The 72089-nt window shown below is 28.1% G+C and overlaps 4 protein-coding genes and 1 pseudogene across 4 annotated transcripts; 1 reads left to right on the top strand and 4 right to left on the bottom strand.

Moving 5' to 3' along the window:
- Positions 1 to 17522: 17522 nt before the first annotated feature.
- On the bottom strand, positions 17523 to 22006 carry LOC132933775 (E3 SUMO-protein ligase PIAS3-like; annotated as a pseudogene).
- Positions 22007 to 32739: 10733 nt separating this feature from the next.
- On the bottom strand, positions 32740 to 35728 carry LOC132939257 (protein male-specific lethal-1-like). Its single transcript, XM_061006341.1, has 6 exons — positions 35717 to 35728; positions 35333 to 35566; positions 34202 to 34478; positions 33249 to 33373; positions 33040 to 33164; positions 32740 to 32953 (listed from the first exon to the last, which is right to left on the bottom strand). The coding sequence occupies exons 1-6, from the start codon at positions 35726 to 35728 to the stop codon at positions 32752 to 32754; spliced, it is 975 nt and encodes a 324-aa protein (XP_060862324.1). The 3' UTR covers positions 32740 to 32751.
- Positions 35729 to 46261: 10533 nt separating this feature from the next.
- Positions 46262 to 49495, top strand: LOC132936502 (protein twisted gastrulation-like). The gene is made up of 7 exons (XM_061003238.1): positions 46262 to 46304; positions 46723 to 46805; positions 46938 to 47024; positions 47624 to 47848; positions 48547 to 48753; positions 48814 to 49009; positions 49079 to 49495. The coding sequence occupies exons 4-7, from the start codon at positions 47641 to 47643 to the stop codon at positions 49173 to 49175; spliced, it is 708 nt and encodes a 235-aa protein (XP_060859221.1). The 5' UTR covers positions 46262 to 46304; positions 46723 to 46805; positions 46938 to 47024; positions 47624 to 47640; the 3' UTR covers positions 49176 to 49495.
- Positions 49496 to 55288: 5793 nt separating this feature from the next.
- Positions 55289 to 59565, bottom strand: LOC132939249 (uncharacterized). The gene is made up of 9 exons (XM_061006328.1): positions 59497 to 59565; positions 59075 to 59127; positions 58797 to 59004; positions 58582 to 58717; positions 58349 to 58494; positions 57988 to 58158; positions 57766 to 57913; positions 55492 to 55578; positions 55289 to 55413 (listed from the first exon to the last, which is right to left on the bottom strand). The coding sequence occupies exons 1-9, from the start codon at positions 59563 to 59565 to the stop codon at positions 55289 to 55291; spliced, it is 1143 nt and encodes a 380-aa protein (XP_060862311.1).
- Positions 59566 to 63534: 3969 nt separating this feature from the next.
- Positions 63535 to 65233, bottom strand: LOC132939240 (uncharacterized). The gene is made up of 2 exons (XM_061006318.1): positions 64988 to 65233; positions 63535 to 64641 (listed from the first exon to the last, which is right to left on the bottom strand). The coding sequence occupies exons 1-2, from the start codon at positions 65231 to 65233 to the stop codon at positions 63535 to 63537; spliced, it is 1353 nt and encodes a 450-aa protein (XP_060862301.1).
- Positions 65234 to 72089: the final 6856 nt, after the last annotated feature.

Here is a 72089-nt window from a genome sequence, read left to right as displayed (position 1 = left end):
GCAAAGTATCTATTTATTTGAAAAACAAAAATGTATTACAATGAATATTGCAAATTATGAAATAAACAATTATTACACAAAATATTCAAACAATAACAATAAAATTATCATCGTATAAAAATGTCCATAAAACCACTTTATAGGTAGTAGACATTCCGAAATAACTGGCATCAATCTATGTAATAAACTTCTATCTACTTGTATTATAATAAAATCTTCCAATTAATTAATTTAAAAAACACATTTCTTGAGAAGGCTATTAGAATTGTCTGACGAATTAATATTTCAGTAATGAGCAATCACAAATAAGCATAATATTTTAACCATTTACTGTGGTCCATTTTTCACTACTATACCTAGTACCATGGCAAAATAGATTTATTTCGTCATTACTAGTATGGTGTTTCCATTTCTAAAATTATTATACGATGTAATTTGTAATTCCTGCACCCCCCCCCCCCACATACACACACACACACACATGCGTGAGTCTGTTCAGTGCATCCCAATTATAGGTACCTATCATACTATTAAGTATGTAGGTATATTAAATAAAATATAATATTGTTAGGTAGGTAATTACTTTTTCTATACGCGTCTGTCATGTGTGCAATACAGCACGGTTTGCTTGTTTTGAATCTATTTTTCTCGCACCCAGGTTTAGGAGTCATACACGGGTTCGTCTTAAAGCATTGGCTATCGGTACACGCGAATTTAAACGTTACCACCTGATCGGAACACAAGTTCTGTCTTTTTTCCGTCTGCGTAGGGCATTCGAAACACGGATGTGTGACAGGTCTTAAAGTCGTCGCGGTCATCGTATCATACTTGAAATAAAAAATCGAATAAAAAGGTTTAAGTCGATTGCATTTTATTTTTACTATACCTAGTGGAGAGTGATAGGTACCTACAGTTACACACGAATCGGCTATATTAATTATATTTATCCCTATTTAAATATTAATTAACTCGGTGTTAATCCCAAACATTGGACCCATAAAAAAAAAAAAAATGATGTAGATAGGTACCTACTTGTTTGTTAATCTTTATTTCGAAAATAATTATTTGTGTTAACCATTCGTAATTATGAAATATTAATTATTATCTAACTATACGCTACTATTGACTACAAACAAAATAATATTATTATAAATTACCTACTTTTATTTGTAAGCATTGTTACGGTACATAAAATATATCACAGTAAAACAGATGACCCAACGGCGATGGTGGGCTGATAAATAGAGTATACACCTATTATAGCGATCATCGGTCAAGACGAAAACACATGGTTAGGTGGGCCGATAACTAAATTTAACGAGTACCAAAAAAAAATGTATTTCAAACCAACCATGTATAATTGTCTTAAGCTAAAAAATGATTCTAGGTACTCAACTTATATATTTTAACTCGAGTCGTTTTAGTGTTTTGCACAAATTATTAAGATAATAAAATAATACAATGATATTATATTATGCGAAATAATACATAGATTAGATGTACTTACTCGTACTTACTTGTATATAATTCCTTCCGTGTTCCTGGTTAGTGTTCAAACCAAACCCGTCCACTGCGTTCGTCCTTACGAATGTCCTGCAATGACCGGAGGCCAGGAAAACCATGAATATCGCCGCAAAACGAAGTTTAACATGAAATATAATGTTGACCATTATGAAAATAAAAACGTTAAACACAAAATATTTGTAATACGCATGTAAATAGAATATAATATATAGGTATCTATAATGTATTGACGCCAAGCTAAATTACAATTAAATAATATAGCAAACATAATCTTTGGAATATGTTTTGGTTTCCTCGCAACGCACATTTACAAACACATATTTTCCACACCAAATAAACAGCATAACAATTGAAACAGTATGTAAATAAAAATTTAATTAAAATAAAAAATAGAAAATAGAAAAATATACGATACGAAACGTGCATTTAAATTCTGAGCGAAGCGATGAATGTATTGATTTTACAATGATGTGTGTGTTTTTTTTTTTTTTTGTCTCTGTCATCACCTTTTAGGACAGTAAAAAAGCTTGGATTTTCTTCAACAGTAATTTTTCTGATAGGAAAATGAATCTTGTTGGTATTTTGGGGGTCAAAAGTAAAAATTTCCCAGTAGTTTTCAAAAGCGACGTGAAAAATTAAGGAAATACGGGAATTTTTACGTAAAATCTGTTTCGAGAAAATCGATTTTGGTTTTTGGCGCAACTCTAAAACAAATGACCTTAGGTACATGACATTTTGACTGAATATTTATATTAGCATTTTCTATACACCATAACATTTTGACTTATTTTGAGCTGTTAAGGGACATTTTCAGTTTCTATTTTTTTTAGTTTTTTTCTATAAAAATCAATTAAATTTTATTTGTTGGTTAAAAAAGCTTGAAAATTTAATAGAAGGCTCCTAGTATATTGTTCCAAAGGCAGATTGAAAAAAATCAAAAATCCAAAGTCACAATTTTTTTTTATAAGTAATTAAAATTCAAATATTGACAAAATACGTAAATATGACGGAAAATTGCAAAAGTTTTAGTTAGAAAAATTCATAAAAAAATTTCTTTTTAAATCTAAGATTTGAAAATGTAATATAAGATTCCTCATAAGTTTGTTTACCTTTATCAAAAAAAAAAATGTCTACAAGAAAGTCAAATTACATTTTTATGAGCGTTTGAAATTCATATTTTTACAACATTTGATATTCACTCGAAATCTTATGTAACGATTTTCTTATTTTGTTGTAATTAAAAAACGAATGACTAGATACTTGAAAATTTCACTGAATGTTTATACTTTTATTTTTATAGCATTTTCTATACACGATAAAATTACATGTATCTACGGTAATTTTTTTAAGAATTACACCACAAACCTAAATCTATTTTGGTGAAAACCGATATTCCGTAAAAATTCTCTTGTTTTCTTCATTTTTTTTGTTTTTTTTCTTGTGTTTTTGGAAATTACGGTTCATTTTGACCTTCTGAATGCACAACTAGATTAACTTTGCCATCGAAAAAGATACTGAAATTGAAAATAGAAACATTATTTCGACTACTTATTGTGTACACAGACACAAAATAAATAAATACCACATCATTGTAAAACCTCTCTGGGAATCGCTTGAAATTTTTCCGTTATAAAGATTTTTCCGCCATAGTGAGACTTAAATATACAATACATATAGGTTATTCGGGAACGTTGTTATTATATGTTCTAGGGAGATTTCCGTCTTCAAGGGTGTCCGGTATAAGGAGGTTTTACTGTACATTCATCACTCCGCTCATAATCTAAAATGTCAAAATATCAAATATTGACTGAGGAACAATGGATAGGTAAATCTTAAATACTTATCAAATGACAAAAAAAAAATTTGAACTTATAAGCTCATAAAAATGTTACTAAATTTTCTGTTATAATTAGATTCTGAGTAAAACGATGAATGTATTGATTTTACAATGATGTGTGTTTTTTTAAATTGTTGAGTCTGTGTACACGATAAGTAGTCGAAATAATGCTTCGAATTATACTTCAGTATCTTATTCGATGGGAAAATGAATAATATTGGTGCATTTGGGAGGTCAAAATTTAAAATACCCAATAGTTTTCAAAAGTGCCTGGAAAAACAAAATAAAAATTAAGGAAAAACGGACATTTTTACGCAAAATAGGTTTTTCACAAAATCGATTTTGGTTTTTGGTGTAACTCTAAAACAAATGAACATTGTTTATATTTGCATTTTTTACACACGATAAAATTTTAAAAATATTTTGATTTGTTTTGAACTCTTTAGGAACATTTTCAGTTTCCAATTTTATTAGTATTTTTTTCAATGCATGTCAATAAAACTTTATTTGTTGGGTAAAAAAGCTTAAATATATAAGGCTCCTACTATATTGTTACAATGATATTTGAAAAATATTAAAAATCCTAAGTCACAGTTTTTATTTATAAGCATTTAAATCAAATCTTGACAAAATATGAAAAAATCACGAAAATTAGCAAACTATTTTGAGATGAGAATTCATAAAAATTTTTCTTTTTAAATCTAAGATTTGAAAATGTAACACAGGATTATCCATAAATTTGTCGACCTTTATCAAAAAAAATGTCTACAAACAAATCAAATAAAATTTTTATGAGCATTTGAATTTCATATTTTTACAGTATTGGATATTCACTCGATTTCTCATGTAGCGGTTTTGTTATTTTATTGTAATTAAAAACGAATAACTTTAGATACATAAAAATTTTACTGAATGTTTATATTAGCATTTTTTATAGACGATAATATTTTGAAAATAATTTGACTTACTTTGAGCTGTTTACGGACATAGTCAGTTTTCAATTTTTTTAGTTTTTTTTTCTATAAATATCAATAAAATTTTATTTGTTGGGTAAAAAAGCGTGAAAATGTAATGCAAGGTTCCTGATATAATGTTACAATAGCAGTTGAAAAATATTAAAAATACATAGGCACAATTTTTTTTATAAGCATTTAAAGTTCGAGTTTTGACAAAATTTAATAATTATTTTGTAGTTGAATATTTATAAAATGTTCAACTTTTATAGCTAAGGATTGAAAATTTAAAACAAGGTTCCGCGTAAATAGGTTATATATAAATTACTTTATTCACAATAATATCATCAAATATACTTGGTAATATCTTAGGCTGACTGACCATATTCGCTCCGAATCGTTTTGCTTATACAATGATATTATATCATTGAATTCAAATTAAACACCATCTATTACAGTGACCCACTTGTCACTTACTGTACAGCAGAGCAACATCCACTTACCCACCTTTTGTTGAAATGTATTTAATTAGGTGTAAATAAAAATAAATACATATTCAAATAAAAACTAGATTCAATCCCCTTTCGGAAAATATGCTGAAGTAGAAAATCTACGCATTTTTATGTGATCACACACACACACACACAAAATACATTATTTTAAAATTGATAAATTCATCCTTTTGCTTGGACTCTTAAAAATGTGTGGAAGTGATCGTTCCACTCGGAATCTGATACCATTAAATTACCTTAATATAACAATTCATTATGATACAATAAAATTCCTCATGTCGCAGTTATCTACGTTTTTTTTTTCCTTCAGCCCGGTTTGATGGATATCTTGGATTTATGCCTGTTGAATTAGCATTAGCACAGCGACCGATGGCTATTTGATTCCATTTTGGGCTTCCAACGCAAACAGAATTGATGGCAGATCTTGCGAATATTTCATTCATTATTATACTTCTGTTTTGAGCACATATTAACGACGTATCGAGGCTATAAAAAATAAATTTAACTAAAAATTTTATCAACTAATAATTGAACATTTTTAACAAAATCTTTCAAAGGAAATAAAAAATATATAATTGCTTTGGTTAAGAAGCTTGACACCCAAACAATATCTCCCACACATTTTGTTACTATATCAATCTAAAATTATTTAGAATTCATTAGGGAATTTTATTTTTACATGAGTTTGATGCTTCAGATAACAAAATTAGATATTTAAATCCTACAATTCTGCGAGCCCTGAGCATTTTTGCTATAGCTATGGAGATACGCAGATCTTGTGAATATTTTATTCGTTATTATTTATTATATGTTTTGAGCACAGATTAACGACGTATCAAGACTTAAAAAATAAATTTAATTAAAAGTGTTAATCGAGTAGTTTTAGAGTATATAATCTACAAACATACATTTGGTTCAAGATATAGTTTTAATCGAAGCCATGTAAAAGTGACGATTTCCGGCATGCTTTTACCTCATCTACCCTAGTAACTAATGGAAACCATCATACAATAAAAACCTGATTTCTACTATTATTATTATTGTAATCTGCAACCTATAGCAACTATTAATTAATAAAAAAATGTTTCAATTTCATCTGTGAGTCCTAAACCCCTTGTTTGACGATAGTTAAAAATAGTTTGAACATAGTTAAATCACAAATTTGTACATAAATGTATTATGAAAATAAATAAAAAATTCACCAATAACTATATTTTATAAAAAAAGTATATTTTAGTAGGAATTAATGTTTAAAAAGGTATTCCAAAAATACATTAATTTTATTAGAATGTAAAATGTTATAATGGCCTATAATAACAGTATAATTACTTATGAGCTATGTGTTATACAACTATTACATATACTACAATACTACCATATACTTAATTATTTAAACAAACTATATACAGTAAAAATTAGAATTTCAACAATTGCTTGGTAGTACATCTTAAATAGTCATATTTATTTGTAGCGTCATTAAATAAACAATAATAATAATAATAATATGTGAAAATGAAAAAAAAATTATAATAATCATAAATTATTGACATAATTAGGGTATAACTTATACATATAACTATATGACAAATCAAGATTAAACATCTTTGCAAGACCCACTACTTTAACTATCAGACTGTTTTGAGAGTTATTATTGCAATGGATATTAGGAAGGCACATAATATTATAAGGTATTAATTGCCTAGTTAGACACCCAGGGACTAAGAAGTTAAATTTAATTCATAATTCTAAGCAATTGATAATTCCATTGAATATTTTAAAAGTCTAATAACTAGCTAGTTCATTTTTATGACATTTAAAGTTTCAAAATTTCTCAAGAAAGTTTATTTGAAGATTACCTCATATAAAAGTAAGAATACCATATTAAACCACGCCACTAGGACAAATATCTCTTAGAATATAGCACATGATGTGTATATTCAATTATTTAACAGCACTCAGTAATGTTATGTTAAGCATACAGCAATGTATTTCATTATTTGTTGGTTGTATACATCAATTAAACAAAAATTAAAAAAATCTAACAAATGGGAGTTTTAAGTCTGGTATAAATACAACGATGAATTTGCGAACTTTGTGAAAACTGTTAAATGACAAGTGAGTTAATTTATTATAAAACTTTTTTAATTTTAATAGACTTATTCTATAATATGTATTTTTTTCTGTTAATAATATTAGACTAATGGGAAATCAACATCTATTGAAGGCAGGGACTGAGATCTTTCATTTTAAATATTGTATATTATTCTTATTTGAGCAACCAGATGAAGACGTATCCAAATATCGAATATTGTCTAGCAGCAATGTTCGTTCTGCAATCTTCAATCTACCATTTAAAAATTGTAAGGATATTAAGTCAATGGATGTTAACAATGTTCCTCCCATTGCCATTCCTCACTTTATAGTTACTGGAAAAATATAGTTGGATAAAAAATTAGCATAATAAAACTTAAACCATAGGTACTAACCATAGGCATCTAGGTACCTAGGTATATCAAATTCAAACAATAATCATTGTTCTATATATTTCATTGTGATCTATGTCTGATCAGGTGGTCTTATATAACTTACTAAACTCATTTGTAATTTCATTCTCAATAAATGACATAGGTAAGCAGGGCACTAAGAAAAGTGTGGATTTTCATTATTGTTATTGAATTACTTTTATGCAGGGCTTGAAACCGATTGAAATAATTTTGATTTCTGTTTCGATTTTGAATACCTACCAGTTTTTAATTTTTTCGATTTCGGTTTCAATTTTTCAATACCGGTATTAGGACATTTCGGTTTCGGTTTCAATTTTGTATATCGGTTTCCAATTATGCGTATTAATGGAATTTACGTATTTAAAAACACGTCAATTAAAAAAAAATAACGATTTCCAATTTTTTCAGATTTCGGTTTTGAATTTAATACCGATTTCCAATTTTTTTCGGTTTCGGTTTTAAATTATAATACCGGTATGCAATTTTTCCCGGTTTCAGTTTTGACTTAAATACCGGTATCCATTTTTTCCGGTTTCGTTTTTGATTGCGGTATCGGTTTCGGTTTTAAAACGGTTTATACCGGTTTCTGAAATCGGTTTTGAAAACGGTTTCAAGCCCTGCTTTCATGTGTGGAAAGCATTAATATTTATGCTTAAAAAAGAACACTAAAAGTGTAGTTATATTTTAATAACAATACACTGGTCACTGGGTAGTGAGCCTTCACATTATATTTTTAGCTTTTTAAAAAAAAATCACCATCATTATTTATTTTTGTATAGGTAACCTATAAAAAAATATTATATACATAGACCTCAGGGCCCCGTACATTGAATTTGTCCGAGGCCCCAGCCCCCAAGAATCCTAATTGCGGCACTGCTAGAAACACCGTGATACGAGATTTTTAATTATTAGATAAAATGTATGGCATAGGTAGCTTAATATACGTGAAATTGACGCGGGCACAAATTCTGTGCCGGTCTTGCGAGAAATATCGACAATTAAATGAAAAAAATTAGGCACGTTACTGGATTTGAACCCTCAACTCGCGCGCCGGAATGCCGGACGCGTACTAGCTAGTGAGCCACCGCGAACTTATTGTATTAACCTCGATAATCTCCCTGAAGAGCCAGAGTAGTAGTGTGAGGAGAGAACGCAGGCGCTAGGGCCGTATCAATATAATTATATAATATATATAATTTATTATGGTTATAATATTATTATAATCATTATAATAAAAATAAAGAAATTGATTCTGTTTTATTTTATTATTGTGTATTATTATATCATATATTATGTATCTGTATTTATAAATGTTAGCATTTTTATAATACTTCTACATTAAACTGCACTAATGGTACCTATTTTGCCTATTCTGTACGCCGGGTGACAGTTTATGTTTGCACGATTTACCTAGTATTATAATAATATTATATATGACACATTTATAGGTACTTAATTATAGTGTTCATTAAAACCATTCTGTGGTTGAGAACCATAACATGATATGTGCAAAATGACAACTCTACAAAAGAACGATTTAAAAAAATCAACAATTACCAAAATATAAAAATTCCACTTTATGAGTGTTTTTTTCATTGTTAATTGTTGCCTAACCATGAATATGGACAATATTATGCATATTTCATTTGCAATATTCATATAATGAACTGATAAAATAAAAAGTGGGTAAGTGAATGACGCTCTGCTGTATAGTAGGTTACAAGTGGGTCAGCTTACAATGGATTGTTTTAAATTTGAATTCAATGATATCATATCATTGTATACGAAAAACGATTCTGAGCGGAGACGGTTTGTCAGTCTGGATATTTTATATTGTTATTATATTTTATTATAGGCTGTAAGTTTAATTAATATTATAAATGACAAACAAAATAATTAAATAACTAAAATCGTTATTTTTATTTTTATTCGTTTCTATGGTGATAAGCAGTAATGCGTTAGAAATTAAAATCTCATTTTTAGCAGATTTTTGTAATTTGTCGATGGTTTTTCCCGTAGCATTAAATAACTATTAAGAAAATTGAAAAATAACCTTTAAAGTACCATCTTGATGCAATTTGCTAAAAGATAAGGTACTATATGTTGAAATCGAAGCACTCCTTCTGGTAAAATTTTTTTATACAAAAAAAAAAATAAACACCATTGTAAAACCACTAGATCCCTCGCTCCGCTCAGAATCTAAAATAATAATATTCTCTTTAATTTTTAAGAACATTAGCCATTATAGGAATTTAATGTAGTTATCATATTCAGTTATTTTTTTTTTACATTAATTAATGACAACATATTTTGAGTTTTGACAAACAAAATTTGTATTTTCATAAATAATAAAAAAATTTTCAAAAATTAAAAAAAATATATTATGATATTATATCATTGCTTTAATATCTCTACAATATATTGAAGTGAAATTTAACACAAATTTATAATTTATATGCAAATTTATTTTGCTTATTAGCTTATTCACTTAGCTTAGAATATAAAACTGTGGATATTTTAATAACAACATTAAAATGTTGTATCAGTATTGTGTACCTAATTATATTTAATTTTTTTTCTCGTATAATTTAATATAATATAATATTTTATAAGGTTACTTTAGAATTTCTTCCAATTGTAAGCGTTTGGCTTTTAATTTTTTTATATTACGTAAGTATTTCTTTGCCGCCATTTCACTCTTTTCGAAGATATTTAAAATTTAAAAAAAATTACGTTATCAATAATTTCCAAATGGTGATGATTGTAATTGGTAGTGCGTTAACAACTTCACTACAATTTAGTTAGTACTAATAGTAGCTGTACGCCTGTACATTTGTATAATAATAACCAAGGTTGGGATTTTATGGCACTTTAAATTGCACAAATATGACCTATAATATAACCTAAAATATGCAAAAATAGTAGGAAATAATACTAACTTTTTAAAGTTAATAGTCAATAGTTTTGATAGTCGGATGATATTATGTATTATTACTAGATATACAATAACTACAATATAAAATATCCTTGTCCATAAAGTCTGCATTGTATTGTATTGCGTTTATTCCAATATAGATTATTTTGATCTCTGAATAATATTATGTTTTAGCCTATAGATATAAATCGACGGTATTTTGTTAAAAGGGCGTATACCAAATTTTATTTGTCATATTGTGACTAAAATCTACATAATAAATATAGATATTAGTATTTTACCATTTACTTTACAAATTGTATAATATAATATAATTATGTTACATTTTATTATTAAGTCCAAAATTGTAGGTACATTTCGCAATGTGTACAACATTGATGTGTACATACATATCGTCTGAACTGTACTAAGCTGATGGATTTGTTTATAGTGTTTATACAATTTGTGACATGTATAACAATCACTTTACTATTAATAAACTATTTTACAATATATACCTATTTTAGATACCTTCTGTTTTTCAGAAATATAATTTCAACAGACTTTAGTCCGGACTAGTGCGCCATACGCTACAGTATTTCAACGTATTAGTAAGATTCTACAAATTATGAGTATAGTTTAAAATAATTTTAATACAAAAAATTAGAAATATTAATCTAAAATAAATGACGATATGAGGCGCTAACAAGCTAAACATTGAAAAAATATACTCCGTTTGATTACAACAGACGTTTGAATCACTATGACATGACTCAAGCAGGTACGCGAAGTTAATAACTAATAAATTATCCATTTGGTACCTACATAGAACAGAAAATTATGAACTTAAGCAATATGTGTATAATGATGAAATGTATGATAATACTGAAAAGTTACACAGAAACAGGTTATTACGGACTCATTATGATGGAATAAATACAATGACTTATAGTTTAAAAAATAATTACGTTAATATATCACGTCCTGTTTTTCAATTATTTTTATACAAATTGTATGTAACGTGTTTACCTCTACGTAAGTATAGTTGGTATATCAGTAATAATAATAATAATAATAATGATTAATGGTTTTTGGAAAAATAAACGGCGCGTGGCCCCGAAACCAGCTGAGGCAGGCCGATTAATACGATGGCATAGTAGCTGGCTACTAATAAACTAATAAAATATGTTTGTCTTAGAATTTTAAATCATCGACGACGGCCTAGGACGAAATTCGGAATCGTCTCATTTGCAATTATTTTGACTACATATATGCGCACAATATACCTGCAGAAAAATGGCTGAATCATATAATACCGAAACATCTCAAGAAATCGAAAAAACCATTAAAGACGTCATAAAAAAGATCATTGATGACATTGAATACGAAGTTATGGAAACGACATTGAGCATTTTTGACAAATTTGGAGAAGAACCGACGATTAGGGATTTGGAAGGCCTGTTGTATTATGCAAACCTATTCGCGGGCGACGATCATTCAACTGGACGATGAATCCAGTACTGAACCAGTTGAAGTGTATCAGGGTGACTCAAGATTATCTTCAAGGCCTTGCCATAGCATAGTCTATAGGTTGTATTGAACTTATAACGCTCATAACTTACTATGAGCAATGGAAATTATTAGGATTATGAAAACATATTTAAATAATAAGCCCTATAATAACATGGAGATAAGAGATACATGACGAAAAATTTAAGTAGTATTTAAAATACATTGAAATCCTGGTTATCTCTTTTTTTGAACAAATTACAATAACCAATACAATGTTACTACTTACTAAAAAAAAGTATTATGAAATTTTCAAAGAATAAAATTGTTAAAAAAAACTAACTTTATTTTCGTTGACACATAGTGTCAGGGTTGTTATGTTGAAAATACATTGTTTTAAACATATTGCTTATAAACAATGTTTATGTTTATGTTTATTAAACATGTTTAAAACATGAATTTAATACATTTGTTTTAAACGTTTTGCTCATTATTGAAAACAGTGTACCTACAATCCAAGTGAATATTAATAATATTAATAATAAATAATAATAGATATCCTTTATAAAAATATTTAAAGTATTAAATAATTATATCTATTTTAATTTTTTTTTTAATAACTTACCAAATTTAAAATTGTTTTACTAAATAGTTAATATAATACATAATGTAATGTCCACAAAAAAAAATCCGTTAAGAAAAAATTTCAAATACATTTCAAATACTTTTAAAATTTAAAATAAGTATGTAATAAATAAACATATACTTGTACACGGCATATTGGCATGTAAGTAAATTACATGTTCAATTAAAATTAAGTTATTTTAAATATACTGTTTAAAACTAGGACAATTTATTTTGTTTAAACATCGTTTTAAACAGAAAAAAGCAGTTTAAAACAAAAAATACAATATACACACACATAAGTATTATATAAAAATGATATATGTCAACGTCGGTTGTATTGTAAAATAAATCAATACAGTTTGAATTTTTATAAATAAGATGATATTTTTATGAAAAACCTTTAATGAATAACCCAAAATCAAGAAAATAAATCAAATATGTCGACAATATTTATTTGTAGGATTAAAATCAATCATTTTTATTACAATTTACCGCAGATACAGTCAATATAAGTATACAGGTAACACCAATAACTACTGTGACACCGAACACACTTTCAGTGTACAGTGATTCTCGGTATTTTAGTAATTATTTAAAAAATACCTGATATTTTACAAGTCTAAATTATTGTTAAAATAGTACTAGCAAATGTACCACCTAATTCTCTTACTAGGCTTTCCTGCTTTTAATCATTTTTTATACTACAATTTAGTACAATAGAAGTATTCAGGGCTGTATTTAAACTTTTTGCACCCTGGGTCTACAATATTAATTGTACGTCCCCCACAAAAAAATGCGTTTTTAATTGTTTGGATATATTTCTTTATAGTTTATATAATACATTAGTGTTTTAGAAACAATTTAATTGCAATTTTTGACGTAAAAATATTAGATGCTCAGAATATTGGTACGATCCATACAATTTATAACAAAAGAAATAAAAAAAAACGCGGAAAACTGGTACTATTCAAAATTTAATTTTCAGGGGTCTTAAAATATTTACAATGTTTATAATATAATTTTGATAAATCACCATCGTCAACAAGTTAAATTTAAATAACACTTAAAACAGTGGTGGATTCAGGGGAGAGGCACAGGGGCACGTGCCCCCTGTCAATTTTCTATTGAACATTTTTTTATGTTACTACGAGTATCATATAAATGAAAAATACAGTAAACAAGAATCTACCTACTAGTATGATAATCATTTACATTTAAACTGATAAAAGGAGTTACAGCTTAGTTGTTTATCGATACCTATTTATAACCATTAGGCCCCGGTGCATACTTGCGTTATCTTAACGCGCGACACCGCTGCGATACCGCTGCGACACCGCTGCGACAACGACGTGGTACTCACAATTTAATTGCGTACTGGCCGTACTGCACACACCACTGTTATATAACATAATTTTTATAAAATAATAGTGTATTATAAATTGTGAAATTCCTACCTAGATCAAACTCCAACTGACGAAGGGCTATGCTTCAACGCTAAATGTAAGTTAACATTTTTAATTTCATAACAATACAACCAAAACCGCGACAAGCTTATAGTGTAATTGTGACAAACCATTTATTAACTTATTGAAGTATGTTTTTTTTCGCAAGCGCGGATTAAACGCTTGTTTTTACGGTTAGATTTATTGACGCTTATACCTACCTATATTATTTGTAAATTGTTGGGTATTAGTTATATAATATGTTCTATTAATCATATCTATAGAAAACTACCGGGTTATTAATTTAAAAATAGCTTAACCAAATTGTAATTTTCTTTCATACATTATTTATCCTTATTTGTAATTTTTTAGATTTCATTTTTATTTGGGATTAAAAATTATAATACGTATAAATACAAATCATGGAGAAGAAACGTCAGAATACAAATATATTAACATTTAAAAAAAAACAAAACTAAACGATAATATTGTAAACAAAACGTCTGAAAATAAAATAATGCCCCAAAATGAAGACGATCAATCCAAATCCAACTCAATTCATTTGCCTGCTACTGAAATTGCAAAGACAAGTGATATTGGCAAGTATGTTGGTTTTACATTTAATAAAATAAAAGACGACAAACTTTATGATGTTCTACGTGATCCATGGGTTCCACATGAAAATTTTATTTTTCCTCTATTTTCTCAAGGATATAAAAATCGTTCTTTTAAACTTCACTGATAAATGAGTATCCTTGGTTATCTTATAGCCAAAAACTCGAAGGAGCTGTCTATATAATAGGTAGGTATGCGTTTTATTTAGTAGCGAAGAGGGAGGTCGTGTAAAATTAGGAAAATTAGTTACAGTACCATTATCTTTTTACAAAAAAGCAAAAGAAAATTTTAAGGCCCATCAAAATAATGACTACCATAAGAATGCTGTTTTTAAATCTGATAATTTCATAAGTGTTATGAATGGAAAAATACAAAATATAGAAACAACATTAGACACTGCTATGACACGTAAAGTTGAACAAAATAGGCAAAAATTAATCCCTATTATTGAAACCATACTATTTTGTGGAATACTAAATATATCCTTGCGTGGGCATAGAGGTGATGGTTCTATATATTCTGTTGATGACGATATTAAAAATCAAAAAGGAAATTTCAAGGCTTTATTAGAATTTCGTATAACGCTGGAAATCAAATTCTAAAAAAGCATTTCTAATCTGCATCGAAAACTACTAACTATATTAGTAAAAGGACACAAAATGATTTATTTGATTGCTGCAGAAATGTTATAAGTGATAAAATAATTCAAAAAGTTCATATTTCAAAATTTTATAGTATTTTAGCTGATGGCTTTAGACGACTGACGTAAGTATTTCTGAACAATTTTCATTTTGTGTTCGGTATTTTGATTCGAACACATGCTCAGTACAGGAACATGTTCTTGGATTCACAAAGGTTGAACGTAACTGGTGAATATTTAGCCGACGCCATTAAACAAATAATAAAAGAAAAAATTAGATCTTGCTCTGCTTCAAGGACAATGATATGATGGTGCAGCGAATTTGAGTGGTGCCTTTAAAGGAGTACAATCTCGAATTGCAAGTTTACAGCCACTTGCATTTTATACTCACTGTGCCAACCACAGATTGAATTTAGTGCTCAGTAAAGCAAGCACGGTACCTTCAATTTGCAACACAGTCGGAATAATAACAAATATTTATAACTTCTTAAGGGAATCTGCTTTAAGAACTCAACTTTTGAGTGAAAAAATTACAGAACTTTTTCTACTCCAAAAATCAGTAAAAGCTAAAATGCTGTGTGAAACACGTTGAGTCGAAAGACAAGATGGAATTTTAGATTTTTTTAGAAATATTACCAGCTATAATAGTTACATTAGACAAATTAATCCTTAGCAACCATACAGGAAGCAATGCACAATCTCTATCTACAGCTATTTGTAAACTATTGATGATTTGATGGTTTATGATGCAATTAATTAACCAACAACCAATAAAAACTTAATCCACATTAATGATACTATTGTCTCATACTTTATGTCGGACAGGATTTTAAAACTATTAAGAGCAATAATAGTAAACTGTTGAATTGCAATTAATTTTGATAAATAAAATTTCTTTAATTCATAATCGTCCATTTATCATACTTTTGGTACTTATGGTATTAAAATATACTAATACAATATGATTATTAATTTTTCAATTACAATTTTGTAGATAATTATTTTTTAAATTTTAAGAACTAGACCTGGTTTTTAAAAACTGATAACAAAGGTTATATAAAAGTAAAATATTAATTTTTAGAAAAGTAATTTTAAACAATAAGACCAGTATTATAATAAAATTCACTGTATTCTGTAACAACTAAAGTACCTACTCAGAGTAATTTAAAGTATTTGTTAATTAAACAAACTCAAAAAATAAACGACACTTCTTAAATTAATTAAATTATCAATTATTGTTTGTATGGCTTTTACATTCTTATTTACAGTATTTGTTCATCGTTTTCACGTTTATATTTTACAAACAACACAATATAAAAGATGAACTTTACATACTTTTACCAAATAGAATATGAATTAATACAATATATTTTTAAAGAACATAAACAATTTTTAAACTGTTTACTTGTTTAATTAAAATGTATTATTAGTATTGTTATTGTATTAACATTTTATCTAGATAGTGAAACTGATAAATTCATATAAAAATTTAAAACATACATTTTGTTATATATAAAAAAAAAAATCTTTAGTAATATAATGTACCAATACATTATTATTTATGTACATAACAAATTGTATTCTTTTATCCCTATGAGAAAATCTTAAATCTGCCACTGTGGTATACTATATATGTGTACGGTGTACCTATAGGTACATCACAATTACAAAAGTCTTTATTAAGTACCTACATATTAATGATTTGTCATTTATTATTTGTAATGCTATCAAATCCATAAAATAAAAGTATTGATAACCTGAACCATTTAGGTCCAAATTTCCAAAATGGAAAGTGGCAACTATATGTTCTAGCTTGACAATTAAAACATTGCTCACAAATGGATTAGAAAAAAAGTAAATAAAAATAGAAACATAAATTAAAAATAATTATTTTATTCTCATAATGTGATGCAACAACAATACAACATAATTATATAGAAATTAAAAATACTGTAAATACAATTAAAGTCATCATACAATTCAAAATTTGGAGTCTTATTAAAATATACATATATTGTTTTATAATAAAATCATTTTAACCTAAGTTATTTCATAGGAACTTATAACTATAAATGGTTTTAATGTTATTGAAAATAATAATTATTGAACAAATTATATTCTGATGAGAAAGAATCTCACTAGCTACCATATCCACAGCCACAATCATGTTCAGTAGTAGGCTGTAATGTGGTACCTTTATATTTGAAATAATGCACAAACATGGAGAAACTTGACTTAGTTACAATAATAACTATATTAAAATCAAGTTAAATGAGGCATTTAATAGTTATTATATACATTATTAAGAGTATTAATTATTAAAAATTAATTCAATTTGATAAAATAAAAATCATCACCAGTTGTACTATGTTTTTAAAAATGAGATATTAACATAACAAATTGTATACCATATTTTAAGATCACTAATAATAGAAATACATCAGTTTAATCTAATGTTATAACACATAAATCGTTCTTGATTTATCTTTTTCCTTAGTCTATTATTTATTTCTACTACTACCTGAGCTACAAGCTATACAGTTATTAGACCATGTGATTGAAATATTTGGAAGTTAAAGATTATTTATCATACGGGTTGATTATAATAATAATGGTGTATCAGGTTTGTCATTTAGTATTACAATTGGTCCATACTTTGAATTAGCTTAAGATGATGGATTAGAATAGTCATTTGACATAACAATGAGTTGATACTTTGATATACCAGAAACCGATGAATAATTTTTAAGACTTAACACAAGGTCACCCATGGAAGGTTTTGTTAGATCTTCAGTTTCAAAAATACCTTAAAGTTTTGTCATATGTTTTTACACTTTTGATGGATTACATTTAAAACGTTTTAGTTTTGGAATAATCTCATCATTGTCAACATTGTCTATGTTCTTATTACTATTATCTGCATCATCAGAATCTGACAATGTAAATTCTTCTATATTGTTTGTAGATCAATTGGCATTTGTTCTAGAGTTTTTTGAAATTTCTCTATTTTTCTCTCAGACCATGTGCCATCTTTGAAAAAAAAAATTGTATCACATTCTTCTGTTAGATTTTTACTTTGAAGGATCTTTAAAAAAAAATCACATATTACAATATTTTCAAATTTAATTTTGTTTCTACATATTGGGCATTTCCATGTTTGCTTTAGTTCATTCATCTGTAAGAATTGTATTGCATCAAAACACTGTAAATGCATACAGTCTACACCTCGAGCAGGAAGTTTTATTTTTAATTTAGATAATGGATCCTTAACAGAAGCAATCAGGGAATCTACAAGCATATCACCATCATTTTCCATTAATTCTTTTATAAATACTTTAGTTTTATCAGAGGCACGTTTGGGTCTTTTTTCAAGTTCTACAAGTAGATCCTTCCAAGTCAATTTTTGGGCAGTATAAACACAACCCAAATATTTGTGTGGTTCTTCTGACCATGTAATTTTTAATCTGTTCGGACACCAATTTTTTCTTAAATCTGTTAGTAGTGTTATATCTATAGGATCATTGTTTCGCCACGGAACGATCCCAGAGTTTGATATGTTGTTTATTGTAGGTAAACTACATTGATGTCCATTTACAGAAACTGCAATATTGTAAGGTAAGCGTTGATTAACATTTTCATTTAATCCAATTTGTTGTAATATTAAAATTATTTGAATTTTATATTCTTGTTTAATAATATTGAATGATTCAAGAATAGAATGTTTGACTTCATCTGATACATAATATAGCTCAAGACATTTGGAAGAATCAGTCTTAAGGAGTATAGGCCTTGATAATGATCTTAATATCTTAAAGAATGGAAAGTGTTCTAATTGTATAACTAGATCTGAGGTTTTAACATGGTTATAAATCGGAGGTTGAGGTTGTTGTAAACAAATTGGCTGTTGTACAATCGCTGTCTGTGGTGGTTGTTGAGGTTGTAATTTTTTCTGTGGTCTTGAGTTATAGACTTCTACAATTTTTTGTTTCAAAACTTTTGTTTTTTGTGTAGGAAATGTTAATAATGTTAAGACATGTTTACGTAAAGTTTTTTTTAAACTAGAATTGTTCAGCTCAACAGGTTCTAAGATTTGTTGTAGTTCTTTTAGAGTTAAATCATATACTAACTCATGAGTGCATTCAATATCCGTCTAAAATCAAAAAACAAAATCAAATTATAGTTTAACAAGTAAGTAACTATATTATACAACTAGAATTATGGGATGAAAAAATTATTCATTTGTAATGCAATTATAGTTTAAATAGTAAATACTTCATAATTTCATGTACATATCATGTACACACCTACTTATTATTTAGTTAGTTATAATACATTTCATACACACTTGTAATAGGTACTACAAATAATATCACCATTTATACATAAATACACCTACGTAGGTACATTATTTTTTGTTTATTAATTTAAAACAGGTATGACGTACACTCTTAAAATTTGTTAAATTCTTGGGAAAAGTTATTGATATCTATAAATTTGTTAAGAAATTAGGCCATACAATGAATGTCTCATTAATCTGCACTTGGTGGGACCAGGACCTACTAGGAGTCTGGATTAAACAAAACAACAATCAGCTGTGCCGGTTCTACTCAAATAAATAACTATGTGCTACTGTTATTTAAATTTTGGTTATGGTCTGATATCGCTTTACCGTAATACCGCTAATATATACCACTCATATTATAATATATTTATTTTTAATTAATGATTATAAGTTACAAAAATATTGATTAATTAAAAATTATATAAAAACAATAATAATTAAATACCTATTAAAAAATTGTATTATTTAATTTACAATTACGGTATATTAATTAATATGTTAAAACGACGTAGGCCAAAATTCTGAAAAATCGAATACAATTTTATCTAAAGTATTTTTTAAATAATTTTTGGCTACTACATATTGAGCAGAACCAATTTCCCAATTTCATGATGTATTTCGAGAGATTTTTATTTGATAATATTTTTTTGATGAAGGCAAAGGATATGATTTAACCAAAATTAATTGATATGCTTTAATAATTTATTATGTTTCTATTTCAATCTTATGAAGGAAATACGTGGTATAAGTAAATCTAATAATATTATGTATTTTGTTTCATTGAATTCAATGATAATATATTATAGTATTATTGTATGCAAAAAACGATTATGAGAGTAGACGGTTTGTCAGTCTAGGATATTTTATATTATATTTATATTGTTGTTACTTATTATTAATACGGTGCTGGTTAGTTGAATTAACATTATGAAATTACTAAAAATAAGTAAAATCATTATTATTAATTTATTATTAAAAAATGTGTCTTTATATTTTTTGGCTACAGAATAACATTATTATGTGAAAACTTCATTCCTAAGCTAAAAAAGTTGAACATTTTATACTTGTTTAACTACAAATTCATTTTTTAATTTTAAATTTGAATAATTCTGTCAAAATTCAAACTTTAAATTCTTATAAAAAAAAATTGTGCATATATATTTTTAATATTTTTCAACTACTTTTGTAAAAATATTATATAAGGAGCCTTGTATTAACTTTTCGCTTTTTTTGATCCAACAGTTACAATTTTATTGATAATAAAAGAAAAAAAATTGGAAACTGAAACTGTAGTAATTTAAGATGTAGTTAGTTTCCTCCGCTTTGAAACATATAAAATTTTTTCCACGTTTTGAGAGTGAGATCCAGAGGTAAGGTAAAAAAGTTGCACTAGTTAACTTGATAATGAAAATAACCTACATCTTGAGTATTATTGTAAGATTTTCTGCAGTCAAAGGTGGTTAATTCATTGATCGCAGTAGGGTAATAACATAGTAGTACCTGCATTTCTTATGCTATTCATAAGCAGCCTATTGAGGACATATGTATTATGTAATCTATATTATATGTATAATCATCAATTCAAACTAAATAATTCCAACTCAAATTAACAGTATGTACAGACGAGCAAAGTCTGAATCAAAAATTTAGATTCTACTATGATGTATTATATAGGTTAATTCTAGATCCTGTACGTTCAATTTTGCATAACCATGTTTAAATTTTCACTTGGGGACTGCATAATAAACCAATTATAATTATAAAAATAGCATCAACATTCAACATGGTACCTAGTTATAATGATTCAGTAAATTAATTTAGGTACCAAACCACAATCTAATATTAAGTTTACAATTTTAAGAATAACATGTTATTTAGGAAGGTAGGTTACCTATGCAATATTGTAACTTGTAATTAATTGTAATAGGTAGATTTATAGATAAACTTAAAACAATAATTAAAACATTTTAATGAGTTAATTATTTAAGAGCCATACTATTGATTAATAAATTATTCTATAATTAATCAAAGTTATTAAAATACTTTTAAGAAAATACATTAAGAGGCATTGGAGGCAGTGATTTTCTGTCTTTGTCTAACACACATGATACATAGGAAAAATAGCTATACGCCTGACAAAAACTAAGGTACTTTTAGTTGTTTGATTTAAAAAATGTAAAGATGTTTGAATTGATATACAAATTTACTTAGCATCGGCCGAAACATATTTTTAATAGTTTTTTTTATATATTTATTATAAAAATTGACAAATTTATAAAATTAAAAATATTTATTCTCATCAAAATATTGCTACAATTTAAAAAGTGCGTCGACTGATGCAAAGTTAACTTGTATAGGTACCAATTCAAATATCTTTACATTTCTTAAATCAGACAAATAGAAGTACGTTAATTTTTGTCAGGAGTATAGCTATTTTTCCTATGTTCCATGTGTGTTAGACAAAGACAGAAAATCACTGCTTCCAATCCCCCTTAATATCTACTGTAGCACATGTACAATAGGTCGATTTAGTATGTTATTACAATTATAAAATACTTACAATCAAATGACTAATTGATTTGGCCATTTTAAATTCAAGAATGACCAACAAGCCTAGTTTGAGTGAAAATTGTTCAATAAAAAATCATCATCGTGTGGTTTTTCGTCCAAACCATCAATAGGACTAGATTAACAACTAATAAATACTGTTAATGATAAAAAGATTCAAAAACAGATGGTACACAATAGAAATTATACTTATAAAAATAATTTAGGTACTTAACGTTTTGCGATCTGTATAAAAAAAACCAAATGGTGCTGCAAAATATAATATTTCCAATTTACACTGATAATGTTCTAAGTTTCTGATTTCTGTCCATCTGCAATTGTACACACTGGAAGAAAAACAGGACTGGTACTAGGGTTGCCACCTTTGAAACATAAAAGACCTGGAAACGGGCGCTGATAAGCAAAAAAAAAAAGTTATGATCATAAGATACCCCTTTTTGTAATGTATAGCTTAGTTTATAAAGTGAAGAAATAAAATGCAATATAAATTAATATAATCACATATTTTATTATTAAAAAATACAAAATATGTTTTTTAGAAAATATTTTATATATTTTACGTTGCTTTACAAACAATAATTGTTATCAATTATTGAAAAACTATAATATACAATGTGTTTCGAGGGGAAGTGACCGGCCGACGTCATATGCAAGTACATATGCCAAAAATGACGAAAATAGGCAAAAATAACCACACTTTAAAGAGGGGGTCTAATTTTTTCATTTTTTAAGTTATGGGCCACTAACTTTCTTTTTATCAAAACCAAACCTATTATTTGTTTATGCATCTTTAAAACTTTTCAACATTATGACGTAATTTGTTTTTATTTTAAAGCTATTTAATTGTTCAATCAACCAACATACGCAATGAATATGTGAAATTATTTGTATTAAATTGAAGTTAACAAAAAAAGTAAACATTTAAAAACTAACCCGTAGTAAATATTAAATTATTTGAAGTTATACTTTTAAAAATACTCATTTTTGTTAAAAAAATGTTTTCTTTTTAAATTTAATAAAAATAATTTTCACATTTAAGGTTAAACTGGTTAAATCATTAAAATAAAAAAAATTACGTCAAAATGTTGAACAGTTTTGAAGATACATAAACAAATGCGTTGATAGGTTTGGCTTTGAAAAAAAAGGCAATTGCCTATAACAGCTAATGCTAGTATTTAGACACAAAAACAAAATGACAATGTAACCTTGAAACATATGGTAACAAAATTGCGATTAAACAATAAGAAATTACAACTTCATATTTCTGAAATGAACGCTGAGAGCTCCAAAGAAATTTTAAGCTCGCCTAAAAAAACAATCAAAGTAACGAAAGAAGTAACAAGAATTTCTGTAATAATCCATAAACCCCATCCAATAACACTATGAAGTGTAAATGATGTTAAACAATTAATGATTAATTTGAAACTCGAAGAAGCTGAGGGACACGAGCAACAAATGAAAACTCTGGCTAATGGTGAAATTAAGATACTAACAGGCTACGAATATCAGTTTCGACGAACTATAAAAGTATTAGAAGAGCAAAAAGTTAAGTACCACAGATACGATCTTAAAACAGAAAAAAAATTTGGGAGGTAATTCGTGGATTACACATTTACAACCAGGAACTGCCCCCTGTTACATTAAAAGTGAATTATCTAAACTAAGACATCTTGTACATAATGTTACGAACTTTGAATTCATATTAAAAAAAAAATTGATTCTAACAACAAGTTTAGGGATCGAACTATTGTAAGGCTTCTATTATTCTTCTTGGATTTAGTGCCACAAGCAAACAACACAGACATTTATGATATTTAAAATTTGTGCTATCATATAATAAAAGTAGAATCTCCCAGAAAAAAAAAGAAGTGCACAATGCAAAAATTGGTAAATATTTGGTCACACTCAAAACTAATGTTACAAAACACCAAAGTGTGTAAAATGTAGTGAAGGACACACTTCGCTAAATTGCCCTAAGTTTAAGAAATTAAATTTGAAATGCGCAAATTGTGGTGAAGGACTTACCACGAATTGGAAAGGATGCATCACATATAAAAATGCAATAGAAAAAGCTCAACAAAAAAAAAACTACAGCAGTACAAAGATTACAACAAAATCCTACGAAACTATAGTAACTCGAGAAGTTTCTTTTACACAGATGGCTAGTTCTTCAAACGAAAATTAACTCTACTGACTCAAACCCATACGTAAAAAAAATTTGTACCGTCGTAATCTGACGTTATGACAGCATTAACAAAATTAAATGAGAGATTGGACAGGCTTAAAAATAGCCTTGTCTGATTTATGGCATTCAATTTTTGGGGTTGTGTCAGTAAGCCTAACATCGATGTAATACAACCCTCCCAAACATCATTGCAATCTACCGGTTCCGAAGAAACAACGAAATTCCCCGTGATATCGCAAACACGAGACGAGGCTAAATCACCATTTCAATTCATTGGCCATCCAATTAGTAGATAACTCCAAGGACATCAGACGTCTTAAGCGTCTGAAACCATATAACTACTTTGTTTAAGATTTTAGATCAAGGTAAGGAGCCACTTCATTGGAAGTGACTCCATGAACGTGTACAATATATATAATTTATATCCAGTATGTAAAATATATATCATTGTTAAACATATATTGTATAAAGACCTTTGGGTCGTTTAAATAATAAAGCCACAGGGCATTTAAAAAGAAAAAAATTGCCAATTGGTAAGGTAGGTGGGCGATTGTAAACTCTTTAGGATCACTACTCCAGTGCTACCTGTCGGGGGCATATAATCTTTTTCGGGTCAACTGCTATTATAGCAACTTACAGGAGGGTTTTTGATACCATATTTGATCTAATATTGTTTCTTTAAAGATGTAAAAATAGAAAATTCCCAGCAGTTTTCTAAAACGTCATTGGTCTTAAAGTATTTAAGAAGTATTTTTAATCATTGATTTAAAAAGAAAAATTTTTATAAATTCTCAACTCAAAATAATTTTTCTAATTTTCGTGATTTTTCCGTATTTTGTCAAGATTTGAACATTAAATGCTTATAAATAAAAACTGTGAGTAAGGATTTTTAATTTTTTTCATCTGCCTTTGAAACAATAACCTAGGAGCCTTCTATTACATTTTCAAGCTTTTTTTACCAACAAATAAAATTGTATTGATATTTATAGAAAAAAAACTAATAAAAAATGGAAACTGAAAATGTCCTTAAACTGCTCAAAATAAGTCAAAATATTTGGAAAATGTTATGGTGTATAGAAAATGCTAATATAAACATTCAGTCAAAATGTCATGTACCTATACGGTCATTTGGTTTAGAGTTGCACCAAAATGCAAAATCGATTTTCTCAAAAACAGATTTTGCGTAAAAATTCCTGTTTTCTTTAATTTTTCTTTTGTTTTTCATGTCGCTTTTGAAAACTACTGGTAAATGTTAACTCCTGACCCCCCAAAGTACCAACTAGATTCACTTTCCTATCGAAACGTTACTGTTGAAGAAAATCCAAACATTTTTACTATTCTAAAATGTGATGACAAACACAAAAATAAAAAAATAAAAAAAACACACATCATTATAAAATCAATACATTCATCGCTTCTATATCATAATCTAAAATAGAAAACAACACGTTTGAATAAACAATGAATTAAGCGAAGAAACTTCAATATTATGTGGTGTACCTCAATGGACAACCTTATCGGATACATTGTTTAAAATACATATAAACCAAATTAACTACTTGAATACATACAGAAAACTAGTTTGTTAGGCAGATGATACAATACTTTTTGTTGAAGGCCAATCCTGGGATGAAGTATTTGCTAGTGTTCAATCCGATATGAATATAAATATTCAGTCAAAATTTCATGTATTTACTGTAATTTGTTTTAGAGTCACCAAAAACCAAAATCGACTTTGTCGAAAACCGATTTTGCGAGAAAAATTCTCGTTTTTCCTTAATTTAAATTAAGAATATTTTCTTTTGTTTGGTGATGACAGACACAAAAATAAAAAAAAATTTAAAAAAAATTTAAAAAAACACACATCATTGTAAAATCAATACATTCATCGCTCCACTCAGAATCTAAAACTGTGTTTATGTATTTTTAGTTTTTTTGGTAACAGAATTAATTGCTCTAACGTGGAACTTTGTTTTAAAGTTAAATCCTTACCTATAAAAGTTGAAAATTTTATAAATTATCAACTACGAAATAATTTGTAAATACTATTTTAAATTTGATAAATTTTGACAAAATTTAAACTTTAAATACTTATAAAAAAAAATTGTTTAAAATATTTTTAATCTTTTTCAACTGCTATTGTAACAATATATCAGGAGTCTTGTATTACACATTTTCACGCTTTTTGGCCTAACAAATTAAACCTTATTGATATTCATAAAAAAAAAACAATTAAATAAAAAAATTGAAACTTAAAATTGTCCGTAAACAATTGAAAACAAGTCAAAATATTTTCAACATTTTATGGTGTACAGAAAATAAAAATATAAACATTCAGTAAAATTTCCATGTATTTACAGTCATTCCTTTTTCAACTACAACAAAATAATAAAATCGTTACATGAGAAATCGAGTAAATATAAAAGATGTGTTCTTAAAAGAGTGATTATTTTGTGTTGATAAAACTGTAATTTTAACTGGAAATGAGATGTAGTTATAACCTATTTTGTAAAGTATGTGACAAATATAACTTAAATTGGAGGCAAAATTCGACAAGCTATTATGATGGTGTATTTAATATGCAATGATTTGTAAAAGGATTAGGCTCATTAATACAAAATGAGTAGAAAAATGAAATACAATATTGATTATATAGTGAAGCGCAAAATATTTGAATTTAACAGTAGTTGTTGATTGCTGTTCAGCAATTATTGAGTGTGTACACAATTTTTTTGATACAATTAGAAGTAACATTTTTAGGTAAGTTTTTGTACCTAATATAACTTTTTGGTAGGTGGGTGGTATTAACTATTCTTGAACCACCAACTGAAAAATATCAAACCACCTATGCATCCTGTTGTGAGTGGGTGGGTGGTTTGGTTGATAGATAAAATATATTTGGTTCCTTCAGTTAAAATTGTTCACCACTGGTCACAATGATAAATTGTTAATTAATAGTTGGAAAATATATTTATATTTAGACGCATGTGTGGATGTGTGGACGTGCCTAAAAGTTGGTATTTATGTATGTATGTATGTTTGTATGTGTTGTATAAAAGAAAAAGAACATAATATATTAATAAATTCTTGCGAGCGGTTGTTTTTAAGTTACCTACCCGGCTATCCATTAGGGCTGCTCAAGACGTTTGAACCCCTCTATTAAGAACTGGGCACACATGATATAGATAAAATTAAAAATATTAATTTTGATATAGGTTAGTCCTTTTTAAAGTATTTATTTATGTAGGTATACATACATAATATGTTACTTTTCACAGTCTCGTACAGAACAATTAAGTTAATTATTAAACAAAACTTAATTTTGTGACGGGAAACTATGACAAATCCAAATCATACAAACAGACAATTTTGATGATTTTTTTTGTAATTTTGTTTTTAACAGTATAAAATTGTTTTGAAATACAGCTTAGGGGGGGGGGGTGGCCACTAGGAGCTCCCCTGGAGCCGCCCCTGATCTATGACCTGCTTAATTAATATGGATGCATACTATCTATATTTTAAAATCTGTTGCTTTTATATAATTTTATTCATATTATAAACTATAGGGAATAATTTAAATTTAAATTAGAGTACAAATGTACATTATTGTACATACTGTATAACTGTATACAGTAAATACTGTTTAAATAACTCAAACATTAATAATCAAAAACTACCCACTTCATTTACTACTTATAAGCGAATATATTATATTTAAAATGTTGAACTTAATGCCACTTTTATGTTAATATAATCATATATTTGTATGCAATGCGAACTAGGTATTTATTTACGTACATAATTATACTAGAGATGGACGATAGTTTATCGTCATACACTTCAGCAAAATATGGTAACTGCTTAAATACCATATTATGATATGAATAAGAATTAACAAAAATTTTAGTACCATTGTTACCATTAAAAATCATCTTTACTAATCAACTATGTTTAATGCAATCTTTTGACTGTCTGTATCAGATGATAGACTATTGATGGAAGACCAAAGGCATAGCAACTGAAATGTTTTTTCAAAATCATGCAATATACGTAATCTATCATTTTTTAAATGTTGATCGATATGATCTAGAGTTTCTGTAGATGACAATGTTGATTCTGCGTTTTTGGAACAGCCTAAAATAATGAATAAGTAATATACCTAGATATAAGTGGGTTGGTTTATAAAAATGTGTATTGTTTAAATGTTTACAAAATTGCAACCAAGTAAATCAAAAATTGACCACATCTCAACTTTTTAATCAATATGAATTATGGTTACCAACAGGGTCGACGCAAGGACTGTGCAACCAGCGCACCTGCCAGAGCCTCTCAGAAATGGAGCTCACTTCAGAAAAGCAAGGCATTATAAATTACTGTTAATATTATTGTTTTAAAATTGTTTAAAAAATGAATTTAAACATTTTGTTCATTGTTGAAAATAATTAAAACATGTTTAAAATAGTGTAAAATCCAAGTGAATATTGTGTTTTTTTTCGGTTAATTATTAATAATAAATAATAATAGATATCCATCAGAAAAAAAGTTTAAGTATTAAATAATTATATCTATTACCATCCTTCATTTTAATTTTTTTTTTATTTTGTTTTCTTAAACAGAAAAAAACAGTTTAAAACACAAAATATAGTTTTTTTTCTTTTTTTCTTTTATTCTTTAACTTTACCATAATAGATTCAAAATCTTGTTTAAAATTTATAAAAATAATTTTGTTTTATAATAAACATGCATACAAGATAGAAGATACCTATATTCCTTGATAGGCCAAAGAACCCAACTCACAAAATGTTTGTATTTCATAATTTTTTTTAGAGTAGGTGTTATATTATACATTTTGTTTTATAGATGCATATCAAAACATCTGTTATTGGAGAAACGTTAATAGATGAAGACAGTGTTTGGCTGAATGGGCAGTTTGAGACTTATTTCTTATATATTTTTTTCTATATAGCATGGTTATACTTGTTTTAAAATTAAGGCCAGTGGCATGATTAAATAATCATATTGAAGAATAATAGGTAGATGCTTAAAATAAAATCTACCTTCTACTGGCCAAGATTTACTTGTAATATGTTGCCATGTAGGTACCTACATAGTAGTAACTAGTTAGTATCCATATGAATGGATGATATACTCACTTTGTTAATTTTTCTGTAGATTAACTTATTTAATATTTATTAATATTCGTATATTATTATGCAACTTTTAGGGTATATTATTATTTAGTATACATATTTTATACACACAATGACATTTGAAAATGTCATATTTTTAGCAAAAATGAATTTAAGCTACTTTTGTACTTATGTCTAATTGGTAGTAAAATAAATTACTTTAATCACAATAATATCATCAAATATACTTAGACATATTATAGGCGGATAGATCGTCTTAGCTCAGGATCCTTTTTCGTTTATAATGATTTACCTACCATTAAATTCAAATTTAACACCATTCATTAATGTGGTCCACTTGTAATCTACTGTACAGCAGAGCGACCTCCACTTTGCCCACTTTTTTTTTTTAATTTTCGTAAGAAAGACTATTGAGTAGATTATAGTCGATTGTTATTAATCAAATACATACAACAGCACTGTGACAATAACATCGATGTACAAAATATTGTGTTGGATTGGACAGGCAATGTTCCGATCACAAGAGCGCACCACAAAAACACGCGTAGTGACTGACATGATTTGTGCTACACAAATCAAGAATTATTTACTAAATGTAAATTTAATAAATCGAATACTACACAACGCAGTAACCTAATCAATGACAGGTACACTCAAACAGTAAATATTTAAAATTCAATAACAATGATGACTAAGTAGTTAAGGAGTGTTCTGTAGATATACAATAACAAAAGTTATCAAAAGTGTCCATATAAGAGCACCGTCCATTGTTACTGTACATTTTTTAGAGGATAATAATTAACTTTTTTGAACATTTTGATATATCAAAGAGTGTTTTTTACTTTTGTATAAGATTGCCTATCTTACAAACGCTAACCAACCAAATACTATACATTATAAATTAGAATACTGGACACTTAGGGAATTTCTTTGGTACCGATTTGCCAGTGACACTAGTAGCATTAAATCAACTAATGGTTGTCTATTCAATCGCCTTATTTTGTAATATGATATTATTATGATAAATTATTTTTATTTAATGTTAAGCCTTGCGATGAATATATTGACCTATTGATTGAACAAACAGTATGTTTTTTCTTCCTTATTTTTTTGAGTCTGAAGACATAATAACAGACAATAGTTAATATATTATACTAACGCTTACATTGTTTATGGGTAGAATTTTCTGTGGAAGGTAAACGGTATATGCATAAAAAGTGATGTTTAATAAAATATAGATGTATTTATTGTCCATTTGAAAATAGATTCTATTTATATTTACACAAAAATATATTTATAGGCTAATAAGTAGATAATATTGTCACCAAACGCTATTAAAACAGATTTACTATGCTAATGCATTTTTAAAGTATGCTAGGTATTTGTCAGAAATTAAATTACGATCACCAAAAAGTGATCAATATAAAAGAAACACATGTGTAGTACTTAAAAGCATCGCTGCAGAATAATTAAATTCTCTATGTCTGTTGAATATAATAAATAAGCCATTAGTATTGTGCTGTTTAATGTAGTTTTTATTTTTAAGTTTTCTTTGCAGTATTTGCTTAATATTTCTTCAGGTTTAATGAAATCATTTAAAAATAAAATATTAAATTAAAGTAGGTTGTGCATTTATAATACTTGTGATTTGTTATTGACAATAGTTAGATTTTTAGACACTATACATATTATATACTATTTTTAAAATGTTAAATTGAGTAATTGTTGTAGATAATTTATATTTTATTCTCTTTTATGAGTTAAATCAATATTAGCTATACGTGACCAGGGAATGCTTTTAACCTTATAAACATAACTAACATAATATTTTAAGTTTAATAAGTCTTTAATAAATAAAATAATAGGTATTAACATTTTAAGTTATATAAATTGCAGCCAAATGCAGACACAGGTAATTTATCTGTGATTTCAATTGCTTTAATGTTCAATGGACTGGGCAACAAAGTTGTCAATTCTTCCTTATAATTAGATTTCTGTGAATGGTATTTATATCGACCTTGCTTCAAATTTTCTACTCGTATTAATTCCCTCAAATGTCGCAAATCCTGTCTAAAATAACAATATTAAATTGTTAACATTACCTACATAATATAAGTACAAAAAAAAAAAACAACTATCTATAATTGCATTATCTTTTACGTATTTGTTCCATTTGTTCATGTTTATGATGTCTCTTTTCAAAGATACGATCGGACATTATTTCTGTGCCTTTTACAGAACGCCTACCAGAATATTTTATAATCCTCCAACTTGGTTTCTAAATTCTGTAAATTACTTATGTGATCATATTATTAAATTTTCTAAAGATCAACTTTTAGAAAAGCATCTAAGAGATGATTACTGAGGGTTACTAGAATTAAGTATTTTTTTTGGGCGGAAAACTTTCAAATGATATTATTTTTAAAATACCAGGTGCCATTCATCACGCTCGGTGGATGGCCAAAGCTTTTCATAGCTTAACAATTTATTTATTTCGTGAACAGTTTCGATTAATACCCAAAGAAGAAAATGCTTTAAGAAGTATTTGCATTTTTATTGTACGATTAAACATAAAAGTATGGTTTAATTCACCATCTTCAATCAAAGCACCTTTACAAGACTTGACTTTTATATAAAATGTTAAAAAGTTTTGTGGTCACTTATGGTATTTATCTGCAGAATTATGTGCATTTGCTTTTTTCGATGAGGCTGTGTCACTGGAGACTAAAAGAAAAATGATTCATGCTCTAAACAACGACGATTGTACATCAGAATTAAGTTCAAATGCACGTTTTATTATATCTCCAAAAAATGCTAACGAGTTATTAGAAAAGGAATTCAATGATTTTATATGTGTCAATACCAAAAAACTATTTAAAAGATTTGCAATCAATACCACTTTTTTGAATGAAGACCATTTATATTGGAAAAATAATGAAGATTATAATAAAGCTCTGTTCATTTTAAAAAAATATTCCAGTTATAAATGATGTTGCGGAAAGAGGAGTAAAACTTATAGAGGATTATAACAATAAAATAACCATAGATGAATCTACTAAGTAAATGTACCTATACTTGTATCATTTATATTTAAAATACGTTAAAGATGTAAGTAATGAGTATTAAGACGTTATGTTATTATTTATTGTAAATTGTTTATATAATTAATTATTTGCATATGTTAGGTTGTCGGAAATATCTGAATTTTTAGGATTTTATTTTTTTTCACCTTTCGACTAAAATATTTGAAGGAATAAAATATTTGCAAACTATTATATATAAAACAAATTGTAGTAAATTTAGTTTTCTATAATTTGTATCCGTACGCATTTCTTGTAAAAATTTTTTTTCTGGAGTTATGTTTAAAAATATCAAAAAAAATTTATAATATTGAAAATTTTCTATATTTGGAAATAAACTAGGTAGTAATTAACAATACAAGTTATATAAATTGCATTCAAATGCAGACACAGGTAATTTATCTGTGATTTCAATTGCTTTAATGTTCGATGGACTGGGCAATAAAGTTGTCAATTCTTTTTTATTATTAGATTTCTGTGAATGGTGTTTATATCGACCTTGCTTCAAATTTTCTACTCGTATTAATTCCCTCAATCGTCGCAAATCCCGTCTAAAATAACAATATTAAATTGTTAACATTACCTACATAATATAAGTACAAAAAAAAAAAAAAACAACAATCTATAAATGCATTACCTTTTACATATTTGTTCCTTTTGCTCATGTTTATGATGTCTCTTTTCAAAGATACGATCGGACATTATTTCTGTGCCTTTTACAGAACGCCTACCAGAATATTTTATAACCCTCCAACTTGGTGTCTACAAAATCATACATGCTCATGTAATAAAGACAATACTAAATATTTAACAGATTATATTATATATGTTAAATGAAATGCTTACTTCTAAATTGCTCTTAGTATTTTTGGAAACTGGTTCATCTTTTGTAGGATCATAATTTCCTAGGCATGTGTAATATGCATCATCTGTTGTGATCAAAGACAATTCTTGCATTTTTCCTATTTTAGCTATGCATAGTAAATAAATGAAAATTATACACTGTTGGGAAAATATTATTTTTAAAATACAACCTGATTTAGCTCGTGTTATAATAGTTCTCCGCTGTTTCGTTTGGTTGGATTCTAATGGATCTGGGTTTGGTTGTTTAGTAGCAGCATGACGAGTCCTTTGCTTTTTAAGTTTAATGTCTCGCTGTTCTTGCTGATCTTGTATTTGGTGTTTATTACGACCTTGCTTCAAATTTTCTACTCGTATTAATTCCTTCAATTGTCGCAAATCCCGTCTAAAATAACAATATTAAAATGTTAACATTACCTACATAATATAAGTACACAAAAAAAAACAATTTATAGTTGCATTACTTTTTACGTATTTGTTTCTTTTGTTCATGTTTATGATGTCTTTTTTCAAAGATACGATCAGACATTATTTCTGTTTCTTCTACAGAACGCCTACCAGAATATTTTATAACCTTCCATTTTGGTATCTGGAAAATCATACATGCTTATGTAATAAAGACAAAACTAAATATTTAACAGATTATACTATATATGCTAAATGAAATACTTACTTCTAAATTACTCTTAGTATTTTTGGAAACTGGTTCATCTTTTGTAGGGTCATAATTTCCTAGGCATGTGTAATATGATAGGACCTTGAGTTTACTCAGGTTATTGGTCGCCGGCGGGTAGACGCGGTGGTTGATGGAGGCTACCCTCTGATATGCATCATCTGCTGTGATCAAAGACAATTCTTGCATTTTTCCTATTTTAGCTATGCATAGTAAATAAATGAAAATTATGCACTGTTGAAAAATATTATTTTTAAAATACAACCTGATTGAGTTTGTGTAATACTAGTTCTCCGCTGTTTTGTCTGGTTGCATTCTAATGGATCTGGGTTCGGTTGTTTAGAAGCAGCTTGACGAATCCTTTGCTTTTTAAGTTTAATGTCTTGTTGTTCTTGCTGATCTTGTATTTTAGCCAAACTCAAATTTCCTATGCCAGATGAGCATGTTGAAGAAACTTGTGTGAATGGTAAGACATCCAAGTTTTTCTCTCTAGCAACTGGTTTAGCTATATATTGATTAGGTATCGCCAACTTCTGTTTGAGCTGTACAACAAACCATTAAAATGTTAAATGCAAGCTATAATATAAATATAAAAAATGCAATAACAATGAAGACTAAAGTTACTAAAGTTTTAAATTATAATGATTTTAACTTTTAAATGACTTTGGGTAATATTCAAATTGCCACTCACATAATCCACTTCGTTTGTCAACTGTAATATCTTTTCATTTAGCAGGGCTACAGATTTTTTGGACTCTTCTCTAAACTTGTGATTCAGGAATGATAGGACCTTGAGTTTACTCAGGTTATTGGTCGCCGGTGGGTAGACGCGGTGGTTGATGGAGGCTACCCTCTGATATGCATCATCTGCTGTGATCAAAGACAATTCTTGCATTTTTCCTATTTTAGCTATGCATAGTAAATAAATGAAAATTATGCACTGTTGAAAAATATTATTTTTAAAATACAACCTGATTGAGTTTGTGTAATACTAGTTCTCCGCTGTTTTGTCTGGTTGCATTCTAATGGATCTGGGTTCGGTTGTTTAGAAGCAGTTTGACGAATCCTTTGCTTTTTAATTTTAATGTCTTGTTGTTCTTGCTGATCTTGTATTTCAACCAAACTCAAATTTCCTATGCCAGATGAGCATGTTGAAGAAACTTGTGTGAATGGTAAGACATCCAAGTTTTTCTCTCTAGTAACTGGTTTAGCTATATATTGATTAACTACCGCCAAATTCTGTTTGAGCTGTACAACAAACCATTAAAATGTTAAATGCAAGCTATAATATAAATATAAACATTCAATAACAATGAAGACTAAAGTTACTAAAGTTTTAAATTATAATGATTTTAACTTTTAAATGACTTTGGGTAATATTCAAATTGCCACTCACATAATCCACTTCGTTTGTCAACTGTAATATCTTTTCATTTAGCAAGGCCACAGATTTTTTGGACTCTTCTTTAAACTTGTGACTCAGGAATGATAGGACCTTGAGTTTACTCAGGTTATTGGTCGCCGGCGGGTAGACGCGGTGGTTGATGGAGGCTACCCTCTGATCGCTGTCAGAGACCATGGTGATCTTAGACGCGGCCATCACCATTTTGTTTTGGTCATCGAGCACCTGCTCGCAGATATACGTCGATATGGGTTAACGCGGAAACCGGTCAAACGTCGTGCCGCGTGCGCAATGTGGTATCGTCTGTCCGTTTGTCGTCCTCGGCTGTCGCGTTTCGGTACGTAATAATAACAAATGTCAAATGATGGATCAACGAACGCGGCTCGCCATTACGGTAACACAACCATATTCAAAACACAAACAAACGCATGTCATCGCGCAAGGCATGAAGATTTGAGATATCTCTAATTTTCGTGGTGCAAGGACAGCAGTGCGAGAGTGAGCGACTGACTGAACGAGCGAGACAGACAACTGGCTGACAGGTCAGCCAACGTTACATTAGTTATTTTCCCATAGTCCCTCGCCCTGCGGACTTTACCGCAAGTCTATCCGGTTTAAACCATAGTGTCGGTGGCGCGAACATTTATAAATATAAGAAATTTCACGTGTTCTTTAACTTCTTGGACGAAATTCTATATCCAAATCGGAGCAAATATTGGGAAGACTGATTAGTGTAGGGAGCGCTGTCGATGCCTACCGTACTGATGGTTAGGCGTGTTCTTCCCTACGTAGAGTCAGGACTCAAATCGGGAGATTGTATGTATTTTCCCGGCATTTCGCATATATTGTGAAGTGTATTTGAGTGAATTTGATAATATTAGTAGAAATTGTACTTACCAACGTATACAGTTAGCTATAAAAACGTATAAAGTTTCGATACCAAAATGCATTTATTAGAAAGAGTAAAATAACCAATATAAAACTATATCCATACAGCCCGAATAGGAAGGTACAAATTGATTCTACCAGAGCGCGATTTGTTAATCTGCTTCCCCAGTAATGAATTGCCTCTAGAACATTTTCTTATAAATATTACCTATAAATATATTAATAACAATATATCTCAGCGCCATCACTACATTTTTTAAAGCAACACCACTATTTCATTAGCCTTATAACGAGTGTGATGTTAGGGGACCAAATGTAGGGGACTATTTCTTGGACAGCTAGTGATAACAATACTTGTATGCACAATTGCGTTTTACTATATTCCAGGCACCCGACATTTGTATTAAAATTTTAAAAGCCCCTGTACACCCGCTGTATCCTATATATTTTCGCTTTATTCGTTTTAGCTTGTTTTAAATTTTCTTTCATTTTAGACAATTGTTTTGTTTCTATATGTATATAAATTCTATCTACGACAGTTTCCTATTTGATATGGGTTCGATAAGACGCTCAGCCTGTACCTAAATGTTGTGACTTGTTACGTATAGTATAATACTATAATACACAATGTCATAGAATTAACCTATAATAATGATACTATATACATATTACTTATAATAACTTATAAGGTATAACTTTGTCGTTCTTTATCTATGTTGGTTTTTACGGTAACTTTTGATTACCTGCCGTTGCGCGCGTATAACTTTTGGCTTTTTGTTAAATACGATTGCACGACTGTATAATGTTGCTAAATTGAAAAGGTAACACGATAGTATAAATTCAAAATTTATCTTTGAATAAAAAAACTTATATTTTATCGTAATGTTGAATTTCCTACCTATAGATACATCATACATATAATACGCACTCACGCGTAAGTAATTAAGTTATTTAACCTATTTATAATACTCTATATCAGTAATAATAGGTATCATTTATTTTCATGGATTCAATAAACAAAGGAGGTATGATCTATTCTAATTTATATTTAGTCAGAAGAAAAAAAAGTTTACTCGTTACCTAATAATTTTAAATATCGGTGAATTAATAAAAGAAAAGTACAACTACAAAAATGTGTTCAACTACATTACTGACGAAATTAGAAAACACAATTTTAACAATAAATGGCAACCACGATCAACTAAATTACATATTTTTGGATATAAATTAAAAATTATTTAAAACGTTCGAATGCTTACACCATTGCGCCTAATCTGGCAACTTCGCTATAATTTTTACGTAAAATCGTAGGTACATAATATCAAATACTTTACACAAAATATAGGTTTATATTCTATTGTTCCGTTAAAACATGTTTACAGTTTTTTATTATCCGTACGGACCAAACTACTGTATAATATATTATCATATGTGTGTATACAAGGGCGAGTTTACCAGCATTTCCCCCCGGTGGAGAAATTTTAAAATTATTTTATAGGTGACATTTAAATTCCTAGATCATAGATTCTTTATAACATTTTTTCGTTTTATCGTAATAAATTAATTTTCCCATCAGTAACATAAAATATTATAAGTTTACGTACATATACATACGTAATACATATACGTTGGTACCTATACCTATATTTTTGATAATAATAAAACATACATCTATATAGGCTATAATACATATGCAGAGTCGCAGAGATCAGAATAATCTAGATTCGAATAAATACAATGCGTCAATGCAGACTCGGTGGACAGGAATATCTTATATATTGTAGTTATTGTAGTAATGATACGTATTATATATATATATAATATTTACTATATTAACTTTAAAAAGTTCTCCCAGTGAATATTATACCTACTATTTTTGTATAGTTGAAGTTATATTTTAGTGCATATTTGTGCAATCTTAAGTGCTATGAAATCCCAACCTTGATTATTATTATACAGACGTACTATTTTTACTATATTGTTAGTATCAGTACTCACTATTTGTAGTCAGTGGACAGTTTTTTAACGAACTACAAATAGCAATCTTCACCATTTGAAAATTGTTGATAATTTACAAGTGTAATTCTTTTTAAATGAGGGGGTGTAAGGTTGGGTTAAGTGCTACATTGCAGAAAACTTTCAATATTATTATAATAACTATGTTTTTTTCGTAATTATTTTTTACAATATAGATTTTTTTAGGAATGACTTGGAAGGGTTATTCATGGCCCTTAGTTTCCTACAACTTAAGTGTGGAAATTAGTCCGACAATATTGTAAAGACTAAAGTCTTATATTGTAATTTGTAGGTAGTAGCTACAGTGCTACACTCAACCCAAAATTCAAAATAAAATATAAATACATTCAACTAATAAAACCTTCAAAACCACTAAGATACTACATAAAACTAAAGTAAAACTCTCCCCCCTCTTCTGGGACGTGTCAGGGCACCACTAAGTATAAATGTATAATATAAATTTAAATTTAAAAATATTAACATTTTTTTTTGTCATACTTTAGAATTTTATCTATGTTGAGCGTTTTTATTTTTTCGATAGCTCAACTCAATAGTTGAGATCCTTGCAATATATTTAATTTTGTACTTCAGCACCACTAGTCGATTTTGGATGATTTCTAAGTCCATCCCTCTTGTAAGAATAGTTAATAATTACTGTTATACATTTGTCATTTAGTAAACACAGTTATTAAATATATATATCGGATTAACCTGTTAGTGCAAAATGGCATTTTCTTACATGAAAGTTGTAAAAGCTGAATAGGTACCGTCGTACCGAGCTACGCTCTGATGATCATTTAGAGCAGCATCTTCGTTTAGCAGTTAGCGACTATTATCGAGATGATAATTAACTGGCCACGACATACTTCTACATACACAGTTTAATGTTAATACATTTTACAATTATTTAGAAATTTAATGTGAAACACACATTTTAGATAACTTGACACTTTTATTTTATTATTTATTTAAGTATGTTTATTATTAATAGAAAATAAATTATTCACATTATTCGATCCTAAGAGAAAAAATATACTCTTATAGTAGATCTTAATCAAAAAAAGGTTGGCTATCCCTGGTATAGGTACTAAATGGTGTCCATCCCCACGCAAGCTATTTTCAAAACACTTTCAAAGACGTAGTGTTGCGTATGAGCCACATAACAGTGAGTCGCGGCATTTCCGTTTGTCAGTGAAATGTTTACATTATTTTGTTGTTCTCTCAATCTCTTAAATATACAAAAGCCGTGTTTACTTTCCTGTTCTGACGATATAAATATAAACCATCAAAATTACGTTCAATGTTTTTATTTTTTTTTTCTAATCGTCATTGCAACATGTCATTGGCGTATGTTTAAAATATATTATTAAAATACAAGTGTTGCTATATTCTGCACATGTGTAGATTAACCACGACATAATATTATGCTATAATAGCAGCGATGCTTAACCTATTTCAACTTGCGGGCCACATTCCACATTTATATTTTACTGCGGGCCGTATGGACTGGTTCGTTTTGATAAAATATACACTATTATAATATACCTACTTCAAAATTGTAAGATATTTTGTAATTCTACAAGCTTATCAAAATAAAATTTTTTTTTAAAATTATAATATATTTTTTTTTATCTATACCTAAAAAAATTCCTAATTTTATTAAATGATCACTGGCAGGTTGCCTGTATATTATATATATTAACAATATCTTTGTGTTGTATAAAATACTATCAGTTTCATTAGGTACAATTTATTACTCTACCTTGGCACATTAATTAAGATTAAAATTCATTAAAATCCACTACCACACCTTGCAGTATACCTAATTGTTTTTTTTTTTCATAATTTGACTACTTTTGTTCTCTGGCCAATATAATAAGTATCACATTAACAGTTTTTTTTAAATATAGATACCCACTCTGAAATATTTCCGGACGTAGTTCTTATCCGACTCTGACAATTTTTTTGGGTCAAAATTCACATACTCCGGGTCTTCACAGGACACCAATCGAATGTACAATATATATATTGTTTTTAAAATATTTGTTATATTGTACGTACATTATGTTAATCTTTAGCTCAAAAGTAGGATCCTACATCACATTCCTATAAGAATAACCTCAGTAAGACTGCTTTAATATTGATGGCCATAACTCTAAAAAAATTGTAAAAAAAAGTTTTTATCTTATTATATTTAGGTAACTAATATTTAAATATAGGTATGCATAATCTTAATTAATCAAGTATCAACCATCAGTATCATAATAAAATAGATTTTGTGTACCTGCAGGTACTGACTACCAATATAGTAATACCTGTGTATGTAAAAATAATTTATTATTTTGTTTTTTTTAAGTGTTCCATATTTTTATTTTTTTTCTATGGCCCCACTAGCTGCTCTAAATATTCATTTAGACGTCAGTAGGTAAACATCTAAAGAAATTATAAATACGTTCCTGGCTTATTCGAAACGTCGTTTAGATTTAATATTATGAAATATCTTACGGTTTTTTGTAATTACAAAAATATTAATATAAGTATTTTCTATGTATTTTCTCAAATTCTAAAATATTATTAAATATTGGTTTATATTTTCATGAAAAATCTATTGTATGTATATAGATTATAGGTGCCAGATTTTTTTCTTAGTCCTTGGTTAAAATGTCTATATTTTAACAAATATGGATCCTTTAAAAAATCTGGTTGCGCAACTGCCTTTTTGTCTTGCGAGGTTTTTTGTATAATTATTATAATCATTTATCTCCACGATGATTATTATTATTATTATTATTATATCTATACCTTGTTTTTGTGGTTTATAATAATATGTACTTATATTTTATTATATCACCAATAATTATATCAGTCTAAGTTTTTTGTTGTTCGGCTTTGTCGGCCCTAACTTAAGATATATCAAAATGATCTCCCATTTAAACCAATATGCATATAATTATTTATTTTTCTCTGCTCGTGGTTGGCGTTCTTCCCAAAAGTTCCGTTCTGCCTCAATTTTAAAAATAAAATAATATGTACATATTTTCGTTATGTTGTTAAATTTGTTAATTACTTTTTATTCATATAATATTCAATATAATCCGTCCGGGCGTCCCGCATAATCATAGTGTAAGTATCTGGTATACCGCTATACCAACTGTATACAGTAGGTTGAGAATCGAACATCGATAACAGTAGGTACCTAAATTTCAATAATGAACGCCACAAAAAGATAAACACGATTTCGGTAATCTCCATATTATAATATAAATATTATATAAACTAGGTTCTTCTCAAAACGTATTCCACTATCAGGGGCCCAGAATAAAATGTGTTTAATTGGCGTTTCATAATATTGCTTTATACGTCCGGGCACTAGAATAACATCGGTAATTTATTACAATTTATAGCTATCGTGTAATAGCCGTATTATAGGCTGCAGATATCGTTTAACCGCGTTGGCCGTGGATGTACCTACAGAATTTAAATTTGTATCAGTGAGCTATTTATGATATTTGTAAATTTAAAATCAATGATGATAAATCCATGAAGTCCAATTTTGTGCAATAATGTCCGAGTTCAGACATTCTGCGTCATTAATCGACATTGTTCGTTTTATATATTTGTTTGTTTGCGTTTAAATGTCTTATTGTTAATTATCATTTTGTCTCAAATCTCGAACCACACATTCAACAAGATCATTATATAAGTTTCCGAGATTTCAAAAATAAAATTATTATTACGCATATTATATATTTTAGCATCGGTATGTTGTTTAATTGTTTAGGTCCCCATGGGTCTGTGTATTATTATAGATTTATTTCAACTACCTCCACCCCTCTACACACAACCATCATCATAAAATACCACTGAATACTGAAACCAGGACATGTATATGGCACAAATCATATATTTACAAATTACAATACAGGATGACGTGACAAACGAAATTCATTTTTGTTTAATCAATATTTTTTAATAATATTCCTTATATATATAATTTATTGACAGTTGAGCTCCATGTATGGTATACAATTTTTTTAATTTATTTTAATACTAAAAATAAAAATTAAATCTGATATTAATTGTTTAAAAAAAAATAAAATTAGCCAATTAGGTATAACATTTTTAAAAATATTTTATGAGAATTTTTAAGTAGGGACGTAATCAAATAAAAAAATTTTAAAAATAGAAGAATTTTTTTTCAAAGTTACAACTTTTCAAACTAATGGGTCTTACTTCAAACAATTTTGACATTTTAAAAAATCATAAAAATTAAACCATTTGACTAAGAATTTAAATAAATACTTTTTTAACAATCAAAAGTTTTATAAAAACAATATTTTCGAGTTGGCTATTTTGAATAGTTCAAAAATAATTTGAATCAAATTTCAAATTTTTTTATTTTAAGTATTAAAAAAATGGACAAGTGACTAGTGAGTACTGATCTGCTGTACAATAGTTTTAGATTCTGAGCGAAGCGATGAATGTATTGATTTTACAATGATGTGTGTTTTTTTTTATTTTTGTGTCTGTCATCACCTTTTAGGACAGTAAAAGTGCTTGGATTTTCTTCAATAGTAACTTTTCTGATAGGAAAGTGAATCTAGTTGGTACTTTGGGGGGTCAAAAGTAAACATTTCCCAGTAGTTTTCACAAGCGACGTGAAAAACAAAAGAAAAATTAAGGAAAAACGGGAATTTTTACGCAAAATCTGTTTTCGAGAAAATCGATTTTGGGTTTTGGTGTAACTCTAAAACAAATGACTGTAGGGACATGAAATTTTGACTGAATGTTTATATTAGCATTTTCTATACACCATAAAATTTACAAAATATTTTGACTCTTTTTGAGCTGTTTACGGCCATTGTCAGTTTTCAATTTTTTTAGTTTTTTTTTCTATAAATATCAATAAAATTTTATCTGTTGAGTAAAAAAGCTTGAAAATTTAATAGAAGGCTCCTAGGTTATTGTTTCAAAGGCAGATGAAAAAAATTAAAAATCCTTAGTCACAGTTTTTATTTATAAGCATTTAAAGTTCAAATTTTGACAAAATACGGAAAAATCACGAAAAATAGCAAATTATTTTGAGTTGAGAATTCATAAAAATTTTTCTTTTAAAATCTAAAATTTGAAAATGTAATATAAGATTACTCATAAGTTTGTCTACCTTTATCAAAAAAAAAATGTCTAGAAGAAACTAAAATTAAATTTTTATGAATGTCTGAAATTTATATTTTTACAACATTTGATATTTACTCGATTTCTCATGTAACAATTTTCTTATTTTATTGTAATTAAAAGACGAATGACTGTAGATACTTGAAAATTTCACTGAATGTTTATATTAGCATTTTCTATACAGCATAAAATGTTGAAAATATTTTGACTCTTTTTGAGCTGTTTACGGACATTGTCAGTTTTCAATTTTTTTAGTTTTTTTTTTTATAAATATCAATAAATTTTTATTTGTTGGGTAAAAGAGCGTGAAAATTTAATATAAGGCTCCTGATATATCGTTCTAATAGCAGTTGAAAAATATTAAAAATAAATATGCACAATTTTTTTTTTATAAGCATTTAAATTTCAAATTTTGACAACATTTATCAAATTTATAATTTATTAATTATTTTGTAGTTAAAAATGTATAAAATGTTTAACTTTTATGGCTATGGATTGAAAATTTAAAACAAGGCTCCACGTAAATAGGTTATAATATATAAATTACTTTATTCACAATAATATCATCAAATATACTAGGTAATATCATAGACTGACTGACCGTTTTTGCTCAGAATCGTTTTTCTTATACAATGATATTATATCATTGAATTCAAATTTAACACCATCCATTACAGTGACCCACTTGTAACCTACCGTACAGCAGAGCGACATCCACTTATCCACCTTTTTGAGTATGTCATTGTAATGGATGAACCATTGCATACCTAAAATAATTCTGACGTTGTGGCATCCTAGCAATACTTGTATAAATAATACAGTTTAATAATTAAAATTTAAATTAATAAAAACGAAAATATCTCATGGCTTTAAACAGTGTACTTATGTCACTAACCAGTTAAATTTTTTTTTTTTTTGATGAAGGTAGAAAAACTTTTTGGGAATCTTCTATAAAAATGTGTCATGTTAGTTATGAAAAGAAAAAATGTATGGATTTCTAACTGATTAAGGCGCCCTGTGCCGATGCCATTTTATCCTCAAAAATACACTCTGCAAGAATAACGATACCAGCTTTTAGAACCAACCAAATTTCATGATTTTTTTTTTAATTTCTAGGGGGAAATATTCTACAGCCTGCATCGATCTCTGTTTTTCAATATTTTATTTTCAAACTTTATAATATGTCTAAAATATATAAGATAAAAAGCATTTTTTCACAAATTTTTTAATACAATTATTTGAAATAAAATACAAAATCAGAGATCGATGCGGGCTGTAGGAAGTTTTCTTCTTTCAGATAAAAAAATAGTCATCAAAATCGGACAATTCTACAAAGCTTGAGAGTTATTCCCGTAAAGTCATTTTTTTCGATATAATACACCCTATTAACCCCACTAAATAGGTATAGGGTAGTATATTAGCGGAAAAGTCTTATAATTAAGGTGACAACTAAAATTTAAAATTTAATTTTCAAATTTTATAAAATTGTGGAAAATTTGAAAAACGGGCACCGGTACCCAAATTTTCGGGATTTTTATGAATTTTGTTTAAATATGAATTTTAAATGCATAATATAGAAAATAATTGTTTCTTTGTATCTCTAGTGTTTTTGAACTTATATTTAAAACACTTTATAAGGACCTTATTATTTTTATTTTTTGGTTACTATGTATACTATAAAAGTTAAAAAATTTTTTAAGTTATTAATGTTCAAATATACGAGTCTTACTTCAAACAATTTTGACATTTTAAGAAATCATAAAAACTAAAATACCTACTTGAATTCTGACTTCTATTAATGGTTTCTATAAATGTCAATAACATTTTATTTGTTTGGTTGAAAATCTTGAAAATTTAATACAACGCTCCTAATAAATTGTTACAATAGCAGATTAAAAATATTAAAAATACAGAGGCTTAACTTTTTTTATAAGCATTTAAAGTTCGATTTTTGACAGTGACCCACTTGTAATCTACTGTACAAAATAGCAACACCCACTTGACTACTTTTTTATTTTTTGTGTCTATTTATTACATATGATTTATGACAATCATTGAATTTTCAATCAAAGATCGTTTTTATACCTTTCAGCATGTTGAGGTGCATAATATGATGTATGATAATTTGGTGCAGATAAACAGACAATGCGCCAATGTAAAACGTTCATTACGGTAGGTGTATTATTGTAATATTATAGTAGGTATTTGTAATAACTGATTAGTAGGTACCTTGTTATTACTGGAATACAGAAACTATTTCTGAGAAATGTAAACTAAAATATGTATTTATTGAATTTTTTTTTATTTAATAATCGTTTTTAAAATTTTAATTATTTAAAAAAGAAAAGTACTGAATAGAAAATCAAATGAGTGAACTAAAATAACTATTACAATAGATACCAGAGAAATAAATTATACAATATATAAAAATAAGGTGATATCAAAAATATATTACCTATTTTTTCTCATTTATTACACGTTGTTCTCTATTACGACTTACGAGAATATTTCTCGGAGAATTATTATAAGTTTTGGAAAATGTCTATCTTTGATTCTTATTTATTATTAAATGTAATTGATCATTTATACAAAAAAAAATTTTATCTGTGATTACAGTCACGGATTTTTAATAACACCAATTGAATTTTGGCGAGTAATGATTTCTAGTGTCGTTCACGTTGGGCCCATACCATAATATACCACCTAAAACCGAGGTATCTTCAATTTGCCCGGACTACTAGCGTTCGTAGTGGTATGCTGTTAGAACTATTTACAAAGTTGGAACGTCTGATAAGAGTCGTTGAAAATCATGTTCTTTTTATCCATGGTTAATTAGTTATATTTGTTTATGTAAACTGCACGAGCTACGTTGTTTCACTACGAAAAAGTATGTACCTACTGTTTTTATAACACTATAGATTATCATTTAACTCTACTAATTCAATTAAAAGATCGGTAATTGGTTTGTTTTTAAACTCATAATAGTTAACACTACTTAGTTTCATCACCTGCAATTGTATCCCTATATTATATCTCATTTATTGTAAAAAATAAAATGTTTCTATTAAACACACTTAAAATATTACTCTAAATAAAAATACTTACTACAATTTACACAAAAATATATCTGCAAATATATACTGAACCACACACTTAATATGGTAAAGATAATTTTTTATTAGGTATAGGTATTATAATAATCCAATGTCCATATGCATACCTACTACCTAGTCAATTTATGTGACACATAGATTTACTATGTATACGGGCATTAGTGATAATATATTTTATGTCCTACATTGTAGGTATGGAAGATATCTAGCGGCTCTTGCATGTCCATTTCCAGCTTGCATTTCACACCATTCAAAACTGTTCTCATCTCAACACAGTAATTATTATAATTATCATGTTCTTTTAATTATCTATTAGCAATATTACCCAACCTTATACACTTATACATACCTAGGTAATATTTTATAATTATTGTTATTCATATTATTTTATTTTATTTGGTATTAAGATAATAGTGTCCACCAGTATTCAGTAGACCACAGTGACTTTACAATTGCGCCTGCAGATAACACACGGTGAGAAGCACGGAAAATAGGTAATCATTATAATTTATTGTCCAATACATAATGAAGGGGCCAGAATTATGTTCTTTTGCATATTTGGGAATATTTCAAGATAAAAGAATATTTTGTATAGTAAATAATATTAGAGAATATATCGATTAATTTTTGTAGATGTTCGATATTTTTTGTTGTAGTGGCGTAAATAATATAAATTAGCACATATGAAACATTTTAACCGACCGTCGTATAAATATGACACCAGAGCAGATGGAACAAAATATAGTTGTCAACTGTTTTCAAAAATATTCTTAGTTAAAAATTTTAAATAATTTAATATTAAATATTATTATTAATAATTTAATTAAACTTTTCTTTACATGTAGTATTTTTCATTATGTAGGTACCTATTTGTATCAGGCTTTTGTATTATTTTGCATATAAATGGATATTTTTAGTTCAAGAGAATATTTTAATAAAAAAGCATATTTTTTGCATATTTTATTATGATTTTTAAAGAATATTGGAAGAATATTTTCAACTTTTTAAGAAAATATTAGCATCTTATTTTGGCTATTTTAAAAGAATATAATTCCGGCCTCTAATAATGACACTAACATACATCATTTTCTAGGAACCATCCACCGAAAAATGAAAAACATATTTCTTGTCACTGTCGTCGGGGCAATGGTTGCGTTTGTGTGCGTTACTTACGCATGCAACGAGGCCGTGTGCGCATCTATTGTCTCCAAGTGCATGATCACACAGTCGTGTAAGTGCGATATGGTAAACTGTTCGTGCTGCAAGGAATGTTTCAGTTGCCTCAACAATCTGTACAGTGAATGCTGCTCGTGCGTGGGTGAGTCGTATGTATAGTGTTAAGTTAGGTGTATGTAGGTTCGGCTAATCTGGTTCTATCTATGGACTACCTGTCATTGATTGTTTGTCAAGATTTTTCATTCCTTCCATACAACACTATCGATATCTCAATGTTGATAAGTTGCTGTTCAACAATTTTATCTGTAAGAGTCATCTTCAATTGTGTCATTACCATCATAAGACACTGTAGTATCACTACTTTAAATCCAAATAGCTTTTGCTTTAATATTTGTTCAACAGTTGTATGATGGTTTGTTACTGCTGAATAGTTTGGCAGTAAAACAATAACCATAGTTTAATCATAGAATAGCCGGATTATCTTACCCGATTACTTGTATGATCAGGTATCATGAATGTAGGAAACTAACTCATATGGGTATAGGCACTATTGTTTTATAAATTTAATTCTATAACCCAAGTATTTTTACATCATTAATGGCATTACTATATGCTTGTATTCATTTTTGATTAAAACTATTATGTAAACAAATTCTTCTTGTTCTTTATGAGACAAAATAATTGACTACTTAGTAGTTAATGTGAAATTATTATTAAAAATTTGAACTCTAAAAATATGTGCAGTACTTAATATAAAATATAAACACTTCCTCTGATAGGTAATATGAACATATTTATATAATACATTACTAATTACTTATTGATGTTCTATGATTTTAGACATGTGTCCAGAGCCAAATGTTACTGTTGATGAATTGAGTAAAAAAAGTCAAGTTGAAGATCTGCCAGACTCCGTAGTGACTTTGTTTACTGCTCTTGTTTCGGAACCAGATACACAACAACGATGGGAATCTCTAACATTCCCCATCGATTTAGACATTGATATGTTCAAACCAGATTTTCAGAAAGACTTCAAGTTGTTGCAAAGTAAATTCCATTGAACTATCTATAAATTTAAAATAATTGCTAATGAAATTTGAAATTTAGAAAACTCAGCCCAAGATGTATCATCTACGAAAATAACACTGAATTGTTCTGTTGTATTCATGAATCAATGTTCGTCTTGGACCAAATGTAAGGCAGATTGTACATCAATGGGTGCTAAAAGCTACCGCTGGTTCCATGATGGATGTTGTGAATGTGTTAGTGAACTGTGTTTGAATTATGGATTAAACCAGAGCCGGTAATTCATCATAAGTTTCTCATTAAAATATATATTTTATACATTGCTCTAAAACTTTTTATTTTTAAGGTGTAAGAATTGCCCATCAAACGGAGCTGTTATGCCAACAACAAGTAATGCTGATTATGGTGATGATGAAGATGACGATGAAGAAATGATACAATAAGTAATGAATATTTATAACTTAAGTATTACTTTTAAATTTGTATATATTTTTATATTTTGTTGTTGACTATCAAATCAACAAATCCTACTCTACTTTTTAACTACTTAGATGAGAAAATTTACTTGCATAAACAAATGCTTTTAGTTGTAATATGGTGGATAATATACTGTCAAATGGTTTATCGTATCTTATTTTGATTTTAGTACAGACTATTCTATTTATGTTTAGTTAATCTTATATCTTATAAATTATAATATTAAAAATTTGTATTCCCTTTTATATGTTACTGTGTACACTGTACGGAGTTATTACTAATCAAAAATCAATTTAGTTTAGTTATTTATATGCATAAGACTCGTTTGTTTTTAATACATTTTCAACATTTCATACCTATTTATAAAAAATTAAATTTGAAGATTTATTAAATTTGCCGCAAATTTGCATACAATCATTATTTTTTAAGTTTTTACGTATGTTTTGTTATACTTATTTATAGTTAATAATTTAATATTTTAAGCAAATATTTTTTTTTTTTTTTGAAAATGTTCTTATTCTGATAAGTGTAAATGATACACCAGGTTTTGCAAGACTGCAAATGTTGTGTTGCCCAACTCTGCTCTCCTAAAATTTAAAGGTACAAATAAATTTAAAAAATATATTTTCGCATCAAAATATTCTGTTTGAACTGTTCCAGAATAAATAAAAACAAAAACTATTTGTATTTACAAAAATTAAATTTATTTTTAAATTATACAAATAACAAAATTTTAACAGGATTAATGATTATTGTGCATTAAAAGAATCACCTAATATGCTTCTATATTTATATACAAATAATGTAATAATATTATTTTTGCTATGGATAAGTCTGTTTTTAATAGTTATGTTGTAAAATTAATGATTTATGATGTTATTTGTTCAAGTACCATCCTAATAAGGATGAATTTGCGCTGTTATTCTCAACTATCAGTTAATTATACTATGGTGCATATTTCAGTTAAATTTATTGTATGGATTTAGAATTGTAAATGTTAATTTTTTACACTATACATGTTATATTATTATAGTTATTACTATGGAAGTACAGGATATTTCATATATTCAAAAATCAGCATTTAATTTAAAAATTTATATTTTTTATTTTGTTAATTTTAATTATTGTTAAAATACTTAACCTGTTAGTTGTGTATACCTATTTAATACTTATACAATGTTGGGAATATTAGGTAAAATAATTGTTTATTGAAAATAAAATGTCTTTCTTAATAAACACAAATATTATGTTATCATTGTTAATCTTAGAAATTTTACAGTAAAAAATAATTGTATACCTAATTTATAAGGAGTGATGAAAAGTAAAAACACTTTATCAATAATTCCACCATTGGCTATCCTTTAAAAAGAAAATCAATAGTTTTAAATTAAAAAAAGTGAGATCACAGGTTTGCTTCTGTATGGTAGATGTAGAGTGAGTCCACTACATAATAAAAGTAATAATTTGAGTTCAATGTTATGTCTTTGTATACAAAAAAAGATTTTATGCGGTGATGTTCTGTCAGTGGTCAGTCTATATCAAGTTTATATGATATGTCATGCTATGATGTATTTTGATATTGCTACTAAAGTAATTTCGTTTACTATTAGTATTATAGTAGGTTGATTTAATTTTAAACAAAAATAATAGATTCATTATAATTTTATTATTAATAATATCAGTTCTTGTCTGACCGTCGTGGCAAGCGAACGTTAATCACTTTAAATTTGTGGATCGTTTAAAGTGTTTTTCGTTTATATCTTTATCTTATCTACCATGTCATGTATTATATGTAATGAGAGTATTTCCCCATCTAAATTAATTATATGCTATGGGTGCAAAGCTAGGTATCATCCAACGTGTACAAAACTTTAAACTATGACGAATTACAAAAGTGTAAAAATTGAATTTGTGAAATGTGCAGTTAAAAAACGAAAAATATTTCTGTAATCAATAAATTTAACACCAATGGAGAACTCATTGATTTTAGTAACTTTGATAACAGTGGTAAACATACATCAGATTCAGTAAGGTTAATATTAATGAACGTAGTTACTAAAATTGAAAATCTTACAGAAACGGTTAAGTCAGTTGAAAAATCTATTAGATTCGGAACAAATTGATGATTTCAGTGTCAAGAATAATCCACTATAAAAAAAAATGTCAATAATGGTAGCAAAAATTGAAACTATGGAAATAAATAATAATAAGCTTAATAAAGAGGTCATTATACTAAAGGATAAATTAAATAACCAAGAACAAGCGATGCTAATTCTACAAAATGTCGAACTTTCCAAAGACGTAGAGTAAACCTTTTAAAATATAGCGGATATTGTTAAATCAGTTTCATATTGTTTAAACTGTAGAGTTAACCTTTAGAGTAAAAAGTAATAACAATAAGGTGGGAGATATTATAGTTCGTTTTAACTCTAATTCTATTAAAAATGAAATTATGAAAAACATCAAACTTTGTTTGAAAAAAAAAATAAAACTCCTTTAACTGCTAAGTATGTTTTTTTTTTAATTTCAATGATAGGCAAATATTTATTAATGATCAACTTACGCAATATAATAAAAAATTATTATGGCTAGCGAAAAAAGTGTCAAAAAAATATTACGTCAAATACTCATGGGCAAATAGTGGTGAAGTTTATATTCATAAACATGAAGGAGGACAGGTGTACAAAATCTCAAACTTTGAAATACTGCAACAGTTAGAAGTGAATAAAAGCATTACTGTCTTATGGTAAGTTTAAATATTATCTAATTGTTTAGATTAAGGTAACTTTTGTATTTTTTTTTTTTAATTAATTAATTTTTTTTGTAATGAGTAACTCCCATAACACTAAGTGTGATTTTTTAAATGTAGATAATGACGTTTTATATTACACAAAAAACATCTACAATTTTAATGAAATTGTTTACACTAAAAATAATTTTTTGTTTTTTAGTATAAATATCCGTAGTTTAACTATACATTTTGATGAACTGCCTATTGTACTTTTAGATTCATGTAATACAAAATTTGATGTTATTTGTTTATATGAAACCTGGCTAGCTAGCTAAGTCGGTTACTTTATTGATGGGTATGATAATTATAATAACTATAGCAAATGGAACATTTCTAATGGAATTTCAGTAAATTTAATATTAATAGTTCAATTCAGGTTATAACGGTGATAACTAGGGCTCGGAAGTTGATGACCTTAAAAACATCAAAAAATGACCTAAAAAAAATGCAAATATGACATAAAAATGACGAAAAATGTCTTTAAAAAATGACCTAAAAAAATATTACAAATATTTATTTTAAATTTATAGATACATTTTTTTTAATATTTTACTCTATTTTACTATAAAATTCTATATACATTTATCAAAGCTTACAAATTGCTTAAAATATGACATAAAGATGACAAATAATGTCTTTAAAAATGAAATAAAAAATATTTGTTCTATAAATTTATCAAACCGTAATCGACAAAATGTAATCGGCGAGATAAAATCGGATAGGTACTAATCTTAGTCCGTGGTAATTTCCAAATTTTAAGTTATCGGCATAGGCAAGAAACAATAAGAAGTGAACTAGTGTGAAATTAATAAAAATGACTTAAAATGTCAAAAAAATGACCTAAAAATGTCGAAAAATGACCTAAAAATGTCAAAAAATGACTTAAAAGGAAAAAAAGCCAAAAAATGCATAAAATTGCAAAATAAAATTTAGTTTTTTAGACTCACATGCTAATGAAACACATTTGTGGCCAGGAGAGCATCGTCTAAAAAGTTCCAAAAAAAAATGCAAAATGCCTCAACTTCCGAGCCCTACTAATAACCTAATGTTGTTCTTTCTTTAAATAATATGTAGGTAATTCGAATTAGAAAAATCAATAGCTTATGTCATTAATTATTATCATCAGTCTCCTAAGCGTGTCACTGAATTACAAATGTCATAAATTATGTTACTAAAGAAATTAATATAGAAGGTTTGATACACTGGTAGTCCTGAGACGGTTCCTACCGTTGTGACTTCCAGAATAAAAGTTAGTTAATAACCGAACATTGTTGAGTTATGTGAGTTGCCTTTGTCCTCTTAATTAGTGTTTAATACAAATGTGTGTTGAATCTTAACAGTAAATATTTTCTGATGTACAGTAGGTTAGAAGTGGGACAATGTATAATGGATTGTATTAAACTTGAATTCAATGATATAATATCATTGTATAAGAAAAACGATTCTGAGCGAAGACGGTTTATCAGTCTGGATTTTTAAAAATTTTATTATTTATTATAGCCTTTAAGTTAAATTAATATTATAATACCATAATTTTTTATTCGTTGCTACGGTGATAAACAAAGCGTTAGAAACTAAAATCCCATTTTAAGTGGTTTTTCGTGGATTCCCGTGGTATTAGATAACTATTGAGAAAATCGAAAAATGACATCTCTAAAGTACAATTGATTTTTGATCCAATTTGCTAAAAGATAAGGTACTATATGTTGAAATCGAAGCACTTCTTCTGGTAAAAAATTTGTATACAGGAAATAAAAAAAAAATAAAAAATATATATAAACACAATTGTAAAACCACTAGCTTCCTCGCTACGCTCAGAATCTAAAAAAAGGATTCTGATACATATTTTAAATCTTTTTATAGGTAATTTTAATTACATTTTTTAGAAATTGTTTGTTATAACTCAGACGTACAAAACTGAGTGCTTCGATTTCAACATATAGAACCTTATCCTTATCGTTTAGCAAATTGGATCAATATGGTACTTTAAAAAGGTCATTATTTGATTTTCTCAATAGTTATTTAATGCCACGGAAAAAACTACAGACAAATTACGAAAAACCGCTTTAAATGGGATTTTGATGTTTATCACCGTTTCAACAATTAAAAAATTATAATATTATAATATTAATTTAACTTAAAGGCTATAATAAATAATACAAATTTAAAAAATCCAGACTGATAAACCGTCTCGGCTAAGAATCGTTTTTCTTATACAATGATATTATATCATTGAATTCAAGTTTAATACAATCCATTATACATTGACTTACTTGTAACCTACTGCACAGCAGGGTGACATCCACTTACCCGCTTTTTTATTTATATACAATTTTTTTGGTAAACATAATTAGAAATAAATAAACATTTTTGATATTTTTGAAAACGCTGTTAAGCATTAACTGCTTATTTTTTTTCGCTATTTATGTTTCGCTATCGTGACCATCAAGTGATATATAGCTTCGCGATTTTGGCTGGATCCTGCGTTTCAGCATCACACGTTTCTGGTATTTTATGACTCACTACCCGCAGATTAGGGGTTGTGGCTAACAACCCATTAATGGAGATGATCGTGACACGAACCGAAACTATATTTACAAGTTACGATCTGTACTTTAAACAGTGAGCAACGACGCAGTTTTGGCAAGGGAAAAACATATGGGCATATGAACTAGAAAACATCTGATGGTACAATACACACTACTGGAGGTTCCATTCAAAACTCATTGAACAAAGTCCAGGTGATTTCAATAAATAACTAAAAAAAAATTAAATATAAAATCATATTAATAAAAATAAAATATTTTCATTAGTGAGTATTACCCAACTGTGGAGAACCGAACCGGCACCAGTCTGACTGAACGTAATCAAAAATGATCGGTACAGCGAAATTCTGAAACGCGAGGCCATTCTGACAAACCTACTGGCGAACGTTGAATTACTTTTCTTAAATGAGTGTAATAATATATAAATATATAATTATTATTTATTACTTCATACAGGAACATAATATGTTTTATTGTTATGGTCATTGTATAACAAACAACGGTGAAAAAGGCTGAACACTGTGCAGCTCAAACTTATCAGCAGCATTGATGGTTATACGGATGACAGTCAAGTCCCAGAAAACAAAAAAATAATACAAAACTCATATTTTTGCTATACTTAAGGCTTTTTTGAGTAACAAATCCGTGCACGATTAAAAAAATTGTAAGATCCACTTTTGAAAGGAATCATTCATTATTATTTATTATTCAACGCTCCATCACTGTGAACAGAGTATATATTTTATACATCTAACACAATATCTCCTCTTGTCATTCCATGTTGTTTTATGATATAAATCCCTCCATTGATTGCAGAATGGATACAACTTTTCAGAGAGTGACCCAAAATATATTTAGCGATAAATCCTGTAATAAAAATTATTTTTAAAATAAAGAAATTACAATATTTTAATTGTTATGATATCAGATTAAAAATCATCTAACCGCCAACGAAGGCATCGCCAGCTCCACTTGTGTCCACAATATCTTGGTCAGCTATTTCTGGTACTTCAAATGTTGAAACTAGACCCCCTATAAGAAAAAGTTAGAAGCAAACATTGGTACTCGTGTAGTATGCTACCTACCGGAAAATATGAAATACCTATCCTACCCACCTACCTGCCATACTTAATCTTATAAATGTTATATTTTTGTTTAATTTTATTACGGTAGAGTACCTATGACTTAAACTTTTATTACGATAAACGACGTATTATTATAACGGTGATACAATACTATTATAGCTAAATAGCCATTGTGAATTAACTTGTAAATATTCATCAAGACATTTTCATCCATAAAAGACCCTAGGTATAATCTTAACACACAATCTTAATTTCTAGGACTATATTGAATATGTGGTAAAAAAATCTCTAAGCGTATTATTGGACTTTCTAAAACGCCACTCATCCGATTTCAATGGTTTGGATTCTTTTAAATTACTCTACTGCACATTATTACCTACATCAAGCCTAGAATATGGATCAACCCCTTGGACACTAAATTAAAACTAAATACAATAAATCTATTATTAATTGTATCAAAAGAGTTCAAAATCGTTTTTTTTTAAATTTATAGTTTTCAAATTCAATATAACAATCGACCAGCATGATTTTACACCGATAAGATCCCTTATTAACCTACCAACTCTAATTACTAGGCGTGAACTAGCAGATATTTAATTTGTTTATAAATTAATCGATAGCAAAATTGATGCTCCTTATCTATTAAAATGCGTCCCGTTCACCATTCCAGCTTATAATAACCGTTCCACCTCCATGTTCTATTTAACATCATTCAGCACAAACTATTTAAAGTATTCTCAAATCCCAAGACCCATGTCCCTGTGTGGCAAACTTTCTACAGATGTCGATTTCTTCTTTTCTCCATTAAGCATGATTCTACAATATATTTTAATAATACTATGTTTATATCAGAATATTATCTTATTTTAAAATCATTTAAAATCATATTTTAGTTAATATTCTTATCCTAATTAGTTTTATATTAACCTTATATTTGTTGAACGTTTAACATATTATAATCTAATTGCTTGTACTATTGGGCAATTGGCCGTTTTATTCGTTTCGAATAAATTATTATTATTATTATTATTATTATTGTTATAACCAATGTTTAGATATTATACTACCTATTTTAGTATGTGTTGTGTCCTTCCTTTATTTGTAAAGCAACAGATTTGCAGTGTTGAGAAGGAACTCGTTCCGAAAGGAACGGATTCCTGGAACGAGTGCTTTTTGTAAGAACGAAGCTTGGAACTGCTTCCTTTAAAATAAAGAAAAAAGGAAATGAACGAATTGTTTTTTTGAGGACCGTGAACAAAAATCACAGTTCCTTCAAATTTTAAAAACATGTTTTAAATTTTAATATAATTTTCTTTGTTTCTACGTGTTAATAAGTATAAGAAGATATTTTTAGTTGCTTTACGTTTCATTCATTGATCATTGTTCTTGCCTAACATTATAAATAAAAATGTATTATTCTAAAACAGCAATTTTGTAAATAACTTAATTAAAAATGAACGAAAATTGGAACGAGTTTTTTTTAGAGCAACTTGATTGGGAGCAAGTTCCTTTTTTGAATAAAAATCAACGATCTGGAACGAGTTCATATATTAAGAAAAGAACGGGGAACAGAACGAGATCTTTTTAAGAAGGAACTTTCCCAACACTGCAGATTTGTTAGACCGTCAACTAAAATAGGAATTGTGGCCGTCCATTAACAAAACACGTCAATTAATTTGAAGTTGTATGGGATGTCGTAATAACAATATTACAATTTATAACGTATCAAAATACTCAATAATCGTCAGCAAATACGATAGGCATATTTTAGTTTAACATATTGTTATTATTCAATAATCAGTACCTGGGTAAAATACGGTTAACACCAGTAAAGTTTTTTGGTAGGTAGCATACTACTCTAACGAACTGGCGGTAGGTAGCATATTACCACGATATACATTTCGATACGATAACATTAATTATAAAGGTAGGTACCTAAATCATATTATATACCTACATATAACCTATGTGTGATTATGTAGATATAATTATGTATTTTTGGTTTTTGAACAAAAATTATTTCTGTGATATTATAGAATTTTTTGGCGTAGTTTACATATCGACTCTTAGATAAAGGTTAATTTTGCCATAGTTTACATACAGTTACAAGAATTATGTTCATGCAAATACTTACTCAATGCTACGATAACTGGTTTATCAGCTTGAGTTAAAATAACTAAGCGATACCCTTCTTTTCCAACATTAAATGTACTCATCTTGCTTGCGATAATTTCGATATCGGTTGTCTCCCAGTTATTTGCAAAGGCAAATGCTTTAGCTTCCTAAAATTTCAGAAAATATTTTGTACTAATAATTGTTTACATTATTTACAGTGCATTTAATTAAATCTATTCACTTCGGCATTTCCAATAATAATATTTATATATGATAAAATTGTCATAACCGAATCGAAATACGATTCGAAAATATATGGAGCACTCATGTTGAACAATAACGGACAATTCCGTTCGTCGGCGATTCTTCCAATTTTTTCGACCGTGCCTGGATTTGATACTAAGAAAAAGCCCTTAAACACAATTAAATTATAATTGCTAATTATTTTTAAAGTATAGGTAGTTCATTATACGATATAGTAAAATGTGAAACAAGATTTTTTTCATACGATTTGATGACGTGCTTAAAATTAAAAAAAAACATTTCTACCAATTTAACAAATTAAAATAACTTATTCAATATCATGCAATGAATTAACTTACAGTCACTAGATAAAACTTTGCATTTTGAATTATTTTCTGGTTTTCTGGGACTTCTAAATGGTCATCTGTTAATTTCCACGATGCTGATAAATTCGAGCACAGTGATCGGTGTTTTCCACCGTTTGTTACAATGACAGCACATGTTCCTGTAGATATATGAAGTAATAAAAAATAATTATATATTTATATATATCATACACTTATTGAAGAAAAAATTGTAATTCAATGTTCACCAGTAGGTATGTCAGAATGGTATTGGTATTTTACGTCCAATCCGTCCCGAATCGCCTCGCGTTTCAGAATTTCGCTGTACCGATCATTACCGACTGCACCAAAGAACGTAACCGAATTCGGTTCCTCTAATACCCACTAAACAATATTTTTATGTTTTTATTTTTTTATAATAAAATTTTATTTTTATTTTGATTTAGTTCATTATTGAAATAACCTGGACGAATCTCAATGAGTTTTGACCAGAACCCCCAGCAGAGTAATGTACGTTCGGATCCTTTACTAGTTCTTCATATATGCCCATTTGTTTTTCGCCCACCAAAACTGCATCGTTGCTCTTCAGATGGTATCTTTTCAATATATTTTCGTTTCCTACCACGGTCATGTCCAACAGTGGGTGGCAAAAACCCACGACCATTCCAGGTCTTAAATTAATAAAATCGAATTAAATATATGATATGATAAATATTCAATAAACTTCGTATATTTACATACTTGACAATATTGTGACGATCGTCTATGAGTTTGTCTAGTTTTTGATAGCTCCACTAAAAAAAATACATTAATTTTGAAATACTATTAGAAAGTTTGTAACTATTTTAGGTTTTCAATGAATTAGTAGATATTTTAAGTATGCACAGACATAGACCTGCAATGACTCTTAGTTCCTGGTGGTAGCACATTAAAAACTAGCGCCTATCAAAAAGTAACATACGATTTTTATTAAATTTACATAAAAAAAAATTTTATAAATAAAACACATTCAAATTATTTTATAATATTTGGATTTTTCAAGATTTAATATTTAAATCCTAACCAATCCATTGGGGTATTTTTTTTTTTTAATAATTAGTACCTTTGGTGAAGGGTCCTTTGTGTGCACAAATATGTAAACAGTGCAGGGAAATGATACATACTTTTATAAGAACATAGGCACTGGAGGCCTTTATGCAATCCATAAATAATATTCCTCTAGAATAACTCATAATGTGAGAAAGTTTGTAAGAGAAACGTATTGTTGTCGATCCAGTTCAAAATTTCTTGAAATATTAGCTCCCGTCAAAATGTAAATGCATACAACAGTCGTCGTTCAAAAAATATAACATCATGTTTGTTTCAAATAAAACTATACAGTGTTTAATCATTAGCAACAATATTTTTTTTTTTTTTTAATATTCTATTGTTTTAAAATGTTTAAAAAAAACCTAAATAAATGGTTTAATTTTTTTCCTTATTTATGACATTATAAGTTTGCACAAATATAATTGAATAGTGTTCATATTCAATGAATATACATCTAACAATCTTATTAAGATTCTGAAAGGAGTGGTGGATGTATTTACTTATAGTTTTCAATATTAAAACAACGTTTTCCTCTGCACGTTTCAAAAACATTTGATATTTGAATGTCCATGGTAGGTACTACACGAAATAAAATGACTCGTGTCCCGATAGCATCACACGTTCGACTAAATAATAGGCATATATAATAACATACAGCGGTCGTCAATAACGCACACATTTATCTAAAATCGCATTATCGTTTGAACTCACTTGCATGTATCTTATCGAAATTTGCAATGCAAGTTACAATATAAGTCTAATTTAATAGTTGTATGTAAACGAGTCGTCATTTAACAGGTCAAAATTTGTGTACTGTGCGCAAACGAGTATCACCGATCCGGAATCACCTCACATGTCCAAAGGAGCGGCCCCCTCTACGACCAAAATGTACCCTTCCCTGTTCGGCCAAAACTTACCGTTCCCTTTTCTGCCACTGTCCTTTTTCGGCCAGTACTTACAGTTTTCTTTAAAATTTACAATTATAATAACTGAACTTAAGAATTATTATAATTAATTAAACATCTGATTTTTTTTTATTAACATTCTTCAATGTAAGCTTCATTTAGTCATTGCCGTTCCACATTTTTTGCATCATGAGAGTTTTTAAAATGTTGATACTTTTAATTTTTATGCATATATAATCTGTTTAAACTTCATTAATAAGGACGGTTGTTAAAATTGTAAATTTTAAAGAAAACTGTAGGTACTGGCTGAAAAGGGAAGGGAACATTTTGGCCGAAAAGGGTGATACCCGTCCAAAGTTATCGTAGTCATTAGAACAAGAATCTTTGGTTCAGACATTTTAAGAAGCCCCCTTGCGGACAAAGTCTGCGCACGCCCATGACAATGATATAATATCATTGAATTCAAATTTAATACCATCCATTATACAGTGACCCACTTGTAACCTAATGCACAGCAGAGCGACATCCACTTAACTACCTTTTTTTTGTGTGTACCTACCAAATGTTTTCCGTGCACTTTGTTTCTCAAACATTTAATTTCTTTATTACAGTACCTTTACCTGGACTATATTATAATATGGAATCTATTTTTTTAAACTGTTGATGATATTAAGTTATATTATTGTTTAATGGATAAAAAATCCAGGGTGAAAAATCCAATGATGAATAAAAAATTATAAATTTTAAATAATTACATACGAAAAACTAATTAAAATATTTAAGCTTCAATAAATTTAAGAAAATATTAAGCTTATTAATGATTGGCAAGCGCTGACAATAAATTTAAAATTATAAATAACTAGCTGTGTCTCGCGTGCTCCGCCCCCGTAGATAGTTTTTTGCAAATAGTGGGGCTGTTGCTCTTGCAGTCGTGCATAAGATTTGTTTATTTTATAAATAATTATGAATTATATTTCGGTCAAGGTATGAATAAACCAGTCAAGTAGGCGACACACGACGATGTACTCTTCCATTAAAAAAAAAGTCATGAAAATCGGATCAGTAGTTTCAGAGTAAATTCGACACAGAGATTCCATTTCACACATATATATATATATACAACGTGTATTTAGCACGTAAATAATATTATATAAATATAGAAGTATAGATATATTTAGGTTGTTGAATTTTACTTCTCGGAACAATTTATATGTACTAGCCGATGAAACACACACAAAAGAAAAAAGTCAGGTTGATAGATACTATCGCTTTCGGTCATGGGAATACCCGAAATAGCCCATGCAATTATACGTAAGTAGATTAGCTTTGTTTTTTAAATTAAATTAAAAAAAAAAAAATGTAAAATGATTAACCTAATTTAAGTTAGTATAAGGTATAAGATCAATTTAAAGCAATGAATACAAAAAATAAACCTAATTTTAAGCTAGTACTAATAAGAAAATAAATGTCAAGCATAAGAAATACCAAAAAAAAAATTAACTTTGTTTAACTTTTAAGTTATTATAAAAACAAAAAAAAAATGTGTCTATGAACTAAATACATTGTGAGCAAAGTTTATATGAAAAATGTATAATTAGATTAGTTAAAAGTTAAAACTATGTAGAATATATAGAATAAAAACCAAAATATGTAAAAATTCATAACATGTCAACATGACAATATATTGTACACAAATATTAAACTTAAAAAAAAAAAAAAAATTGTATAGCTATCATTACAACACCAGATAGGGAACTTAAAATATAAAATATAAAAGAATAGAAACACATCAATGGAATGCGGGGAGTACGAACTTTCAGCTTCAGTTCTATCTTCCTAATTTTTTTTCCCCTAATGTAATATGTAAACTTTAATATTATTTACATTGCCCCTTTTAGATTGTATAGTAAAATTTGTGTTCTTTATATATGTATATATAAATGTCTAGTTTAAATTGTATAACTTTTTTCAACTTTCAACTTTCAACTTCTAACTTTCAACTTTCACTTTATCTCTCCTCTACTTAAATATTTGTATTGCTCTCACTCTCGCCCACGAGTGATGTTGTGAGGGCACAACACAAAAAGTGCAGGGTGGATGTAATGATATGCTCACACACCATTATAATAAACTAAAATTGTACAGAATAATAAACAACGGCCAGACTGTCGCTTGTAGAAATCGGTCGCATCAAATAAAGCCATTGACAACGACAACTAAGAATTCGACACGCACTCATAACAATATTACGTAGGATATGTGTGACCTTATTTTATGCTGACGCCAAAGAATAATCTAGTTCCCAGGCCCACAATAAGTTAGTGACAAAGCCACCCATCACTCTCTGGTCAGCATCCTCGCGTCCGTCCCTTAAACCAGTGCATGAGCACCAACCACCAGAGTAACAACCTCTCAAGTACCAAAGAAACCGATTTCAACGAGCGACAACTGGACTTCTTATGCAAGCAATAATCAGTGCGTTTGTTAATTCAATTTGTGTACCTATTTGAAGTAGTACTTTATTTTATCTAAAACCTAAAACTCCTACAATATTGTCTACGAACAACTGCGAATCAGGTAAGGCATATGGTATAATATTTTATGTTGATTGCAGTCAATACATTCTATGTGCTTTTTTTCCATAAAATTATATTGTACGGTGTATTTGATATAATTCTAGAATACACGATCTCGAGAGCCCTCCGAACACCTGGAGGAAGGTAATAGCGTAATTTTACTATTCTAACTTTTACTATTTTAATATAACTATCGACAGGAGTCGTATTTATATTTATTTATATGTTATCCTATTTTACGTTATTACAAACTTATGTAACTTAAGTAATATTAATTTTATAACATTTAAAAATACAGGTGATTTATTTTCGGGGAATACACTCTCCCACATAAATACCTATTTGGGTATCCGGTGAATTGGTCGCGAACAATTGATCGCCGGTGAATTGGTCGCCGGTGAATTGATCGTGGGTGAATTTATCGTGGATATAATTGGTCGCTAGGATAATTGATCGTCAAATGAACAATTTTAGTTTTTTAATTATTTTATTATAATATTAGGTATATTTCTGAGTTTTATGCTTTTAAAATTTCTCACAGTTAATTAAATTTAAAATTATAATAAATAAATAAATAATAATATAAATAAAATAATAATAATAATATTAATAATTATACATTTTAATTTATTTAAAGTTGGAGTTGAAGATTATGGGCTATTCCTTTTAAAAAGTCTAATTTACTCCTAGTATGATAGTCGTCATATATTTTTATAATTTTTTCTGCATGGTCTTTGTACTTCCGTTTAACACCCATCGTCATTCCTGCAATTAGTTCTTCTGTCTGTAACTTGATAAGGCTCTCCTCCTTTTTGAACGAATCTATACATTTCCATATAGTTGGATGACACGCGTTCTGACTAGATGCAAAGCCATTGTGCCACCCTTCAACAGAATTGTTGGTCCGGGGGATATTTTCGAAAATATATTTAAAACAGTTCCACAGCGTCACTGGAAATAATGCTGGTTTCCTTCGATTTCTTCGATCAAGACGTCCAATCCACGTATCTTCAAAATAATTTGTTAAAGGTGTTAATATTTCTTCGTTCAGTGAATAAAATTCTGAGTCCAGTAGTTCATTCCAGGCATTTTCTACATCCTCTTCTGGTACAAAACTAAGTGCTGCCATCATTCTAATTTGCAAAGCAAATTCCGAGTCTTCCATGTACCTTTTTTGGAATCCTAAGTTTTGCAAGCGTCTCCAAATGCTTTGCGATAGATGAAAAAAGCACCCACGAACTGATGTGTTGGTAAAAACACTTTGAATCGCATTAATCACAGCTTTTTCAAAATCAACCATAATTGATTTTGGATTTAATGATTCGTTTAATGTTTTTAATGCGTTGTAGAAATTAACATATGTGGTTTCAGTTTTATTTGGTAGCAATGCAAATATTGATGGAAGAACATTATTAAATTTAATTCCGTGAACAGTGTAAATTTGGTAAAATAAATTTGGTGACGTAGAAAAAGTGCCATCAGCAAACCAGTGTTCACATTTTTGTAGAAGTTGTAAGTTTTTTTGGGTGGAGAAAATTAAAATTCTATTTTCTACAGGACCACTGTCGAACAATAAAAAAGGTTTTCCGTCAAATGTTGTTCTATAATCGTCTGGTATGATCAATTCTAATAAACTTTTTAGGTTTGGTGGAGTAGCTTGTTCTTTTTGTCGAATACGCCGTACTGTTCTCTTTAAGACAGACAATGATGGCATTTGCCCTGCAGCAGCACTTGTCAACTATCCAATTTAAAAAAAGCATACATTTTTAATTTAATTATATAAATATATTTTATAGGTATTTATATTTTAGGTATTTTTAAGTATTTTATATTATAGTTATAGGTAGGTACGTACACATTTATTATTATCGCTATACAAAAATACACACTTTATACAGGTCGGTCAGTGTGTGAGTGCAGCGTACGAAGCAGTTAGGTAACCGGGTGCGTATTTTCCTTTTTTAGTTAATTTTCCGGTATTTTTAATAAATTAAGTTCCAATAATTCACATATTTTAACTTTGTTTCAATCAACATTTAATTTTTACTGATATACTGAGAAGGATTTATTTAATATTAACTTACAGATGTCGAAGCTGAGCTAATTACAGCGCGAGTACTCAAATCCACATTTTGCGTAGCCATATTTTTGATCAAATTAACGGCTTTGGCAGCTTCAATATTTCCACAATCTTGTACATGATTGTGTTGTATTTCTTTAAGTATTTCATTATTAAGAGAATGAATACGACTTTTACATTTCATTTTTTTATATTGGTCACATTTCCATATAGACTTTTCTTCGGTTCCAAATTTTTCAAAAGTATACATATAACCGTTATAAATTAATTTATCTTTGCCTTTTTCACTCTTTATGAACTCCATTATTATAAAATAAAAAAACAGTAAACACACACAATAACGTACTAGCATGGACTAACAAATGCAAGTATGTAATGACAAATTGGTACGACCATCGGAATATAGATGACGATAAATCGATAACGATCGTATAAGCTTATCTAAGTTATTGCCACGCTAGTTCAATCATCTCGTGTGTACATCATATAATAGTATTTAAGATTATTATATCTGTTAATCCCATTGTAAATTGGGTTTACTGTACGTTATTTAAAAATAAATAAGAGTATTTGAATCATCTAAAATAATAAACATAAAACTCGGATGTGTATATTATAATATATATTAAATATTAACTATGTAATGAGTATAATAAAATAATTAAAAAACTAAAATTGTTCGTTTGACGATCAATTATCTTAGCGACCAATTATATTCGCGACCAATTCACCGCGAACCACATCATAATAATACACATAATACATTAATCATTGACTTATTTCGGGTCGAAATAATAATAAATAACGTTTATCTATCCAATGTGTTTGTAATTAATTTACAAACCCATAATAGGTATAATAGTACACAATAGTGTCAGATTTTTTTGTACACAAAATGCGACAAACAGTTTAGTAATAATTCGTTGTGGCTTTGTTCAGCTTGATCCAGAAGTAATGTTTCGATTAGCAATAGATTCAGCTCAAATACTTTCTAATTATTGAGTGTCAGACGCCGTTGCTACTAGGTCCGTTTCGCCAGCACTGCCACTTTCGAATCATAATACCAAACCTTAATAGTATTATGTACTTTTTTTTGTACAATTTTGTACAACCAAAATTAAATTTTGTACAACCCCCCTAACCCGAGAAAACCCGGTTTTGTTATGCGCGTGCTGGAGAACGTTTCCCCAGCACTGCCAATGTCAAAAATCTAAAAAGTTCAATTTTAAACTGTATAGTATTATGTACTCTTTTTGTACAATTTTGTACAACTAAAATTAAATTTTGTACACCCCCCCAAACACGACCAAAACCGTTTTTCCTATGCGCATACTATTATGTCCTATACTTGTGTACATTTTAATTGAATGACAAAACAGTTTTTCCATTTTTCAAATCAATTACCTGTATTTTCCTTTATTTCCTATGCCCATACTATTATGTACTATACTTGTGTATATTAAATATTTTAATTGAATGATGATACAAATATAAAATACATAAAACGTAGGTAATATACTATTTTATTCCTCTTTTACGTAATACTTAATATACCTTCCATTCTAATTTATTATTTATACACATTTTATCATACCTTTTTTTATCCAATAGATAATGATAAATACTTAATATACTTGCTTACAGCCTCTTCCGTGTTTGAAATTATATCATTGATATTTGATATTAAACCATTTAATTTATTGACGTGAATGATGTGATTATATTTTTAATACCAAAAGTCCGAAATGTAAATTTATCATTTTCTTTATAAATCTATATCAAATATTTTGGTAAGAATAAAAGTATGTTTATAATATTTATATATTTTATATATACGTTATTATACGCCACGGTTTTTGGGTATTTTACCAAGTAAATTTACCGGTAAATTTACCAAATTTACAGTAAAATTGGCAAGTTTTTATCAAAATTCAATTTATAGTGTACCTGTTGAATTTTTTCACAATTGTATGTAAAGAAGGCAAAATAAATATAAAATAAAGTATTAGTATTTAATTTCTTTATTAAAAATAATAATTAATAATTATTAATTATAGTAAAATACTAAAATATAAAATAAAAATAATTTTGATCTGTTTCAATTAATTCGTGGTATAACAACTGTCATTACTCATCATCATTTAAAAACAATCCTAATTTGTATTATAATCATAATATCTTGATAAAAAATACAAAAACATACAAATAAAGTGGTCACTCATTTGAGCAGTAAAAAAATGTAAATTGTAATTTTTTTTTTGTAAATTTACTTTACCGGTAAAATTTTACATGGTAAATTTACAAGGCTCACATCACTAACAAAAATAATATCAATCAAAAAAAGTAGCTGGTACATAATTTGTACGAGTAGTTCTCCTAAGTAAAATCCTGAAATCTAACCTAAAAATTAAAATTTTAGAAAATGCCAACACTTAAGCACAATAATGTTCTTATCTTTAATTTTAATTATAGGTCAAAATTCACTAAGATAAAATTGGTATAACGCAAAATCGGTTCTACTGAAATTTACTTAAGCTTCCTGTGTTATAATATGTCTACAAGACGAAAAACATATAGGTAAGTTGTGGTGTTCTCAAGATACCGTCACAGAGTACCTACATTGAAAAATACGCGTGACGTCACGCTTTTACGTGAATATTACGACTTAAGCTGGTTACACACGGAGCGATTCGAACGCGATTCGAATCGCGGCAAATAATCGCCCGAAATGGTACACGTGTATTTTGATGTTGATATTCAAACGGGGAATAACAGACGCGTTCGGATCGCAAATGTACGCGATAAATCGCGCAGGTTTAATTTTAGCGCGTTCGGTCGCGATCAAACTCTAAAATTAAACCGTGTATTTCAAATGTTAATATTCACACGAAACGATTTTAACGCTCCATAGGCGCGTTTTTTCCAATTTTTGTTCATTCAAAAAGTTGACATTGGTATGACCAGAGCTCGTCATTTAATTTGCTGTTCATATTTTAGTATTTATGTATTTCATATTAAACTACAATAATGTTTGATAACTACGAGGCATTTATAATTGATGAGCAGAACGAGGAAAGTATTTGGAATACAGGTAAGTGTATATATCTATATCAATTAAATATCATTAAAACACTCACCAGTGATTAATCATCAATAATATTGTCATATTCCTTGTTTTTTATTTTTCTATCCAAAATATGTTGTATTCTGTGCGTAAATAGTACATAGGAACTTTCCATTCAAGAATCACAGAACAAAACAATTGACAAAATTATACAATGTACCTATGAACATTTTAAAAATGTTTGATTTATCGAAATGAAAATTCTAATTAAGAAAAAAATACTGGTCTTTTCTTATTTATGTCTCTTGTATAAAATACATACAATTTTAAAAATGGTTAAAATCTAGTTAAAAATATACTTATATAACTTTACTCGTAGCAGGGGCGGTGCTACACTGGTACAAGGGTGGGTAAGTCCCCCCAAAATTTGATTTTGCCCCTCCATTAAAGTTTATATCTAATGTTGATATTTAGAAATATGGTACTTGTGCATAAATTTGATTCAACCATCATAATAAAATAAATAATTCTAACATAATACATTTAATTTATTGATTTTTATTTTAATAGGCAATACCAACATGTTAATATGTTGCTATTTAGATACCAAGTCCAAAAAGCCCTCTCTTTTTTTGTTTAATTGCAATAAACATAAAATATATTAATGTGCTTATAACAAATTTATATTATGTCATAAACTCATAAGTCATATAACCGTATGACAAGTTTACATAAAACATACGTAGTACTTTAGGTTATACTTTTACCTACTTTGGATTCCATAATGTTAAAAAATATGTAAATAAATAAAGAAATTGTAAACCATTATTTGCATATAAAATTGTATTAATAACTTCAAAGAGTTTTTAGACTTGAGTTATAGTACACCTATTAAGTTTGACTGTTATATTCAAGTTCAATATGCTTTTTTGCACATTTAGAAATAAAAATATTCAATTAAGTTAATACTAATACTGTACACTTTCTAAAATCTCATACATTAAAAAATAAAAAGTTAAGTATTATTAGAAAATTTGAAGTTTTACTGTAGTACTTTTGTGATAATAATATAGTAGGTATATTTTTGATTATTTATTTAGAAATATAGTATATTATACCCAAAACATTTTAAGCAATACTTTCTGAAAATATGATACCTACCAATAAACAAATTAATGGGTGATCCAGTAGCCGTATATAAATGCCCTACCAGAAAAAAATTTGGCCCGGTATCACCCCTCACCCACTCCAATAAAAAATATCTGACACCGCCAATGGTTGGTAGATTGTTTGTTTTGAATCTACCTTACATATCTTGATGCAAGTGATGTATGTACTTATTGTAAGGTTAATACTTTTTACTTTTAGGTCAATATGTATGTTTGAGCCCCCCCCTCCCCCTAAAAAATTTCACTATTTGAGCCACTGTACCAGATTGCTTTTATCAATGCCTCTCCAATCTCATTAATATTAAAAAAAAATAATTGATAAAACTAATCATTTAACATTAAACTAAACAAGTACTATTATTTTGATTTTTGTTAAGTTTGGCGCCAATAAATTAGGTATGAGAAATTAGTGGGGACGCGATTTTTGACGCGAGTTAAACGCTCGTGTGTAAGCATACGCGTACGCGTTTTTATATTTGCCGCGATTTGAAAATCACGTACGCGCGCGTTCGAATCGCTCCGTGTGTAACCAGCTTTACGCTCTTAAATCAGATAGTACTTGATTTATTGATATAGAACTTTATACCAATTTAAAGTTTACAACTATTTCTTTAATTGCGTCATTGCGTGTATTATACAATATGTTCATTAAATGATTCAATTAAAAACTGGTGGTAAAAAAATGATCATTTGACTTAAAATAAATTTGAACATGTTTTATAAACTGAACGAGAAACAAACATAATAAGTAATAATATTATTCAGACATTGAAAACAAATGGCTATATTAAAATAAACAAATCCAAAAATACAAAAATATTACCTACTAAATCTGTCTATTCGTATAATTATATCACATTTTGGTTTAATATTAATGAAATAATAACAATTATATTATAAATTATAATGCACCACTGTCATAGCACATAAGAGTACTGATAGATAATAATATTATGCGAGTCTTCACTCACTTCTAGTTTTAGCTACGAGTTAAAACTAAAATAGCCAGTTTAGACGTAAAAAATCTATAGGTATTTGATGTCACGATCAAAACAATATTACACACGTTTACTGCAGTGAACACATGGTAAATTCGTAATATAATTTATTTGAGTATTATTTTTTTTCTAAAAGATTAAGCCAAAATGTGATATAATTATACGAATGAAAAGATTATGAGGTACTCTTAATATATTTGATTAGTTCAGTCGAAAGAAAATAAGTTCATTAATAGTTATTTAATTATTTTAAGTTAAACCAAAAATTAATAAATATTGCCGTGTATTATAATATTATATGGCCGCCGCCGCGGCGAACGAATCCGTAACGTCACCCGCAATGTCAAAATTTAACGTAACTAGCGAACGAATAATCATAAACAAATTTTAGTTCCATCATTACCTTAATTAGATTATATTCTAGGTATTTGTTATGGTAATAAAATAATTATCAATTTTAATTATATTTTATAAAAATATATAAAAAAAAATTATTATCAGTTGTATTGTCCTTTAAACAATCTTAAAATATGTAATACTTACTGTTTTTGTCCTGTATTATTTCATTTTTAAATTTGATTATTTAATAATTAAAAATATTAATATTATAAACATACTTTTATTCTTACCAAAATATTTGATATAGATTTATAAAGAAAATGATAAATTTACATTTCGGACTTTTGGTATTAAAAATATAATCACATCATTCACGTCAATAAATTAAATGGTTTAATATCAAATATCAATGATATAATTTCAAGCACGGAAGAGACTGTAAGCAAGTATATTAAGTATTTATCATTATCTATTGGATAAAAAAAGGTATGATAAAATGTGTATAAATAATAAATTAGAATGGAAGGTATATTAAGTATTACGTAAAAGAGGAATAAAATAGTATACTACCTACGTTTTATGTATTTTATATTTGTATCATCGTTCAATTAAAATATACACAAGTATAGTACATAATAGTATGGGCATAGGAAATAAAGGAAAATACAGGTAATTGATTCGAAAAATGGAAAAACTGTTTTGTCATTTAATTAAAATGTACACAAGTATAGTACATAATAGTATGCGCATAGGAAAAACGGTTTTGGTCGTGTTTGGGGGGGTGTACAAAATTTAATTTTAGTTGTACAAAATTGTACAAAAAGAGTACATAATACTATACAGTTTAAAATTGAACTTTTTAGATTTTTGACATTGGCAGTGCTGGGGAAACGTTTCTCCAGCACGCGCATAGGAAAAACAGTTTTGGTCGTGTTTGGGGGGGTGTACAAAATTTAATTTTGGTTGTACAAAATTGTACAAAAAAAAGTACATAATACTGTACAGTTTAAAATTGAACTTTTTAGATTTTCGACATTGGCAGTGCTGGGGAAACGTTTCTCCAGCACGCGCATAACAAAACCGGGTTTTCTCGGGTTAGGGGGGTTGTACAAAATTTAATTTTGGTTGTACAAAATTGTACAAAAAAAAGTACATAATACTATTAAGGTTTGGTATTATGATTCGAAAGTGGCAGTGCTGGCGAAACGGACCTGTTGCTACTTATTATTATTTATGAAATATGTGTAGGTATCCCTTCATAAAATAGGCTTAGTGCTGTTGGTTCGCAAAATCCCATTTCCTAATTTGCACGTGTCCCCAGCCCCCTCACCTAGAAAAACGAATATTGCGAACCCAATGGATGACGGTAGAATTGCGGGACCAAGCATGTAAATACATGTTAATTACATGCTAAATATTGGCATAGAAAAAAAATTGAAAATAAGTTTTTGTGATGTGTGGGGGGTCGGAGACACGTGTCTACAGAATTAGCTGTTGAGGTTCTTCAATTGTTTTTTATTTTTATAAGTTCTGCTG

This window comes from Metopolophium dirhodum, chromosome 1, assembly GCF_019925205.1.
Source record: "Metopolophium dirhodum isolate CAU chromosome 1, ASM1992520v1, whole genome shotgun sequence".
Taxonomy (NCBI): domain Eukaryota; kingdom Metazoa; phylum Arthropoda; class Insecta; order Hemiptera; family Aphididae; genus Metopolophium; species Metopolophium dirhodum.
This window is presented reverse-complemented; position numbering and strand designations above follow the sequence as displayed.

Bases quoted from the DNA above. Each gene is read 5' to 3' on its own strand.
- LOC132939240 (XM_061006318.1), bottom strand. From the start codon at position 65,233: ATGTATACTTTTGAAAAATTTGGAACCGAAGAAAAGTCTATATGGAAA. The intron at 64,642-64,987 runs GTAAGTTAATAT...TAAATTGGATAG, and splicing joins TTAGCTCAGCTTCGACATCT to TTGACAAGTGCTGCTGCAGG.
- LOC132939257 (XM_061006341.1), bottom strand. The intron at 34,479-35,332 runs GTGAGTGGCAAT...TTTGTTGTACAG, and splicing joins TGACAAACGAAGTGGATTAT to CTCAAACAGAAGTTGGCGAT. The intron at 32,954-33,039 runs GTAATGCATTTA...TTGTTATTTTAG, and splicing joins AAGGAACAAATATGTAAAAG to ACGGGATTTGCGACGATTGA.
- LOC132936502 (XM_061003238.1), top strand. From the start codon at position 47,641: ATGAAAAACATATTTCTTGTCACTGTCGTCGGGGCAATGGTTGCGTTT. The intron at 47,849-48,546 runs GTGAGTCGTATG...CTATGATTTTAG, and splicing joins TGAATGCTGCTCGTGCGTGG to ACATGTGTCCAGAGCCAAAT. The intron at 48,754-48,813 runs GTAAATTCCATT...TTTGAAATTTAG, and splicing joins AGACTTCAAGTTGTTGCAAA to AAAACTCAGCCCAAGATGTA.
- LOC132939249 (XM_061006328.1), bottom strand. From the start codon at position 59,565: ATGAGTTATTCTAGAGGAATATTATTTATGGATTGCATAAAGGCCTCC. The intron at 58,159-58,348 runs GTAAGTTAATTC...ATTGTGTTTAAG, and splicing joins CAAAGTTTTATCTAGTGACT to GGCTTTTTCTTAGTATCAAA. The intron at 55,414-55,491 runs GTTAGATGATTT...TTTTTATTACAG, and splicing joins TGGCGATGCCTTCGTTGGCG to GATTTATCGCTAAATATATT.